The 72,089-nt window shown below is 39.8% G+C and overlaps 2 protein-coding genes across 2 annotated transcripts in view; both read left to right on the plus strand.

Moving 5' to 3' along the window:
* Positions 1–3,288, plus strand: part of LOC128639647 (trypsin-like) — an 18,660-nt gene extending 15,372 nt beyond the window's left edge. The window contains exon 5 of the mRNA XM_053691774.1: positions 3,139–3,288. Within this exon, the coding sequence (XP_053547749.1) occupies positions 3,139–3,288 (150 nt within the window). The remainder of the gene's footprint in view (positions 1–3,138) is intronic.
* Positions 3,289–12,671: 9,383 nt separating this feature from the next.
* On the plus strand, positions 12,672–36,628 carry LOC128639648 (trypsin-like). Its single transcript, XM_053691775.1, has 5 exons — positions 12,672–12,711; positions 15,673–15,823; positions 34,320–34,573; positions 35,015–35,151; positions 36,479–36,628. Exons 1-5 carry the CDS (start codon positions 12,672–12,674, stop codon positions 36,626–36,628), a joined length of 732 nt encoding a protein of 243 aa, XP_053547750.1.
* Positions 36,629–72,089: the final 35,461 nt, after the last annotated feature.

The following is a 72,089-nucleotide window of genomic DNA, read 5'->3' on the forward strand; positions in this document are numbered from 1 at the left end:
CTTCCATTGGTATTTTCATTTGCTTCATCATTTTGATACCTTCCTCTAAGTTAGTGCAGGAGTATGAAGTGTTATGATATGTACAGATAAGTCGAAAGGGGAATGACCACCTATACTTCAATTTAGCTTTCTGCAAGGCTTCGACAACTGGCTTAAGATCTCTACGTTTCTTTAAGGTGGTTGGAGACAGATCCGAATAGAACTGTAGCTTATGTCCTTCAAATTCGAACTGTGGACTCTTCCTTGCGGCCTGTACTACTTTTTCTTTAGTCAGGAAGTAGTGAAATTTGATTATGACATCTCTTGATGCGTTAGGATTTTGAGGCCTATTTAAGGCTCTATGAGCTCTGTCCATCAGCAAAAAATCTTCCTCTATGTCAGGTAACAGTTTTCTGAAGATAGTAGGTAGCACTTCTTGAAGGTTATCAAAAGTTTCTGGGAGATTACGAACCCTAATATTAGATCTCCGAGACCTATTCTCTAAGTCTTCAATTTGGGATTCCAACGTTGAAATCTGTTTTTCTTGTTCTGTCATAATAGAGTGAACTTCCGTCAAATCATCTATCACTTCATCTACTTTATCCTCTATTACTGAGGTCCTATTGCCAATGCTCAGTATGTCTGACTTCAATTCTGCTATTGCTGATCTCAACTCCTTCTGAAATATCTCTCTTATTTGCCCTACCAGGGTAGTAGAGGGGATACCTATCTGATCTGTTGAAGTGTCGTCAGACATACTATCCTGATCCACAGCTGAGGACAAGGCCGCCTGATTTAAGGCTTTTCGATTCTTTTTAGCTTGGGCCCTTGATAAGCAGTCTTTGACTGTTTGGTGTTTTCCTTCCATAATATTACTAATTCTGGCTCCGGGACAATTCTCCACAATCTATATAGTATGCTTAATTTAGGTAGTGTTTTATTGATATCACCACTGTCAAACGAGCATGTGTTAGTAGTTTAGCTCTATTGTAGATGCTCTCTATTTTTTTTGCTTGTGGTATTTACTTGTAAGCTCACATTGTGCACCCCCCCTGACAGGAGCAGCTTATTCAACAATCATTTTTTCTAAACTATTGGTCAGGAGAAGCAACAGGGTACTCTCTTTCCAGAACACTTTTCCTCTTTTGTACCTTAATCTCTAAGCTACTGTTGCTATGGGAGATCAAGAAAGGGCTCATGCTCTAAGCAAATAGTTATATGAGAGTATAGTTGCAAAAGGGAAATAAATCAATCACATCACAACATTACACACCTGTGATTCATCTAATGAATACCCCAAAAAGGAGAGAAATGTTTGCATCATCACCTTTACACTTAGCAATCTGCCTCTTGACTCGGGGAACAGGGATACGACACCAGGGAAGGGAAAAGGGGCAGTGGAAGTGACCAGCCCAGACTGGCTGGGCCGGAAAGGGAGAGCCTTGAGGTGTTGTTGCTTTAATAGGTAAACATTCAGGTTACAGCTTTAGACTGATATTTATGGTAATAACCTGTGGAAAGTAAATGGTTAGGAGAACAATTAAAGCAATGAAGCAGGTCAGTACTTCACCTGTAGTCATACCCTCTCATGTACTTATTTTGTGGTTGCAACACAAATATGATAGTGGGGGTAGAGAACCTAGAAAAGAAAAGTGCAGGTTAAACAATATATATATAGCTAAAGAAAAAAGGACACTACACCCTAGACACAGAGTCAGGGACAACCTAAGCTGGCGCAGCAGCCTTATCCTTTGCTATACTGTGTAGTAATATAGTTCCAATCTCTGCTATTCAAGCTAGTTAGGTATATTTGATGAAGTTTATGTCCCAAATCCGGGTTCCCTTAGAAGTAGAGGTAATCTCCGCTGTGGTTGATGTATATGTCAGTTCAGGGTATGGTGACGCTGCCCCTTTTAGGGAATACTGCGTCCCTAGTCAAATTCAGAAAAAGTCCCCAGATAAGTGTTTAAATATCCTGTCAGGGGCAATGCAGGTCCACAGTGGACTCCTGGATATCTGGGCTCTTTTTACAGATAATCAGTGTAGTTGCTGTCCTGCAAAGGGCCTTTTTAAATATATGCAAAAGTTCCCTAGCCCTATCTAGTGGGCAACTGGTGGGGGTAAGCCCTAGGTAGTCACTAGTCCCAATAGGACCTAAGGAGATCTCTTAAATATACTAGCGTAGCTGCACAAATCAAAAGTCTTGTCCCAAAATGGCGGGTATTCGCGCCTTTTCTCTACCTAGTAGCGCAGCAAGTAGGCCCCACCATAGCCCGCGTGTACTCCGTTTATCCTATCTCCTTTTCAGCGGTGCAGGCTCTCACCCCCTAATGCCCACAACACAGGCAGCACTAACCTTAGAGGATCGGTGGCGTATGCAGGCAAGGCTTCCAGCCGCACTAACCCCCTCCTTCCTCTCTTCGGTCTGTGGCTCCGGAGCGGGTCCCCGGCCCTCCGGAGCAAATCAAGTGGAGGAAGGCTGGCGGCTGATCCCAGCCAAAAAGAAGCAAGGTCCCACTGGCTCTCCTAGGCGGAACACTCGGTCCCACGATCACCGTTGAGATGGAAGCCGGTCCTTTGGGTAAGTGCTCCGGAGCGGGTCCCCGTCCCTCCGGAGCAGTGTGGTATGAAGCTGGCGGCTGATGGTAATAGTGACTTATTCTCCGGAGCGGAGTTCAAACCTCCCGGAGATAGCAATCCTCCGCTGCACGTCCTGGTGAATGTTCTTAGTGGCCACCAGAAACCAAGATTTCTTCAGAGCAGCGTAGATTGCAATCGGCCTAGATTCGATCGCGCTGCTCCCGTTGGGCTCAAATGTCGAGCCAAAAGTTGCAATTCTGGCTCTCAGAGTTCTGAGAAAGTGAGCCAGACTGTCGAGTAGGGTAAATCCAAACACTTTGACTCTCTTTTATCGTTAATTAAGCGATTAATTAGGTATTAAATCTTTTGCTTCTCAGGAGCTAAGCTCACACACGTCCGAGCTGTGCAGTGGCTAGCCCCGCCTCCTCCTATACTTCATAGTTTTAAGAGATCACTTGTAGAGTTTGAGTAGAATAATTTTGATTATATATTAATTAATTCATATTCTCATTATGTTTAAGATTCACCCTGAAATATGCTAGTGCACACATTGTAAACATTGCTTTCCTGTTCCTGCAGGGTGACTCTGGTGGACCTGTGGTGTGTAACGGACAGCTGCAGGGTATTGTCTCATGGGGCTATGGCTGCGCTCTCAAGAACTATCCTGGTGTCTACACCAAGGTCTGCAACTACGTCTCCTGGATCCAGAACACCATCGCTGCCAACTAAAACTTGTTTTTAACTCTTTTTGCCCAGTCCCTAATGACTTCTTTATACAATTTAATATTGCATATAATATTAATAAACATTTCACACAGAGTGTGACCTTTTCTGTTTCCTAGCATTTGTCATATTATTTATTTAATGAAAATGTCCGTCAGTTATCATGCAAACACCTTTGCCTTCATACCGTGTGCCACCTTTTTTCTTCCTTCATTGCACATTGAGGCCTAGTGAGGGTGGTCTCTTAGGTGTTGCACCGGACATTTATGATTGACTTTTGTGAGTCACTTGGTTGTGCTTGTGTGGATCCCTTTGTTTACATACGTATGCAAACACTTTTAGCACAGGAAAACAATAAGATAGTTGTTAAATAACTTAGGTGCATGTTTCTTATTTCATTTTTTTTTTTTATCAACACTTAAGATGTTAACAAAGTTTACAGAGATAGACATATAGAATTATTCATCAGATTTTAAGCACATATCACTACAGTATTAAAATATATAAACAAATCATATCAGTATTTTATATTGCTTTCGACCTTGTTGACAACATCTTTTCTGCATATATATGAATAAAAGAAAAAATGCGTTTCCCAAGTGCTGGGGTTTTCATTGATATATCTAAAAAAATAAAATAAAGCAAAACAAACAAAAAAAAGGGATAGGTTCATAGGAAATGAACATCCCCATGCCCCAAACCTCACCGCTGGGGCTCCTCCACGTTGTCAGATTCTAACCTTCACTATCTCTCTCAGGCAGATCCAACTATCGTTTTGGAAGCACCTCCTCTATAATCAAAGATAAAAATTCTGCTATTTTCTGTAGCAGGGATATACATTAGATTTGAGTTGTAATTGGCCAAGTTAAAATAACTTTTAGCCATTTATCAAAGCATGCTCTAAAATGTCTTTCCTGAAGTAATTTATTGCCTTGTAATTCTGCTGTCATTTGTAGTTTCATAACGTTTACAAATTCTGCAGTACTAGGGGCACCCAATGATCTCCATTCTTTGAAAATTAGGTTTTGTGCCACCAAAATGGCCATATTTATCATCTGCTGCTCTCCCCTGGATGTAGAGTCAAGGTACAAGAAAAATATATAATAGGGATTGGGTTTAAAGTTATTTTGAATAATATTGTTTAGCCAGAAGTTGATCTTACATCAGTACTGTCTAATTTTCAGACAAGCCCATAAACAATGCTTAATATCTACTTTCTCTGCTTTGCACTTATTACATTTACTTTTTGGATTGTTACCTGTCCATTTATTGGCCCCTATTTATCAAAGGTCTTGCGGACCTGATCTGACAGTGCGGATCAGGTCCGCAAGACCTCGCTAAATGCGGAGAGCAATCCGCTCTCCGCATTTAACATTGCACCAGCAGCTCACAAGAGCTGCTGGTGCAACGCCTCCCCCTGCTGACTCGCGGCCAATCGGCCGCCAGCAGGGAGGTGTCAGTCAACCCGATCGTACTCGATCGGGTTGATTTCCGGCGATTCCTGTCCGCCTGCTCAGAGCAGGCGGACAGGGATATGGAGCAGCGGTCTTTAGACCACTGCTTCATAAATTGTGTTTCTGGCGAGTCTTCAGAAACACGGCCCTTCAAGCTCCATACGGAGCTTGATAAATATGGGCCATTTACTCTATCAGGGGTGAGGTGATAATTATTTACAACTTTCAGTTGTGATTTTCTCCAACTAATAATTACAGTGACTTTTTCAACTAAGGATATACTTTTCATTAATTCTTGGCTCTTTTTATCTGGAAAATATTTTATAAATCCCAACCTCTGTTTTTTAATGTATTCTTGGCCACATTTATTCAGTAATATTTTATACCAATATGCAATCAAATGCACCCCTGTTTTGTATATGTTAATTCCCGCAGCTATTTCTTTCAAGTTCCAATCCCACCCTTTTAAAGAAAAAAAAACCCCTTGAAACCTCTAGGGTGGGTGAGGTACTAATAACCAACCTTGGACCCACTTATATAAGCCTATGTACAAAAGAGGGTAGTGCCTAATGCCATATGATATCATTTGAAAAAAATGGGATAGTGAGAGATAAGAAGCATTACCTGGCACACTTGAAGGTATGGTTATGCGCAATATATATGTGGTGGAGTGTAGGTGATACTAAAACTTAACGTTTAATAACTATATGTACAAAAATGTAGACCATGCCACACCATATTAAAAAGATAATTAAAAAAAAAATAGAAAAAAAAAATAGAAAAAAATAAATAATTGAAGGTTCACTTGTGATCTTTCAATTTTATTTTTAATTATCTTTTTAATATGGTGTGGCATGGTCTACATTTTTGTACATATAGTTATTAAACGTTAAGTTTTAGTATCACCTACACTCCACCACATATATATTGCGCATAACCATACCTTCAAGTGTGCCAGGTAATGCTTCTTCTCTCACACTCCTTGTGCTCAGACCCTCTTGTACTTTACCTCTCCGTCTGCCAAATGTGAGCATTGCTTGAGAAAGGCTGTGTACAACAGCTGAAACGCGTAGCAAAGTAACACTGAAGTGAGTCAATCAAGACGGATTACCCATCACCTGCATCAGGAAGCTCTAGAGGCCAGTACACACCCCCAGGAAGTCCAGAGATCTAAGCGTGCGTTGTGGGTGCTGGACGCTTTCCCACTGCTCACATTTGGAAGACGGAGAGGTAAAGTATAAGAGGGTCTGAGCACAAGGAGTAAGGAAGCAAACAGGAGGGTACCGTCTATGTTATAGCAATGACCGGTAATTTGCAAACTAAAAAGCAATTGTGGCCATAAGAACTGTCACTCACTACAGAGACTGAGAGGGTCCTCTTCTCTCTAAAAATATTCAAGTTATTTTATTTATTTTTATTTTTACCGTGAGTAGATCTTCTGGGGTTAGTGTTAGTTATTTTTTTTGTTAGATTAGGGTTTGGGCTTTTGAAAAAGAGCTAAATGTCCTTTTAAGGGCAATGCAAAAGAGATAAAAGCCCTTTTAAGGGCAATGCCAATACAAATACCCCTTTAGGGGCAATGGGTAGCTTAGGTTTTTTTAGATTTAGGTTTTTTATTTTAGGGGATTGATTGGGTGGTGGGTTTTACTGTTAGGGGGACTTCATATTTTTTTACAGGTAAAAGAGCTGATTTCTTTAGGGCAATGCCCTACAAAAGGCCCTTTTAAGGGCTATTGGTAGTTTATTGTAGGCTAGGGGGTGTTTTAATTTTGGGGGGCCTTTTTAGTTTTATAGGGCTATTAGATAAGGTGTAATTGTTTTTATTTTTGATAATTTTGTTTATTTTTTGTAATCTTAGTGGTTTTTATTTTTCGTGCATTTAGTGTTTATTATTTTTTGTAAACTTCGATTTTTTACATTTTTTGTAGGATTTGGTTTTCTTAAATTTGTAATTTAGATATTTTAATTGGCAGTTTTTTATTTTATTAGAATAGTTATGTTAGTTTAATTTATAGTTTAATGTTAGGTTTATTTTTAATTCACAGGTAAGTTTTTATTTATTTAAATAGAGTTAAATTGTAATTTTAAATTAAAGTTAGGGGGGTGTTAGGTTTAGGGGTTAATAGTTTAATTTAATGTTTTGCGATGTGGGGGGCTGGCGGTTTAAGGGTAATAGGTTTATTTAGTGGCGAAGATGTGGGAGGCAGGAGATTTAGGGGTTAATATCTTTATTTTGTGGCAGCGATGTCGGAGGGCGGTGGAATAGGGGTCAATAGCTTTTATTAGTGGAGACGATTTTGGGAGTGGCAGATTAGGAGTTAATAACTTTATTATAGTGGCGGCGATGTCAGGGATGGTGGATTAGGGGTGTTTAGACTTGGGGTTTATGTTAGGATGTTAGGTTTAAACGTAACTTTTTTTCCCATAGATATCAATGGGGTTGCGTTACGGAGATCGCCATTCCGCACTTCAGGTGTTGGATTTTTTTAACACTCACACCCCATTGATGTCTATGGGGGAAAGCATGCACAAGCACGTCAAAGCAGCCCTTGGCTTTTGTGCGATATGGAGCTCATTGCAACCATATCGCACGCACAGGGAGGCTTTTCAGAAACTCGTAATGGCAGCGCTATGGAGAGTGAAATAACGCAACTTTTGTTGCATTCTTTTGCACCCTCTATAGTGCAAAACTTGTAATCTAGGTGAATGATAGATATTTTCTCTTACAGTAAAACAGATTACAGTATTATTTATTAAACTACTTTGCGGTTTATACTCCGAGCCATATCCTGTGTTTAGTCAACTTGGAGCCTAAAAGTGATTGTGTGACAATAAACTATGGAGGAGAAGTAGTCATGTGCATGTAAGAGATGTAGAAGATAGTTAAGGTAGTTTTTATTTATTTTCTCGCCTTTTAAAAATCACTATTTTATTTGTTTCTTGGAAGCAGAGAGGCTGACTACCTGTTCTAGCACCTGAGCCTTGTCTATGAGCTATAGGGCTCCATTTATCAAGCAGCAGATGCTGCTTTAGAGGCCAAGGCCTCTAGTTATCAAGGGCTGGTGGACCTGATCCAACACTGCGGATCAGGTCCGCCAGACCTCGCTGAATACGGCGAGCAATACGCTCGCCGTATTCAGCATTGCACCAGCAGCTCACAAGAGCTGCTGGTGCAATGCCGCCCCCTGCAGACTCGCGGCCAATCGGCCGCCAGCAGGGGGGTGTCAATCAACCCGATCGTACTCGATCGGGTTGATTTCCGGCGATGTGTGTACGCCTGCTCAGAGCAGGCGGACAGGTTATTGAGCAGCGGTCTTTGTGACCGCTGCTTCATAACTGCTGTTTCTGGCGAGTGTGATGACTCGCCAGAAACAGGGGCCATCAAGCTCCATACGGAGCTTGATACATATGCCCCCAAATGTTTCAGGCTCACCTGAAACGAAAGTTAAGAAGCTGCGGTCGTACATAAGTATAGGAAACAAGCTAAAGTAACAAATTATACTTTTAAACCAGGAAATATGTTAACAAAATGTTTTTGTTTTAACATTTGTTCATCATTGATATAAGGGAATGGATGTTATTATTGAATGATATGGTATATATTGACCCAAAATAATAAAGAAAAGGTTGATACACATATGTACAACAAAACTTCTAAGTACACTTAGACCATACATAGTGAAATCTTTGAGTTTTACACCAGAAATTAATATGCCCAAAACTATTCTTATTATTTGCAGTTATAAAGATTTAGACATCAACTTATCGTTATCAAGCCATGAACTTACTTGCTTTCGACGGCACCAATACGCTCGCCTAAAATCGCCTAACATTGTTGCCTCGGACCTGAATACGCTCTCCAAAGTTACCAAAAAAGTTGTCAAAAAGCCGCGCACCAAGTACGGGGCGATGAGCAGCGGACTGTTAACTAACAGTCATCGATCTCGCTGCTCTTCGGCTTTTTCCCAGCTTTATTGGTATACTGTCACTAAGCACCCACAATATATTAAACTAATTAACCCCTATACCGCTGCTCCCGGACCCCGCCGCAACTAAAATAAAGTTATTAACCCCTAAACCACTGCTCCCGGAGCCCACCGCCACTCTAATAAACATATTAACCCCTATCCTGCCGCTCCCGGAGGCCACCGCCACCTACATTATACTTATTAACCCCTAATCTGCCCCCCCTACACCGCTGCCACCTACATAACACTTATTAACCCCTAATCTGCCCCCCTACACCACCCCCACCTAAATTATACTTATTAACCCCTAATCTGCCATCCCCAACGTCGAGGCCACTATATTAAATTTATTAACCCCTAAACCTAAGTCTAACCCTAACACCCCCTAACTTAAATATAATTTAAAAAAATATAAATAAATATTCCTATCATTAACTACATTATTCCTATTTAAAACTAAATACTTACCTATAAAATAAACCCTAAGCTAAATACAATATAACTAATAGTTACATTGTAGCTAGCTTAGGGTTTATTTTTATTTTACAGGCAATTTTGTATTTATTTTAACTAGGTACAATAGTTATTAAATAGTTATTAACTATTTAATAACTACCTAGTTAAAATAAAGACACATTTACCTGTAAAATAAAACTTAAAGGGACAGTCAACACCAGAATTTTTGTTGTTTTAAAAGATAGATAATCCTTTTATTACCCATTCCCCAGTTTTGCATAAACAACACAGTTATAATAATACACTTTTTACCTCTGTGATTAACTTGTATCTAAGCATCTTCTGACAGCCCCCTGATCACATGACATTTTATTTATTATCTATTGACTTTCATTTTAGCCAATTAGTGCAGTGTCTGCCACAATCCACGGGCGTGCTCACAATGTTATCTATAGGGTTTACCTGAACTAGCTCTCCCCTGCTGTGAAAAGCAAATACAAAAGCATGTGATTAGAGGCGGCCTTCAAGGGCTTAGAAATTATCATATGAGCCTTCCTAGGTCTAGCTTTCAACTAAGAATACCAAAAGAACAAAGCAAAATTGGTGATAAAAGTAAATTGGAAAGTTGTTTAAAATTAAATGCCCTGTTTGAAACATGAAAGTTTTTTTGGGACTTGACTGTCCCTTTAACCTAAGTTACAATTACACCTAACACTACACTATAATTAAATAAATTAACTACATTAAAAACAATTACCTACATTAAATTAAATTATCTAAAGTACAAAAAAAACCCCACTAAATTACAGAAAATAATAAAATAATTACAAGATTTTTAAACTAATTACACCTAATCTAATTCCTCTAGCAAAATAAAAAAGCCCCCCCCCAAAATAAAAGAAAGCCCTACCCTACATTAAATTACAAATAGCCATTAAAAGGGCCTTTTGCGGGGCATTGCCCCAAAGTAATCAGCTCTTTTACCTGTAAATTTTTTTACAAATACCCCCCCAACATTAAAACCCACCACCCACACAACCAACCCTACTCTAAAACCCACCCAATACCCCCTTAAAAATACCTAACACTAACCCCTTGAAGATCAACTTACCGGGAGACGTCTTCACCCAACCGGGCCAAAGTCCTCAACGAAGCCGGGAGAAGTCTTCATCCAATTCTATCAGCCAATCGGAATTCACGAGACACCATCGCGAATGACGTAATTTAAAGTAATATTCATTCGTTGGGTAGTCGTCGGCCTGGAAGGATGCTCCGCGTTGGACGTCTTGAAGATGGACCCGCTCCGCGCCGGATGGATGAAGATAGAAGATGCCGTCTGGATGAAGACTTCTGCCCGTCTGGAGGACCACTTCGCCCGGCTTGGATGAAGACTTCTCCCGGCTTCGTTAAGGACTTTGGCCTGGTTGGGTGAAGATGTCTCCCGGTAAGGTGATCTTCAAGGGTTTAGTGTTAGGTTTTTTTAAGGGGGTATTGGGTGGGTTTTAGAGTAGGGTTGGTTGTGTGGGTGGTGGGTTTTAATGTTGTGGGGGTATTTGTAATTTTTTTTACAGGTAAAAGAGCTGATTACTTTGGGGCAATGCCCCGCAAAAGGCCCTTTTAAGGGCTATTTGTAATTTAGTGTAGGGTAGGGCTTTTTTTTTATTTGGGATTTTTTTTTAATTTTGTTAGGGGGATTAGATTAGGTCTAATTAGTTTAAAAATCTTGTAATTATTTTATTATTTTCTGTAATTTAGTGTTTGTTTGTTTTTGTACTTTAGATAATTTAATTTAATTTAATTTATGTAATTGTTTTAATGTAGTTAATTTATTTAATTATAGTGTAGTGTTAGGTATAATTGTAATTTAGGTTAGGTTTTATTTTACAGGAAAATTTGTCTTTATTTTAACTAGGTAGTTATTAAATAGTTAATACCTATTTAATAACTATTGTACCTAGTTAAAATAAATACAAACTTGCCTGTAAAATAAAAATAAACCCTAAGCTAGCTACAATGTAACTATTAGTTATATTGTAGCTAGCTTAGGGTTTATTTTATAGGTAAGTATTTATTTTTAAATAGGAATAATGTAGTTAATGATAGGAATATTTATTTATATTTTTTTTAATTATATTTAAGTTAGGGGGTGTTAGGGTTAGACTTAGGTTTAGGGGTTAATAAATGTAATATAGTGTCTGCAATGTTGGGGACGGCAGATTAGGGGTTAATAAATGTAATGTAGGTGGTGGCAGTGTAGGGGGTGGCAGATTAGGGGTTTATAAGTATAATGTAGGTGGCGGCGGTGTAGGGGGTGGCAGATTAGGGGTTAATAAGTATAATGTAGGTGGCGGCGGTGTAGGGGGCGGCAGATTAGGGGTTAATAAGTATAATGTATGTGGCGGCGGTGTAGGGGTGGCAGATTAGGGGTTAATAAGTATAATGTAGGTGGCGGCGGTGTAGGGGGCAGCAGATTGGGGTGTTTAGACTCGGGGTACATGTTAGGGTGTTAGGTGTAAACATAACTTTATTCTCCCATAGGAATCAATGGGATATCAGGCAGCAGCAAACATAAACTTTCGTTGCTTTCAGACTCCCATTGATTCCTATGGCATCCGCCGCCTCTAGGGATTGAAAACCAGGTACGCTGGGCCGGAATACTGCCGAGCTTACCTGCTAGTTATTTGATAACTAGCAAAAGTAGTCAGATAGTGCGGAACATCTGTAGTGACGTTAGAATCGATCTGTGTCAGAATGAGACCGGCGGATCGTATGTTACGTCACAGATTTCTACTTTTGCCGTTTTGTAGGGTTTATTTAAGGGGAATCAGGCTCGCCACAAATACGCTGCGGAATTCCAGTGTATTTGCGGTTGACGGCTTGATAAGTAGATGCCTTAGACTAGAATACTTAATAAAACAAAAAAATATATTTTCAAAATATATTAAAATAAAGTGGTTGATCTCAGTGTTTTATATTGTATTGTATTCTTGTAAACAGAATGGCTATTCACCCGTAAGAGTCTCAAGGCGCTGCTCATTTTATTGACCTTGGAAGGATGAAAGGCTGAGTGGACCTCGCCTGGGGTTGGACCTTGCAACCGTTGGGTTGCTACAGAGCTCAGCCACAGTGTCTTAGCATGCTGAGCTATCTGTCCGGCTAATTATATTTTATAATTATATTCTTTCATTAAAACAACTTTCAATAAGGAACATCTGAAAAAAAGATCATATTCATCTAAGGTGCATTTTCATTGTGTGAAAAACATAAAAAACATACAAAATAAAGAGTTAACTTCTATTTATGTTTCTGTTGTGTAAATACAAGTGTTACTGTATTATAACAAATAGTGCTCAAGGGAGGTGAATGATAAGCTTAACCTTGCACTCTATAGATTAACTTGAAAATTTTTCCATGTTATTATGTGATGGTGACAAACTCAGAGTATTTACTATAGTAGGCTGAGATTATAAATACAAACCCTGCAAAGGGACTTCTTGGACAAACCTGCACCATGAAGTTGCTTTTGATCTGTGTGCTCCTGGGAGCTTCTGGTATGTCCTACAAAACACATCTGGATTTCTGTTTTATATCTTATAGGTCTGTGTATAACTTTTCTTAACCCTTTTTCTGCTTATGATGCTTTTTGACATAAACAGCCTGCTGATAACTTTTACTCAGAAATCTAAACAGCTCACTAGAGTTTATATTGGGAACAGTCACTCACCAGGAAACTATACTTAAACATCATGGCAGAATACTATTTATATGTCTAAGGGCTTGATGGTCAACAATTCGCTGGCATGGAGAAACCATGCAAAATCTTCTAGGGCTTTTTATGAGAATTATATTGTAATTTATGTGTCTCTACTTTACAACAAGAACCTCACATAGATACAATTTAATTTTCTAAATAATTCTAAAATGATTTGAGAGCCCTCACAGTACTGATGAGACTTATCAGATGCTCTAACTAGACTGGTAACTGTAGATTATCAGGCCTGAGTGTTAATTAGTTCTAAATCCCCTATAATTTAGCATTTAGAGAAATATTTGCTACTTTATGAAGCAAGGTAGTGTTTAATGATCCTCATATATTATTGAATGTTTGTCCTTAAATGGATAGTAAAGTCTAAATTAAATTTACGTGATTCAGGTAAAACTTTAAACAACTTTTCAATGTATGTATTAACTTTTTCTACATTCTCTTGGTATCTTGAATTGAAGTGTAAAGCTGGGTACCAATGCACTCCTTGCAGCTAGCTGGTGATTGGTAGCTGCACATGCATATACATATATGCACATCTTGTCATTGGTTCACCTGATGTGTTTATCTCACTCACATTAGTGCATTGCTGTTCCTGACTTGACTTTTCGGGGCCCATTTATCAAGCTCTGGATGGAGCTTGAGGGCCGTGTTTCTGGCGAGCCACCAGTCTGAGCAGGCAGAAGGACATCACCGCAATTCAACCCGATCGAGTATGATCGGGTTGATTGACACCCCCCTGCTGGCGGCCGATTGGCTGCAAATCTGCCGGGGGCGGCGTTGCACCAGCAGCTCACAAGAGCTGCTGGTGCAATGCTGAATACGGAGAGCGTATTGCTCTCCGCATTCAGCGAGGTCTGTCGGACCTGATTCGCACTGTCGGTTCAGGTCCGACAGTCTTTATTAAATAGGCAAGAAAACAAAATAAATGTAATAGGATTACATTGGAAAATTGTTTAAAATTAATAATGAAGTATTATTTAGAAATAATAGACTGAGGGGACGATTTAACAAGGGCAGAAGGACCCTGAATGTAACTGTTTCCGCTTGAGCCTTCAGGCTCGTTGGAAACAGGAGTTAAGAATCAGCGGTCTTAAGACATCAATTCGGCCGATTGGCTGGGAATCTGCAGGGGGTGGCATTGCACAAGCAATTCACCAGAACTGCTTGAGCAATGATAAATGCAGACAGCGTTTGCTGTCAGCATTGATCGATGTGCGGCGGACATGATTGTAAAAACCGTGTATTTTGCCTTTGGTGTTTTTTTTTTTTTAAGAATAAAATTTAGGGGCATATGTATCAAGCTCCGAATGGAGCTTGATGCCCCGTGTTTCTGGCGAGCCTGCAGGCTTGCCAGAAACAGCAGTTATGAAGCAGTGGTCATAAAGACCGCTGCTCCATAACCTGTCCGCCTGCTCTGAGCAGGCGGACAGACATCGCCGGAAATCAACCCGATCGAGTACGATCGGGTTGATTGACACCCCACTGCTGGCGGCCCATTGGCCGCGAGTGTGCAGGGGGCGGCGTTGTACCAGCAGCTCTTGTGAGCTGCTGGTGCAATGCTGAATATGGCAAGCGCATTGCTCGCGTATTCAGCGAGGTCTGTCGGACCTGATCCGCACTGTTGGATCAGGTCCGACAGACCTTGATAACTTGGGGCCATAGTGTTCATGATATTAATATTTGTTCGAAGACAGTAGCGGCAACTTTTTTATTTTTATTTATTTCCAATATAAGTTCTCACCATTCTGAACGTGTCCTGTATTAAAAAACACATTTGTTACAGTGCGGTGGCAATATTATAACAAGTTCAGAACAGTGAGAACTTATATTGGCAATACATAAATAAAAACAGAAGCTGCAGATACTGTCTTCTATAAAATATTAATATTTCGAACACTAAAACTTCTTCCTAAAAAAAAGAGAAAAACACAGCAAAGGCTAATTACATGATTTTTACAATCACAACAAGACGTTGCATACATATTATAAAATGATACAATATAATTCAGATAAATGAAACATTGCATATACATATATCATATACCCACAATCCACACTCCTATAGTTTTAATGGGAAGGTGTGTGGGGTTTTTTAGATTGCAGATTTCACAAATATATAGGCGTTCCGTTGGAGTTTTATGGGCGTTCCATGGGAGTAACTTGTATTTTAATGGTAAAATATCACCATGAGTGTGCAATATTCAAAGCACATCCCTCCATCTTAGATACAACTTTTCAGCCATATCAGTCTCTCCAGTTTTTCAGTGCCTAGAATTTTTACTGTGAAAAATCTAGTGAATGTACAGTGAAGCTTAGCTGACAAATGCACAATTTGAAGTGTTACAGACACATCGCCACTCATCGGAACAGAGAGGTTCAGCTAACTTTTTTTTAATATATCACTAGACCCACGGACTGTGAAACTGACGATGCGAAAAAGGCAAAAAATTCACTTGAACAGTTAAAACTGATGATACTCTCATACTCTCAAAGCACCACTGTTCTTGTGGTTGTTATATTTTAGAATGACATCTAAAGGGAAAGGTATTAAACCTTAATACCCTTAAGTATCCTTGAGGGAATTTGAAATATGTGCTAGCATTTGCACTAATGCTGAATGAACAAAGAGTTTCCTTTTATGTTTTTCCTCTTCCAGGGACTTTAAAAAAAAATCATAATTTTAAAGACTGATGGTTTTGAATCATATATTTATGATATGTTTAGCTGATATATATTTTATCCTCAGCTGCTTTTGATGATGACAAGATTGTTGGAGGTAGCACCTGCAGAAAGAACTCGGTTCCATATCAGGTGTCTCTGAATGCCGGTTACCATTTCTGTGGTGGGTCCCTGATTACCAGCCAGTGGGTTGTGTCTGCTGCTCACTGCTTCAAGACGTAAGTAAAGTGAATTGGTTTAAAGTGACAGTGGACTATAAAATGTGCTTCCCTTCAATGTGTTCCAAATGACTTGGAAAACATACTGCAGAATATTAAATGCATGGAATTTTTTACTTCATGCTTATTTTGTTTTTTAAATAGTAGGTTTTGATCATTAAACTTGTTGACTGTTCTATATGACATTTCTATAAAAATGGTTTTAAGAGATCCTTACACAAGATTGGATAATCAATAATGAGTTCTTAGAGGGGTTGAGTCTTCATGCAGGCTAAGTCCAAATTTGTTGACAAGTGTGTATATTATTATTATATTTATTTGTATAGCACCTCAAAATTCCGTAGTGCTGGGTACAATGATAGGGGTATACAGTGACAAAGATTTGTGATAAAATACAAAACATAACAAACTAAACAAATCTAGTACAGGAGGAAGAGGGCCCTTATCTGGAGAGTTCACAGTCTACAGGTTTAGGATGCAGAGACATAAGTTTTGGGGTAGCTTGTCACATGGATTGCCATTGCAGCAGTGAGTCAGGCAATTTAAGAATTATTTTGGTTAGGATGAGAGATTGAGGAGAGATGGTTCGCCTCTCTGAATAGGTGAGTTTTCAAGGAGCGTCTGAAGCTATACAAGGTTGGAAACAGTCTTGTTGAATGGAATAGAGAGTTTCAGAGGACAGGAGCAGCACATGAGAAGTCTTGGAGACGGAGTGGGACGCAGAGATAACAGGAGTGGAGAGACGTAGGTCAGAGGTTGATCAAAGAGGATGGGATGGGGAATATTTGGAGATGAGAGAGGAAATATAGTTGGGAGCTATATTGTTTAGTGCTTTGTAAGTTAGGGTTAATACTTTAAATTGTATTCTGGAGTGTATGGGGAGCCAGTGTAGAGACTGGCAGAGTGGAGCAGCTGATGTAGATCAGCGACTTAGATGGATTAGTCTAGCAGAAACATTCATAATAGATTGGAGGGAGAAGAGACAGTGCTTTGGAAGGCTATTTAGAAGTAGATTGCAATAATAAATGCGTGACAAAATGAGGGAATTAATTTGTATATTTGTAGTTTTTTAAGTAAGGAAGGGACGAATTCTGGAAATGTTGCGTAGGTGTGAACAGCAGGATTTGGTAAGTGTTTGTATATATGGGTTGAATGTGAGTTCTGAGTCAAGTGCGACCTCAAGACAGCGGACCTGTGGTGAGGTGTTGAGAATAGAGTCTCCAACCATCAGAGAAATGTTAGCAGTTGGATGTCTCAAAGAGAGGGGAGATAAGAAGCAGCTCAGTTTTGGACAGATTGAGTTGGAGGTAGTGTGAAGACATCCAAGAGGAAATTGCAGAGAGGTAGTTGGAAATCTGGTTGAGTAAAGAGGGAGAGATATCAGGAGAGGATAGATAGATTTGGGTATCATCAGCATATAAGTGGTACTGAAAGCCAAAGGAGGCTACAAGTTTACCAAGGGAGGATGTATATAGAGAGAAAAGCAAGGGACCCAAGACAGAACCTTGCAGTAGATATCAGAAGATATCTTGTTAAAGGAATCTGAAAAAAAGCTGTTGGTGAGATATGAGGCAAACCAGGAGAGGGCTGTGTCTTGGATGCCAAATGAATGTAGTATTTTTAGGAGGAGAGGATAGTCAACTGTGTCAAATGTAGCGGACAGGTCAAGTATATTATTGAACTCACAGTCACAGATTACAAGTTCAATAAATATGCTCTCTCGTGATTATGCATAGGCTTGACCCTTATAAAAACCCATTCACGAATGTTAGATCTCATTTAAGGATTTCTTAGAATGATACAAAGCATTGAGGTAGCAGGGTAATGATTTACTGTTTTAAAGAAGTGAAAATTCGGTAAAAAAAAAGTTATTTCAAGTCTTTTGCATAGAAACTCATATCCACCATCTTATTTATAGGTCATGACCAAATGGAACTGAGCCGTTAACAAACAAGAAAAATAAACATAGTTTAAAAGAATCCTTGTGAAAGTTGTCAAATGCCATATAGCAAAAGAGAAACAGTATACAGTCTGCACGTCCAGATAACCCAAAATATGCATTTAGATGGGTTAGGAATATTGCAGATGGAAACAGATTTAAATAGTTAACTATCGCCTAGATTTATAGTTCTGCAGCCAAAGGGGTGCGTTAGCTACGCGTGCTTTTTTTCCCACGCACCTTTTAAATACCGCAGGTATTTAGAGTTCACAAAATGGCTGGGTTTTCAGTGCATTAGGCTCCAAAAAGGGAGCGTAGAGCATAATTTAACGCCACTGCAACTCTAGATACCAGTGGTGCTTACGGACGTGGCCAGCTTCAAAAACGTGCTCGTGCACGATTCCCCCATAGAAAACAATGGGGATGTTTGAGCTGAAAAAAAACCTAACACCTGCAAAAAAGCCGCGTTCAGCTCCTAACGCAGCCCCATTGTTTTCTATGGGGAAACACTTCCTACGTCTGCACCTAACACCCTAACATGTACCCCGAGTCTAAACACCCCTAACCTTACACTTATTAACCTCTAATCTGCCGCCCCCGCTATCGCTGACACCTGCATATTTTTTTTAACCCCTAATCTGCCGCTCCGTAAACCGCCGCTACTTACATTATCCCTATGTACCCCTAATCTGCTGCCCCTAACACCTCCGACCCCTATATTATATTAATTAACCCCTAATCTGCCCCCCACAACGTCGCCGCCAGCTACCTACAATAATTAACCCCTAATCTGCCGACCGCAAAGCGCCGCCACCTACGTTATCCTTATGTACCCCTAATCTGCTGCCCCTAACACCGCCGACCCCTATATTATATTTATTAACCCCTAATCTGCCCCCCTCAACGTCGCCTCCACCTGCCTACACTTATTAACCCCTAATCTGCCGAGCGGACCGCACCGATACTATAATAAAGTTATTAACCCCTAATCCGCCTCCCTCCCGCCTCAATAACCCTATAAGAAATAGTATTAACCCCTAATCTGCCCTCCCTAACATCGCCGACACCTAACTTCAATTATTAACCCCTAATCTGCCGACCGAATCTCGCCGCTACTGTAATAAATGGATTAACCCCTAAAGCTAAGTCTAACCCTAACACTAATACCCCCCTAAGTTAAATATAATTTAAATCTAACGAAATAAATTAACTCTTATTAAATAAATTATTAATATTTAAAGCTAAATACTTACCTGTAAAATAAACCCTAATATAGCTACAATATAAATTATAATTATATTGTAGCTATTTTAGGATTTATATTTATTTTACAGGTAACTTTGTATTTATTTTAACCAGGTACAATAGCTATTAAATAGTTAAGAACTATTTAATAGCTAAAATAGTTAAAATAATTACAAAATCACCTGTAAAATAAATCCTAACCTAAGTTACAATTAAACCTAACACTACACTATCAATAAATTAATTAAATAAAATACCTACAATGATCTACAATTAAACCTAACACTACACTATCAATAAATTAATTAAATAAAATACCTACAATTATCTACAATTAAACCTAACACTACACTATCAATAAATTAATTAAATACAATATCTACAAATAAATACAATGAAATAAACTAACTAAAGTACAAAAAATAAAAAAGAACTAAGTTACAAAAAATAAAAAAATATTTACAAACATTAGAAAAATATTACAACAATTTTAAACTAATTACACCTACTCTAAGCCCCCTAATAAAATAACAAAGCCCCCCAAAATAAAAAAAATGCCCTACCCTATTCTAAATTAAAAAAGTTCAAAGCTCTTTTACCTTACCAGCCCTGAATAGGGCCCTTTGCGGGGCATGCCCCAAAGAATTCAGCTCTTTTGCCTGTAAAAAAAACACATACAATACCCCCCCCAACATTACAACCCACCACCAACATACCCCTAATCTAACCCAAACCCCCCTTAAATAAACCTAACACTAAGCCCCTGAAGATCTTCCTACCTTATCTTCACCATACCAGGTTCACCGATCCGTCCTCGGAAGTCTTGATCCAAGCCTCGGAAGTGTTGATCCAAGCCCAAGCGGGGGGCTGAAGAGTGACGTCCATCCTCGGGCTGAAGTCTGGATCCAAGCGGCGGCTGAAGAAATCCATCATCGGGCTGAAGTCGGAAGTCCATCATCGGGATGAAGTCTTCTATCAAGCCGCATTTTCAATCTTCTTTCTTCTGGAGCGGAGCGGAGCCATCTTCTTTCCAACCGACGCGGATCCAACCTCTTCAACCGACGCCTACTCGCCGAATGACGGTTCCTTTAAATGACGTCATCCAAGATGGCGTCCCTCGAATTCCGATTGGCTGATAGGATTCTATCAGCCAATCGGAATTAAGGTAGGAATATTCTGATTGGCAGATGGAAACAGCCAATCAGAATCAAGTTCAATCCGATTGGCTGATCCAATCAGCCAATCAGATTGAGCTCGCATTCTATTGGCTGATCGGAACAGCCAATAGAATGCGAGCTCAATCTGATTGGCTGATTGGATCAGCCAATCGGATTGAACTTGATTCTGATTGGCTGATTCCATCAGCCAATCAGAATATTCCTACCTTAATTCCGATTGGCTGATAGAATCCTATCAGCCAATTGGAATTCGAGGGACGCCATCTTAGATGACGTCATTTAAAGGAACCGTCATTCGGCGAGTAGGCGTCGGTTGAAGAGGTTGGATCCGCGTCGGTTGGAAAGAAGATGGCTCGGCTCCGCTCCAGAAGAAAGAAGATTGAAGATGCGGCTTGATAGAAGACTTCATCCCGATGATGGACTTCTGACTTCAGCCCGATGATGGATTTCTTCAGCCGCCGCTTGGATCCAGACTTCAGCCCGAGGATGGACGTCACTCTTCAGCCCCCCGCTTGGGCTTGGATCAACACTTCCGAGGCTTGGATCAAGACTTCCGAGGACGGATCGGTGAACCTGGTATGGTGAAGATAAGGTAGGAAGATCTTCAGGGGCTTAGTGTTAGGTTTATTTAAGGGGGGTTTGGGTTAGATTAGGGGTATGTGGGTGGTGGGTTGTAATATTGGGGGGGGGTATTTGTAAGGAATCCACTTCGCATTTTCCACTTGTTCCATGTTTTCACAAGTCAGCTGACTTAGCCTATTTAGGTGTTCACCTGTGTGCAAACAGGTGCTTAGTTATTTTCCTTGTAGCAGTTTACAGCTCTTCTGCTCAATGCAGCTACTCGCCTAAATACCAAGCTCTCTCTTTTGGATTACAATTTGTTCATTCAAAATAGAACCAGTTTTTCCTACTGCAAGTTTCTACAATGTTACCTCTCTAAGAAACCAGCTACAAATTATCTGCTGCTTGTTGCTTTATATCAATCTGTGCTACACACATCCAAGCCTCTCTCACTAAATGGCAGTCTCACTGTAACTGAACAAACAAGATTGGCGTAACATTCTAACTTGGTACATTGCTGAACTGATTTCAACGATCTATAGTAAGTTGGGACTGTTTTCCTCTCACTCCTTACCTGCAAGCACAAGATTTGTTTGTTTCTCAGCATCTGATACTTTAGTCAGATCTCTCTGCTTGTGCCGCTGTCACTCAGCACATTGACTCCTCCCACACATTATAAATATACTAAAGTTTCTTATGCATCCAGTACTTATCTCTCACATTTGGGACTTCCTTTACTTTATGTACTGAACAATACAGTACATCTGAAGCCTAAGTTTTGTTCTGCTTCCTGTTATTTACCAAATTTGATAACAGAGACAGCTATTGAATTTATCCATTACTTTATTTACAAATATTAATTTCCTTTCACTTTCAGGCATACAGTCTATGCTATTTAATAGCCTGTTTAAGAAAGTGATACAAATACATATTTTCTCAAGTCTGCAGTTGTGATCTTTTGCTCCTTCTTCATCAGGCATTACATAATAACTAAGCCCCTCATATGGATCCAGCAGACCTTCCTAATTTAGTCTATAACCTTTCCCAAAGGGTAAACGAACTCACTAATGGTTTGAGGGAGTTGAGGGTTGAAAATGAAACTTTAAGAAAAGTTATCAAGGACATTGCTTCAGCTAAACAACAAGGAACTGAATCAACTGTTGAACCTCATATCTCTCCACCGGATATCTTCAATGGCGATAGATCTCTATACCGCCAGTATAGGAATGCTTGCCTTCTAACTTTCAATTTAAGGCCTCACACATATCCAAATGATAGAGTGAAGGTACTTACCATGATCACTTATTTACGCGGCGAACCCCGCATTTGGGCTGATACCCTATTCGAATCCAATAGCCCATTATTGTCTTCTTTACAGTCATTTCTTGCTGTAATGGATGAATTATATTCTGACTCCAATCTACAGCTTACAGCGGAAGGTAAACTCAGAAAATTGAAACAAGGCAATCGGCCTGTTGAATCATATATTACAGAGTTTAAGCAATATGCTATAGATAGCCAATGGAATACCATTGCGTTAAGGAACCAGTTTCGTCTGGGCCTGTCTGATATTGTAAAGGATGAGCTGGCTCGAATTGAACTTCCAGATTCCCTGGAAGCCCTAATCCGACTCTCCATGCAAATAGACCGCAGGTTGAGAGAAAGAAGATCAGAAAGGCAATTTGGGGAATCCACACCTAAAAGGTCGAGTCTTACTAACCCTCAGCCAGTCTCCCAGCCTACAAGACCTACCAACCCAGAGGCATTGGAAATTGGTTTCATGCGTGGACCACTTTCTTCCGAAGAAAGATTCAGACGCAAATCCAGAGGTTTATGCATGTATTGTGGTTCTCCTTCCCACTCTATCAAAGATTGCTCAACACTATACAAGAATAAGAACAGTAAGCCATATTACAATTTGAGTTCTATGATTGTGCATGACCAACCTGTTCATTGCCTTTTACCTCTCTCATTACAGTGGGACTCCAAGACCATCAAGGAAGAGGCCATAATTGACACTGGAGCTCAAGCAAACTATATGGATGTTTCCCTTGTCACTAAGAATAAAATACCTCTGATTAAAAAAATGTCTCCTGTTTCCATTCGGGTGGTAGACGGCACTGAAATTTCCTCAGGTCCTATCTCTCATCACACGATTCCTATTCTGGTCACCACTCATGAATCTCACCAGGAATACATCACATTTGATGTTATCTCTTCTCCTCTCTTCCCTATTGTTTTAGGATTACAGTGGCTGCGCTTACACGAACCTGTCATTTCGTGGAATACTTTGAAGTTGCATTTCTCTTCTCCCTTCTGTAAACAAACCTGTTTCCGGGACATTCCCCTACTACAATTGTCAGAAACTACGCAAATACCCCTTGCCTATCAGAAGTTCACAGAAGTGTTCAGTAAAAAGGAAGCAGACTGCCTACCTCCACATCGGTCCTACGACTGTCCCATCGAACTTAAGCCTGGCACCACTCCACCTTTTGGTCATCTTTATCCACTCTGCCAACCAGAGCTGGACCATTTGAAGACATACCTGTATGAAAATCTAAAAAAAGGCTTTATACGCCCATCTGTCTCACCAGCTGCTTCAGGATTCTTCTTCGTTAGGAACAAGGACAACTCTCTACGCCCTATCATTGACTTTAGAGAATTAAATAAAATCACAGTGAAAAATAGGTACCCCTTGCCACTTATCCCTGAACTTATTGAAAGGCTTCAACATGCAACTATATTCACCAAATTGGATCTCAGAGGGGCGTATAATCTTGTCCGGATTAGAGAAGGTGACGAGTGGCTCACTGCGTTTCGGACCCGCTACGGTCTCTTTGAATACCTAGTGATGCCCTTTGGCCTAACGAATGCACCCGCCACGTTCCAATACTTTGTCAACGACATTTTCCACGACCTTCTTGACATTTGCGTAGTAGTGTACTTGGATGACATTTTAATCTACTCTAACAGCCTTGAAGAACATATAAAACATGTGAGTTGGATACTCTCTAGACTTCAAGTACATCGCCTTTACGCAAAATTAGAGAAATGCGTATTCCATACTACTCAAATCGACTTCCTTGGCTATACCATTGGTCCACATGGAATTAAGATGCAAGAAAATAAAGTCGACGCAGTTAGAGACTGGCCACAACCAAAAAATAGAAAGGACCTGCAACGTTTCCTGGGTTTCAGCAACTACTATAGGAAGTTTATCAAAAATTTCTCCCTTAAAACCAAACCACTGACCAGACTCACTAGCACTTCTATTCCCTTCCAATGGAATGCTTCAGCTACCCAGGCCTTCAATTCATTAAAAGATTCATTCACTTCAGCACCCATTTTACAATTCCCAGATCCCTCACTTCAATTTGTGCTCGAAGTGGATTCTTCTGACTATGCACTTGGCGCTGTTCTATCCCAAAGAAAGTCTTTAACCCAACCACTCCATCCAGGGGCTTTTTACTCCAAGTCCCTTTCTCCTGCAGAGATTAACTATTCTATTGGTGATAAGGAGCTCCTCGCCATTAAAAGGGCATTCGAGATCTGGAGACATCTTTTGGAGGGTACGGAATCCCCAGTCATCATCTATACTGACCACCGCAATCTAGAGTTTCTGCAAAAAAATAAAACCCTCTCTAGCAGACAAGTTCGTTGGAGCTTATATTTTAGTAGGTTCAATTATCAAATTATATATAGACCTGCTGCCAAGAACGGCAAGGCTGATGCCCTCTCCAGACGAGATCCAAGACCATCTATTCCTTCTGAACCTACGAGCATTATTCCTGCCGACAAATTCCTCGGTCTCCTACCAACCTTTAACAAACGAATACAAACAGCTCTTCGCTCTGACAATACTATCCCATATGGACAGCTCACTCTGCGAAACAATTTATACTTCCATGGAGATAAAATATATGTTCCAAATATGCTCAGAAATGATCTGATTAAGCAACACCACAACCCCCCACTACTTGGTCACCCTGGTATAAATAAAACGAAGGATCTCCTTTCTAGAAGTTATTGGTGGCCAGATATGTATACCACTGTGAAAGATTATATCCAAAACTGCACAGTCTGTATTACATCTAAAAAGGACAGAAATAAACCCTATGGACAACTTCTACCGATTGACATATCTGAACGTCCTTGGTTTCACATTGGAATGGACTTTATTGTTGAACTTCCTACTAGTTCTGGTTTCAATACCATTTTAGTAGTCACTGATATTCTCACTAAAATGGCTCTCTTTATTCCATTCCATAAAGTACCTACTGCTTCTGAAACTGCACTTCTGTTTCTTAATACTGTTGTTCGTCTCCATGGACTCCCCAGTATCATAACCTCTGATAGAGGTACTCAATTCACCTCAAAATTTTGGAAATCCATATCAGAACACTTACAAATTGATCATCGGCTGAGTACAGCATTTCACCCGCAAACCAACGGGCAAACCGAAAGACTAAATCAATGGCTCGAACAGTACCTCCGGTGTTACTGCTCCTATCATCAAGAAAAATGGGCTGAATATCTATATTTAGCAGAATTTTCATACAACAACTCTACCAATAGTACAACTAATCTCTCTCCCTTTTATGCTAATTATGCATATCATCCAAACTTTAGGATTCTTGACGACACTCCTGTGAATTCACCTGGAGTGGATGACCTCCTAAGAACTATTGTGGAGAATTTCCATCTTCTAAGGAAAAACATTCAAAACGCACAATCCTCTCAAAAGAAGTATTATGACTTACGTAGGAGACCTGCTCCAGCATATGCAGTCGGAGATAGAGTGTGGCTTTCCACTAAAAATATAAAAATTCCAGTTCCCGAACTGCCGAGACAGAGAAACGCATCTCTTTAGAGCTCCGGGTGTTTGCTTAAATATTTTGTTATTTTAAACACAGTAAGAAAGTTTATATTCAGCTCTACCATCTATTAAACTCTGAAGAGTGAGACGAATACTTTTTTTGGCTTGGAAAATACAATATTGGACGCCATATTTATGCAAGAATCCTTCAGGCCTGTTGTGCTATCTATGTACAGTGGTACGCCATTTTAAAGTTTAACCACGCTTAGTAACTTTCTCCGGAGATCTACCCATATTATATGCAATGGAGAAGCAAGTTATGCTCATGTTGCATGACTTGCTGCGCACTATGGATGCCCATCAGGGTGAACTAGTAGCAGTACTGAGAACAGCTTTGAAGGGAAGCCGAGATATGCCGACAACTAGTGAAGCCCTAGAGCCTACTGGAGGATACATACCGGACACACCACGAGTGTGCTCCGATACACCCCAATGCTCAGAGTTTGTGCATCGCAAAATACATCCTAAGCCCTATGTGGTGGGGTTAACAGGGCTAGCCGCACAATCAAGTCTCCTGCAGCCTATTGCCACTACAACGGAAGAAACGAGCTCTCAGCAGCCAGTAACGGAGCTACTATCTTCAATAACAACCACCGCCAGCAGTAATACAGCGGACTCACCACTTAAGCTTCAGCCAGGCTCTGTAAGCACATCGTCGCTGGAACCTGACTTACTTGTTATCAATTTTTGGGCTGGAACGGGGCAGCACATTGATGCTCTGCTTGCGGTCTGCACGGTGTCATTCCCATTTAAGACATATGCGGCAAGAGAGAGAGGAGACCGGGCAGCGGCCATGTCATTCCAGTCTGCCACATTGAAGCCGAAACGATCACTCATCGCGGATACCGCTCTGTCTCAGGAACTAATGATTGCTTATCCCTCTGATGGACATATGGCTCTGCAGCTTTCCCATCTACAGCTGCTTCTCATTGCTGGAAGAGATCGCAGGAAATTAGGTAGAGATTCCTGGTATGCCACTACCTCCTGGAGCGCTGTGCACCTTGCAGCACTCGATAGCCCATCCAGACAGCATTTCCCAGTGTGGCACTCGGAGCCTAGAGTCACAGCAGCCACCGGAGTAGGCTAGAGGATGGCCTTCCTGTGAGTCTCTGGCAGCTCAGTTCGTCTTCTGCGTCTGGAAAGCTCAGGTTGTATAGACGATAGCACCAGCTGCCTTGGGACAATATGTGCATTTAATCTCAATATATGCACGCTTACAGTCTTTTAAGGCAGTTTAAATTGGTATTCTGTATAAGTTTTAGAAGAGACATATCGCTATTCTTTACATATGGAAAGAACCCCCAGATCTATTAGTCTCACTCTATAGTCTGAGCCTACACAGAGACTGATGAACGCTGTGCCTATGAAAGTCATATTTAGATGCGTTTAAATTTGTTATAATTCCTCTGTCTATCAAATGTTGTATATATCTATATGTAAAAATATATCTAGGTAAATGCTTTACTATACATAGATTATGTAGACAAGGAACTAGGGGTAGACCACTACTGACAGGTTACTTGAGGAGGCAGATGCCCCAACCAAATACTACGTGCCTTCTTGCTGGATATTAACTGAGCAATTGATGCGCTTGCAAAAATTGGATAACTACTTCCCCAATGACTATACATTTCCCCTCCTGCAGGAAAGACGCACTAAGAATAGAAAGGTGTATCAGATAGCTGCTCTAGACCTAATAGACACCACTTGGGTAACTGCAAATGTGATGCTGGCTGTTGAAAGTTTAGTAACAGTTTCTTTATATGTTAAACTAGCCTTTTACATCCAAGTGGGAAAGCTGACATTGCCAATTATATGCCCACCCTACGCACTAAGCGAACCAATTCTGCTACTATATATTTGACAGACAGATAACATGTGGTGATTTGCTATAATATAGGGGTTAGCATGGTTCTGATTATGCAGGCTTTCTCTTAGCCCTCTGACATACCCAAGCTTGTTAACTCAATGTGGTGATCTACGCCCTAATACAGATAAGTACTATCTTTATTGTCTTCTCTATGATATGGTTAGGTGGAGTACTTGATATTACATGTTGTGCAATGTTTTGCTCTCAAAAGAGTCTTTATTTTTCCTAACAGTTTTTAATTCTGTAGACATTCAGAATGTGCTATTGACTAAGGTTAATACCTAGATTTGAGCTATAGCCCTAATAATGCATGTTGGCTCACCTATATTGTAAACCCCCTTACTTATGGCCAACATCTTGCCAATACTAACCTGTTTATGCTATAGCTACATTATTATGTTCATCTGCTAACACCTTTACAGGAAGGCTCATTAGGATAACATTATGGTTATTTAGTACATGCCTGCCTCATTTATTTGTAATTTACATGTCTAAACTATTCAGCTTGGGTTTTTGTCCTTTTTTATAGGATAATATTTCTTCTACATTATAACATATTAGGTATACCTCTCTCTGATTGTTTGCATCAGATAGCATACGGCTCATAGTAGTTTTCCCCTACTGATAAATGACACTGCTATATACCATATCTACTAAATGGCAATGGTTACAATAGGTATATGTAATTAACAATATTTTGAGTTCACGTAGGTGTCTTATAATGGTGATGCTGAGTGTTGTTATCTATGCTTGCCCTGGTTTGTTTTCTATGATCTAGATGTTTTAAATGATGTTTTTATCTCCCCAATACAAAGGGGAGCTCTCTCTACTTAATCCACTCATGGTCCTTGTTGGATGGTGGCACACCCCCTATGTAGAATTACTAGATTGCATAAGTTGTATGCCCTTGATGAGCTCCTCTCTTCCCTTTCCCGCCGGTACATGTGGTCTGCGGGTCATATCCCTTCTCCTTTTTCCCACATCGCTTATAGCTAGCATTTCCCCAAGAGAGGAGCTCACCCAGAAGCCTTTTAGCCCTGACCCACACTTTCTAGCTACCCCGCTCGTGCAAAACTTTATTATGGTCTTAACCAACCTATTCCCATTAGCTCCTGGCCAGTAGTTTATAAGATTTGCTGTGATGACAGTGTTAAACCATCCTACGCCCTGATAACGTCCCTCTACTATTTAACTTCTCTTTAATCCTTCAGGTACATTCCTAACAATAGAAGGGAAGCTTAACGACTGGGAATATCCTAATCCGCGACTTATTAGATATAATATTCCCTGGACAGTCCTGGGACCCTTCTATTAGGACATTTCTGAGCTCCCACCATATACTTTAAACTTTGCATACTCATATATGGCCCCCCCCCCTTCTCCTATATGTATAGCGGTGCTTACCCGCTGAATATCCCCCCCCCCTGTATATCTCAGCCCAAAAGTGGCTGACGCATAAGCTTATTCTCCACAGCCTGTTATCGCTAACTCTGATACTCTACTGATTCTTTTTTATAGTACTGTGGAGATCAATCACTCATACTATAACATAAAATGAAGTTATATTCCACCTCGCCTAAACTTATTGTCTATCTTCAGGTTACGATTTGATATGTAATTATTTTGTTACAGGTATATCTTGTTTTTCTCTTTCTAATAATGTCAATTTATAGACAATGTATTATTTACTCTGATGTAATTTTAGTCTCAGGGCGAGGCTTGTTTGTTAATCTATATGTTAAACTTCAATAAAAAAATTATTTTCAAAAAAAATAAATAAAGTATATTTAGTAAAAAAAAAAAAAAAAAAAATTCCAGTTCCCTCAAAGAAGCTTTCCGGTTTGTACATTGGCCCTTTCACAATTACTCGTGTTATCAATGTTAACGCAGTCACTCTGGACCTACCTCCTTCAATACCTATCCACCCAACCTTCCATGTCTCGCTTCTTAAACCAGCTACTAACACTGGCTCTACTTCCATCGTTCTCCCTCCTCCAGCTCTACCCTTGGATTCTGATGTCTTTGAAGTCCAAGACCTCCTTGACTCCAGAATTTGTAATGGGGAATTGCAATACCTCGTAAGGTGGAAGGGTTACTCTCCTGATGAGGATACTTGGGAGCCACATAACCTGATTAATGCACCTCGCCTCCTCTCCCGATTCCACAGACGTTACCCTACGAGACCCAGGCATCAAGCCGAGGATCGGCTTCCTTGAGGGGGGGCATATGTAAGGAATCCACTTCGCATTTTCCACTTGTTCCATGTTTTCACAAGTCAGCTGACTTAGCCTATTTAGGTGTTCACCTGTGTGCAAACAGGTGCTTAGTTATTTTCCTTGTAGCAGTTTACAGCTCTCCTGCTCAATGCAGCTACTCGCCTAAATACCAAGCTCTCTCTTTTGGATTACAATTTGTTCATTCAAAATAGAACCAGTTTTTCCTACTGCAAGTTTCTACAATGTTACCTCTCTAAGAAACCAGCTACAAATTATCTGCTGCTTGTTGCTTTATATCAATCTGTGCTACACACATCCAAGCCTCTCTCACTAAATGGCAGTCTCACTGTAACTGAACAAACAAGATTGGCGTAACATTCTAACTTGGTACATTGCTGAACTGATTTCAACGATCTATAGTAAGTTGGGACTGTTTTCCTCTCACTCCTTACCTGCAAGCACAAGATTTGTTTGTTTCTCAGCGTCTGATACTTTAGTCAGATCTCTCTGCTTGTGCCGCTGTCACTCAGCACATTGACTCCTCCCACACATTATAAATATACTAAAGTTTCTTATGCATCCAGTACTTATCTCTCACATTTGGGACTTCCTTTACTTTATGTACTGAACAATACAGTACATCTGAAGCCTAAGTTTTGTTCTGCTTCCTGTTATTTACCAAATTTGATAACAGAGACAGCTATTGAATTTATCCATTACTTTATTTACAAATATTAATTTCCTTTCACTTTCAGGCATACAGTCTATGCTATTTAATAGCCTGTTTAGGAAAGTGATACAAATACATATTTTCTCAAGTCTGCAGTTGTGATCTTTTGCTCCTTCTTCATCAGGCATTACAGTATTGTATGTGTTTTTTTTACAGGCAAAAGAGCTGAATTCTTTGGGGCATGCCCCGCAAAGGGCCCTGTTCAGGGCTGGTAAGGTAAAAGAGCTTTGAACTTTTTTAATTTAGAATAGGGTAGGGCATTTTTTTATTTTGGGGGGCTTTGTTATTTTATTAGGGGGCTTAGAGTAGGTGTAATTAGTTTAAAATTGTTGTAATATTTTTCTAATGTTTGTAAATATTTTTTTATTTTTTGTAACTTAGTTCTTTTTTATTTTTTGTACTTTAGTTAGTTTATTTCATTGTATTTATTTGTACATATTGTATTTAATTAATTTATTGATAGTGTAGTGTTAGGTTTAATTGTAGATAATTGTAGGTATTTTATTTAATTAATTTATTGATAGTGTAGTGTTAGGTTTAATTGTAGATAATTGTAGGTATTTTATTTAATTAATTTATTGATAGTGTAGTGTTAGGTTTAATTGTAACTTAGGTTAGGATTTATTTTACAGGTGATTTTGTAATTATTTTAACTATTTTAGCTATTAAATAGTTCTTAACTATTTAATAGCTATTGTACCTGGTTAAAATAAATACAAAGTTACCTGTAAAATAAATATAAATCCTAAAATAGCTACAATATAATTATAATTTATATTGTAGCTATATTAGGGTTTATTTTACAGGTAAGTATTTAGCTTTAAATAGGAATAATTTATATAATAAGAGTTAATTTATTTCGTTAGATTTAAATTATATTTAACTTAGGGGGGTGTTAGTGTTAGGGTTAGACTTAGCTTTAGGGTTTAAAAAATTTATTAGAATAGCGGTGAGCTCCGGGCTGCAGATTAGGGGTTAATGTTTGAAGTTAGGTGTCGGCGATGTTAGGGAGGGCAGATTAGGGGTTAATACTATTTCTTATAGGGTTATTGAGGCGGGAGTGAGGCGGATTAGGGGTTAATAACTTTATTATAGTAGCGGTGCGGTCCGCTCGGCAGATTAGGGGTTAATAAGTGTAGGTAGGTGGCGGCGACGTTGTGGGGTGCAGATTAGGGGTTAATAAATATAATATAGGGGTCGGCGGTGTTAGGGGCAGCAGATTAGGGGTACATAAGGATAACGTAGGTGGCGGCGCTTTGCGGTCGGCAGATTAGGGGTTAATTATTGTAGGTAGCTGGCGGCGACGTTGTGGGGTGCAGATTAGAGGTTAATAAATATAATATAGGGGTCGGCGGTGTTAGGGGCAGCAGATTAGGGGTACATAAGTATAACGTAGGTGGCTGCGCTTTGCGGTCGGCAGATTAGGGGTTAATTATTGTAGGTAGCTGGCGGCGACGTTGTGGGGGGCAGATTAGAGGTTAATAAATATAATATAGGGGTCAGCGGTGTTAGGGGCAGCAGATTAGGGGTACATAAGTATAACGTAGGTGGCGGCGCTTTGCGGTCGGCAGATTAGGGGTTAATTATTGTAGGTAGCTGGCAGCGACGTTGTGGGGGGCAGATTAGAGGTTAATAAATATAATATAGGGGTCGGCGGTGTTAGGGGCAGCAGATTAGGGGTACATAAGTATAACGTAGGTGGCGGTCGGCAGATTAGGGGTTAAAAAAATGTAATCGAATGGCGGCGATGTGGGGGGACCTCAGTTTAGGGGTACATAGGTAGTTTATGGGTGTTAGTGTACTGTAGAGCACAGTAGTTAAGAGCTTTATGAACCGGCGTTAGCCCAAAAAGCTCTTAACTACTGACTTTTTTCTGCGGCTGGAGTTTGGTCGTTAGATTTCTAACGCTCACTTCAGCCACGACTCTAAATACCGGCGTTAGAAAGATCCCATTGAAAAGATAGGATACGCAAATGACGTAAGGGGATCTGCGGTATGGAAAAGTCGCGGCTGGAAAGTGAGCGTTAGACCCTTTCCTGACTGACTCCAAATACCAGAGGGCGTTAAAAACCAGCGTTAGGAGCCTCTAACGCTGGTTTTCACGGCTACTGCCCAACTCTAAATCTAGGCGTATGAAAGTCACGAGTAAGGGTTATATTATGAGTGAAGCGATAGTTTGTGCTCCTGCTTGCGTGTTAACTCTGCTGGACTTTGGCTATTTGCACGCATCAGGTAGTGCGCTTACTACAAGTTTAAAGTAAAACGTTTTCACTTGTGTGCTAACCGGACGTGTGCAAAAAAACTAAGTTAAAATATTGTTACTACGTTAATGTATTCCCCCCATAGACTTCAATGGAGTGTGAAAAGTGGAAAAAAAACTTAAAATGCCTGCAAGCCCAATCGTGTTTACTCAAGTGCGCTAACCCAATTACAATTGGAGCGCTATTTAGAGCTTTCGCTATAGCGCTAATTGTGCTAGGAGTAAACTTTGTGTGCGGGTCAGGTTTCACTGGTATTATGAGTTAAAAGAAAAAAGATATAGCATGTGTGCTAACCCAACACGGACAAAAAGCCGAACTTACAATATCGCACATTCAATAACCCTACATGCACCCTAACCTGAACGCATATTCTCATGTGCGCTAACCCAACATGAAAATATGAATATTTCACATTCCGATGTTCTTCACATAGCATAATATTTTCTATTTATTCATAAATACTTATATATATATATATATATATATATATATATATATATATATATATATATATATATAGTTTTTAGGTAAAATATATACCTATACATATATATATATATAGATATGATTATATTTAGGTATAGATATATACAGATACAGTATATATAGGAATATCTATTAAAAAATACTTAAAACGTTCCCTTAGGTGAAGAACATTGGAATTTAAAATATTTACAGTAAATACATAGTTAAAACGAGAGAGAGAGAGAGAGAGAGAGAGAGAGAAACTAAGAAAAAAGGTAAGAAAATAAACCTACAAGTATGTTTTGTTTTATCCTAAAGTTAATTAAAGTGAATGTAAATTTTGATGATAAAGTACCCCTGTTTTTAATTGAATTTTTAAAAACCGGGCACTTTATCATCAAAATTTACATTCACTTTAAGATCTGCTGCTGCACTAAGTCAAAATTAATAGGACCGGAAAGGGTTAAATTTGAATATTGCAGAAATATGATTTTTCATGATTTTAGCTACTTGACTGCAAAGAGCTCCAATGCACATATTCATCTATATTAGTATACATAAATATGTATGCATTTATATGTGTAAATCTGTTTGTACATACATATATATATATAAAAGTAAAATTACAATATTTAAATATTAATACTTACATACCTTAAGGGAAGTCTATCAATATTAGCATTCAATTGTAATATTCATATGTTAATACTAATTTAATAAGAAAATTGTAGAACATTGTAAAGCAAATGCCAAGAGAAACCCATCCCAATTAAAGATATTTAACAAAACAATTTGATTCAGATATTTTATTTAACCAAATGAATTAGCAAGAATGAGGAAACTTTTAAAAGTATTTTAAGAAAATGTTCTAAATGTTCACTTCCCTTTATAATTACTATATTTTTTTGGAAGAAGGCAATGTTGTCATATTTTATTGTGACTAACAAGTGTAATTATCAGGGTAGAATAAAGGTATCAGCTGCACATTAGTGGGAGATTAAAAACAAAAAAGTTTATCAAGACATATTAAATCAGACAATCCATGAAGCAAGGATAGACTGACGCATTTCATGCACCCTACTGGTGCTTAATCATAGACTTTCAGGGGACTTGCATACACCTTACATCTGATAATATTGATGATCATACTTGCAGACGAGTTGAAGTCAGACTGGGAGAACATGATATCTTTGTGAGTGAAGGCACTGAGCAGTTCATCAACTCTGCCAAGGTCATCAGACATTCTGGATACAACTCCAGGACCCTGGACAATGACATCATGCTCATCAAGCTCGCCTCTCCTGCTACTCTCAACTCCTATGTGAACACTGTGGCTCTTCCCTCTGGATGTGCCGCCGCTGGCACCAGCTGTCTGATCTCTGGCTGGGGAAATACACTCAGCAGTGGCAGTGAGTACAAACAGCCAATTCTGCTCCTATCATGTTTTAGGAATGTATGTAGTTATAACTAGAGGAAGAAATCCTTCTTGAGCAATCCACTAAGCATTAAAGAGTACACTCACCTTCTAGTAAGATGATCCGTATGATATGCAATATAGTTTAAAAGAATCATATGAATATATTGGGGCCCATTTATCAAGCTCCTTATGGAACTTAAGACTCGCCAGAAACAGCAGTTGTGAGCTGCTGGTGCAATGCTGAATACGGAGAGCGTATTGCTCTCCGCATTCAGTGATGTCTGTCGGACCTGATCCGCACTGTCGGATCAAGACATTTAATAAATGGGCCCCATTGTCTCATGCTCAGTTTTAACACTTAATAAAGAATAGAATTTCACAGTAAATTATATAGTGTTTTACATGTTATGTTTAAATTATTGTTTAATTACAGCCAACTACCCAGATCTCCTGCAGTGTCTGAATGCCCCTATACTGACCCATGCACAGTGCAGCAATGCTTACCCAGGGATGATCACTGACAACATGATCTGTGTTGGCTTCCTGGAAGGTGGCAAAGACTCCTGTCAGGTAACAGTCTATTGTTTAAAAAAAAAATATATATTATACAATAATTGCTGTAATTGCTTTAGTAATCAATGAAATAATTTTAGTTTTCATTTGCTACAATGAGGCCCATGTTACATATCTGAATGAGAGGATCATGGCTAACACAAGACGTAAACATTAATATTAGCCAAGATATGTCTGATCTGTGCATCACTACCTCATAAAGTAAGATTTCTTATTGACATGGAAGGTAACAACCTTCCCTATCTCGATATATGTTTGGCAGACAACGCATATAAATTTAGCATCCATCCTTCAGAGGGTGTAGAACAAATGTTGAATGTAGAATTAGTTGTATATCTTTATCTTCTTACTACTGCAACATAGTTAAAAGTAGTTTAACACCTCATAAAGGGCTAGATTACAATTGGAGCGCTATTTAGAGCTTTCGCTATAGCGCTAATTGCGCTAGAAGTAAAGATTGTGTGCGCGTCAGGTTTCACTAGTATTACGAGTTAAAAGAAAAAAGATATAGCATGTGTGCTAACCCAACACGGGCAAAAAGTCGAACTTACAATATCGCACATTCATTAACCCTACATGCACCCTAACCTGAACGCATATTCTCACATGTGCTAACCCAACATGAAAATATGAATATTTCTCATTTTAATGTTCTGCACATTGCATAATATGTTCTATTTATTAATAAATACATTTATTTATATATATATATATATATATATATATATATATATATATATATATATATATATAACTACTGTATATACTGTATTTAGTATGATTGTTTATGTATTTCTCTATGTAATTGCAAAGGGCTCTAATGCACTTATGTACAGGTATGTCTATATATGTATACCTATGTATTTATATGTTTATGTATGCATATATATGTTTGTAAAAAACATATATACAAATATAAATACGAAAGAAAGAAAGAAAGAAAGAAAGAAAGAAAGAAAGAAAGAAAGAAACAAAGAAAGAAAGAAAAAGAAAGAAAGAAAGAGAAAAATAAATATTTTAACTCTGTCCCCATGGGAATGAAAAAGTAAACGGTGTGGTTCCCTCTAAAGAATATTAATAATAATAATAATAATAATAATTATTATATTTAGTTAAATGAAGAGATTCCAGTCATTTTATACACTCTTCCCTTGTGCGCATTACAATTGTATGGGGGGTGCAGAGTTTGTTTGACACTGTGAATTATTATTATTTCTAATTGTAGGATATTCTGGATACATTTAATACATTATGAAAACAAAACAAACATAAAACACAAAAGAGCCCTGTTTTTCTATCTTTTTATTCACTTTCCTCTTCTTAGGGTGACTCTGGTGGACCTGTCGCTTGCAAAGGGGAACTGCAGGGTATTGTCTCCTGGGGCTATGGCTGTGCACTGAAGGACTTACCTGGTGTCTACACCAAAGTCTGCAACTACGTCTCCTGGATCCAGAACACCATCGCTGCCAACTAAACTGCTCAGTCAGATGTTATTATTACTTCTCTGTTCACGGTTGAACTTTAAACTGGCAAGCACATTAATTTTTTAACATATTTAACTAATAAAAACGATTTTACCCTTTAACGCCTTTACTGCTATCGTACTGACAGTTCTTATCTGAAGTGGCTTCAAATTTAAAAGGAAATGGGGTAAGTAACGGTATTCAGAAGAACAAAAAGAAGGACACAATAATATATCTGCATGTGGATTTTGATTTCACCTGAGTGTAAAATAGTCTTAAAGAGCAAACTAATATGTTCAAAACCTTGAGAAAACGTAAAAACCTGTACACTTTGAATAAAAGAGAACATCATATGTTCTTCCTTTTAAAGATTCCTCATCAAAATAAACCAAATATATTTATAGTTCCTCTCTCGCTGCTATTAGGCAATCCTATTTGTGGATTTGTGCAGTCTGATCTTGCATTTTCCTTCAGTTACCTTGAAGGAAAGAATCACAGATTGCAGTATTGTCAAGCCAAAGTGATGAAAAAAGTGTGGAATACTCAGAGGATGAGTTAAATAAAATACTTTATTCAAATACCAACTCGAACAGTGTCTTTCATAAAACCCAGCTTTACTGAAACTTATTACAAGTTCTACATTAAAAATATCTTCACATTTTGGTTTCGGCAAAATTGCCTTTTTGAAGAGCAATATAAACTAGCAATGAAAAAGCTATACAATGTTTTAAACCTCTGTGTTCTTATACCGTACTTTAACCACCCCCTTCTCAATCTCAGATAGGTGAAACACCTGTGTTTGAGAATGAGTTTACAAGCTGAGGGGATTAACCCTTACTTTTAAAACAGGGGACATTTAATTGTTGTTAAAAATACCCAATTCAAAATACAGCCAAAAGTAAAACAAACATTCAAATCATGTAATTTACCTTTCAGTTCTGTTTTATATTTCCCGTGTTTTAAACGTTTACAATCTTTGATCCTTAACTCTTTTATATCTATATTTTATACTTTTCTATCTAACTCCAACCAATCAATGATATCTATTTTAAAGCCCTTAACCAATCATTGTTTGTTGCAATAAGTCTTCAAACAAGTAGTTCTTAGGAAAAAGTCCTCAATCAGGTACTCTATTACGTCAGCGGTCATGTGGTACATTTTAACCAACAGCAGGTATTGTTTGAGTTCCTATGTTTATAACGTGAATAAAGAGTTCTCAATCGAGTTGCTGTTAAAAGCTGAGTTCTCATTCAGGTCCTCACATGTATTCTAGATGGTATGGAATATTCAGCCAGTCGTAATAGCGGTAATTTATCTGTGTGGAAATTAATATATTTTAGGTCAACTTTTTAACAATGAATCCCAGTGACATTTACATAGAAAAGTGTCCCTAAAAAAAATCCAAATTATTGTCCATATAACTAAAATATAGATATTGCTAAAAAATAAAAGAGAAAAATTAGAAGTGCTAATTACATATACAAATACAAAAGAAAAGAAGGGCGGCGCAAAACACCTCTAAGTGCAGACTGTAAGATCACAACAATTTTATTAAAACATGTAACGATTAAAAACTCACACTCTCAAACCTCAAACATATGAGGTATGTTCAGTCACAGAAATGAAAATACACTGAGATGCTCAATCCTCCGTGATAAAGTCCCAGCACACGAACAGTCCACAGCACGCTGTTGTGCGATTACCATAAAGGGTTGGACAGAAGTTCCCAGTGTAAAAGTTCGTAATAAATAAATAAATAAATAAATAAATATGTCACAGATACTAACGCCAAAAGCCCATACTGCACCAGACTACCAGGTTGAAAAAGCCGGCTACCCTGCAGCTGGTGTGTGCGGCGTGACGTCAAGGCGGTGGGCGGGGCCTAACGCGTTTCGTAGGACGTCTTCCTACTTCATCAGAGGCTGCCCACACTCTATCTCCGCCGTCTCTTAAACTACTCCTCCAATCAGGATGGATTCTTATTGGTTATACAGGTACTTGGATTGCAGCTTACAAAACTCACAGGTTGAATTTCAGCTTACAAGACTCACAGGTTTGGAGAGGCTAATTACATATACAAAACAAAATTTGTGTATTTAGAGAAAAGCAGCTACCTTTCACCTAGATTTAGAGTTTTGCGGCCGAAGGGGTGCGTTAGCTACGCGTCTTTTTTTTCTAGCGCTGCTTCTAAACAATGCTGGTATTGAGAGTTCTCTGAAGGGCTGCGTTAGGCTCCAAAAAGGGAGCGTTGAGCCGAATTTACCGCCACTTCAACCCTCAATACCAGCATTGCTTACGGTAGTGGCTAGCTGGAAAAACGTGCTCATGCACGATTCCCCCATAGGAAACAATGGGGCAGTTTGGGCTGAAAAAAAACCTAACACCTGCAAAAAAGCAGCGTTCAGCTCCTAACGCAGCCCCATTGTTTCCTATGGGGAAACATTCTATAAGTCTGCACCTAACACCCTAACATGAACCCCAAGTCTAAACACCCCTAACCTTACACTTATTAACCCCTAATCTTGCGCCCTCGCTATCGATGACACCTGCATTATACTATTAACCCCTAATCTTGCGCTCTGGACACCGCCGCAACCTACATTATCCCTATGAACCCCTAATCTGCTGCCCCTAACATCGCAGACACCTATATTATACTTATTAACAGATGAGGAAAAAGGAAAGCTGAGTTTATTATGATATTTATTAACCCCTAATCTGCCCCCCCCCCAACGTCGCTGCTACCTTACCTACACTTATTAACCCCTAATCTGCCGACCGGACCTCGACGCTACTCAAATAAATGTAGTAACCCCTAAAGCTAAGTCTAACCCTAACCCTAACACCCCCCTGTAAAATAAAAATAAACCCTACAATAGCTACAATATAATTATTCGTTATATTGTAGCTATATTAGGGTTTATTTTACAGGTAAGTATTTAGCTTTAAATAAGAATACTTTAGTTAATAAGATTTAATTTATTTGTTAGATTAAAATTATATTTAATTTAGGGGGTTGTTAGGGTTAATACATTTTATTAGGGGTTAATACAATTTATTATAGTGTTTGCGAGGCGGGAGTGCAGCGGTTTAGGGGTTAATACATTTATTAGAGTGGCGGTGAGGTCCGGTTGGCAGATTAGGGGTTAATAAGTGTAGGTAGGTAGCGGCGACGTTGGGGGGGGCAGATTAGGGGTTAATAAATATTATGTAGGTGTCGGCGATGTTAGGGGCAGCAGATTAGGGGTTCATAGGGATAATGTAGGTGGCGGCGGTGTGCGGTCGGCAGATTAGGGGTTAAAAATATTTATTATAGTGGCGGCGATGTGGGGGACCTCGGTTTAGGGGTACATAGGTAGTTTATGGGTGTTAGTGTACTTTAGAGCACAGTAGTTAAGAGCTTTATAAACCGGCGTTAGCCCAGAAAGCTCTTAACTACTGACTTTTTTCTGCGGCTGGAGTCTTGTTGGTAGAAGGTCTACTGCTCACTTCAGCCAAGACTCTAAATACCGTAGTTAGGAAGATCCCATTGAAAAGATAGGATACGCAATTGGCGTAAGGGGATGTGCGGTATGGAAAAGTTGCGGCTTGAAAGTGAGTGTTAGACCCTTTCCTGACTGACTCTAAATACCAGCGGGCGGCCAAAAGCAGCGTTAGGACCCCTTAAAGCTGCTTTTGACGGCTACCGCAGAACTCTAAATCTAGGCGTTTGTGTCTTTATTTAGACCCCACATCTCATAAGTTTTGACAGTAAAGATCCACCACATTTCTATTTTTAATAATATAGATCCTAGGTTTCCTCCACTACAGGGGACATGAACTTTTTCTATCCCTAACCAATGTGAACACCCCACTCCCAACCCCAAAATACTGCCTAGTGCAGTGATTTTATTAAAAAATAAAGATGCTGCCATCTTTATTTTTTAATAAACTACACTACAGTATTTTGGGGGCATTTTGGGCACATTTATAAAATTAACCAGATATCTGATATCTGGTTAATTGTATAAGCGCTAATTGCTACTGTGAGCTTGCGGTAGCAGTTACCAGGCACTTGTAATGACTGGTTAATTATCTCGCTCCCGCAAGTGGGCACATTTGCCCATTTACGGGAGCACAATAAATTAGCTCTACACTTGTAATTACACCATTATCATTTAAATTTGTGGTTCATCTCATTATTAGCAGGGGTTGCCCTGGTGGAATTATCTGAAAAAAGTGTCAGTCCCTGCGAGTGATGAAGTGTCTTCTATTGAAATTAATGTCGTTTTCTGGAAATTAAAACTTTGCTGTGTAAGGCAAAGTTAACAGGGGCAGTGGGCACACTTTACAAACTAAATCCTGCAGCCCATATAAGACACATTACGCTGCTTTTATGCGTATTGCATCTTACAATCACCTCTATTTACGAAAAAACAACAATTACGCTTAGTGACTACCTTATAGTTACAACCCTTTAACTTTGACATAACCTTAACTTATCCTTAAAGGGACATGAAACTCAAAAAAAAATATTTCATGATTCAGATAGAGAATACAATTTTAAACAACTTTATAATTTACTTCTATTATCTAATTTGTTTCATTTTCTTGGTATCATTTTTTGAAGGACCAGCAATGCACTACTGGTTTCTAACTTAACACATGGGTGAGCCAATGACAATCGGTATATATATGCAGCCACCAATCAGCAACGAGAACCTAGGTTCTTTGCTGCTCCTGAGTCTACCTAGATAAACCATTCATCAAAGGATAACAAGAGAAGAAAGCAAATGAAATAATAGAAGTAAAATGAAAAGTTGTTTAAAATTGTATTCTCTATCTTAATCGTGAAATAAAAATTTTGGGTTTCATCTCCCTTTAAATAAAATACAGACGTAGAGCTGGGTATAAAAACCATATCATGGTTGCAATTATTTAAACTCTAAATAAATAAACTTCGATTTCTAAAGTCGCAATGAACTGGTTATGGCATTTGAGACCTAGCAAAATTAACCCCATATAGCCAGAGGTCACGGCCAATCAATTTGGAATTGGGAAAGGGTAGGGGAAGCCCAACCTGAGCTTTGCCCCATTCCATCATTCGTCCCAGATGCCCTAAAGGATCTTCAGCAAGCAGACCCACGGGGCGGGGTACCCCCAGGGCACATCACCCCACCCATTAGCCTGACTGTAACCACTACAGGCCCTGTACTAAAGATTTATGGCCATGACCTCCTGCCACAAGATTCAAATTTACTTGGTAAAGGCAGCCTCTTGCCGCCACCCTCATAAATATGGGTAACTAACGCCCTTTTAGGTCTGCCAGGAAGATTGCCAAGCCCTCATCCAACAGATGTTCCCTGTCGTGCCTATACAATCGCTTTTTATCAGCTGAGATCTGTTCGTTGCGAACCACAAAACCCCCTGCGGCCATGACAGAGAATTTACATGAAGGCCTGTGACAGCTCCACTGGGCAGAGACTGAACCCAGAGGCATAGAGTGAGGCCCATGTACCTCTGTTCTCCTGATTCGTTTTGGAGTGAGGGATATAGATCAATACTTTGCCCTCGGCCCATCTAATATGTTGCGCTTGAATCCCCGTATTAATGGCTTGCTTGGAAGAAACAACCAATTCCCTCAGGCGTAATTCCCCGAAAAATGCCAGAATGAACACGCAACTGAACAGCAGTCTTTTGTATCCTCCTGAGCAAACCATCTGCAGGGCCGCTATCAGCATCGATTATTGCTGCAGGGTAACCAGTTCGTGAGCAGCCTGTTTTTTAAGCTCCAGCCTGCCCCAACCCTTTTGTAATGTTGGGGTACCACAGTAAACTTGTCCAAAAGTATATTGCTGCAAGTCTGCTGCACACTGCCCCCTATTTGACCTTTCATTTTCTAAGACTGGCCAGCCATTCTAGCAGTATTACCTGAGAGACATTGGCCTCTAGTTATTAAGGTCTGTCGGACCTGATCCGACAGTGCGGATCAGGTCCGACAGACCTCGCTGAATACGGCGAGCAATACGCTCGCCGTATTCAGCATTGCACCAGCAGCTCACAAGAGCTGCTGGTGCAACGCCGCCCCCTGCAGACTCGCGGCCAATAGGCCGCCAGCAGGGGGGTGTCAATCAAACCGATTGTACTCGATCGGGTTGATTTTAGTGATGTCACGAATTGTTCGCCGGCGAATAGTTCCCGGCGAACATAGCATGTTCGCGTTCGCCTCGGCGGGCGAACATATGCGATGTTCGATCCGCCCCCTATTCGTCATCATTGAGTAAACTTTGACCCTGTACCTCACAGTCAGAATACACATTACAGCCAATCAGCAGCAGACCCTCCCTCCCAGACCCTCCCACCTCCATCCATTTTAGATTCATTTGGAAGCTGCATTCTTAGTGAGAGGAGGGACAGTGTAGCTGCTGCTGATTTAATAGGGAAATCGATAGCTAGGCTAGTGTATTCAGTGTCCACTACAGTCCTGAAGGACTCATCTGATCTCTGCTGTAAGGACAGCACCCCAAAAAGCCCTTTTTAGGGCTAGAACATCAGTCTGCTTTTTTTCTTTTTTTTCCTGTGTAATCTAATTGCAGTTGCCTGCCTGCCAGCGTGTGTGTCAGGCTCACGGCGTATACTGTGCCCACTTGCCCAGTGCCACCACTCATATCTGGTGTAACAGTAGTGTACATTTAAAAAAAACAAAAACTTTTTTGACTGTGAAATAATAGCAGACAGCTGCCAGTACCCAAGATGGCCGCCAATAAGGCAGATGGGGAGGGTTAGAGAGCTGTTTTGGGGGGGATCAGGGAGGTTGGGGGCTAAGGGGGGATGCTACACCACAGCATATGTAAATATGCTAAAAAAATAATATATTTTTTTTAAAAACCTTTTATTTTAGTACTGGCAGACTTTCTGCCAGTACTTAAGATGGCGGGGACATTTGTGGGGTGGGGGAGGGAAGGGAGCTGTATGGGAGGGATCAGGGGGTCTGATGTGTCAGGTGGGAGGCTGATCTCTACACTAAAGCTAAAATTAACCCTGCAAGCTCCCTACAAACTACCTAATTAACCCCTTCACTGCTAGCCATAATACACGTGTGATGCGCAGCAGCATTTAGCGGCCTTCTAATTACCAGAAAGCAACGCCAAAGTCATATATGTCTGCTATTTCTGAACAAAGGGGATCCCAGAGAAGCATTTACAACCATTTGTGCCATAATTGCACAAGCTGTTTGTAAATAATTTCAGTGAGAAACCTAAAATTGCGAAAAAAATTAGTTTTTTTTTTAAATTTGATCGCATTTGGCGGTGAAATGGTGGCATGAAATATACCAAAAAGGGGCTAGATCAATACTTTGGGTTGTCTACTACATTACACTTAAGCTAAAATTAACTCTACAAGCTGCCTACATGCTCCCTAATTAACCCCTTCATTGCTGGGCATAAAACACGTGTGGTGCAAAGTGGCATTTAGCAGCCTCCTAATTACCAAAAAGCAACGCCAAAGCTATATAAGTCTGCTATTTCTGAACAAAGGGTATCCCAGAGAAGCATTTACAACCATTTATGCCATAATTGCATAAGTTGTTTGTAAATAATTTCTGTGAGAAACCTAAAGTTTGTGAAAAAGTGAACAATTTTTTTTAATTTGATCGCATTTGGTGGTGAAATGGTGGCATGAAATATACCAAAATGGGCCTAGATCAATACTTTGGGTTGTCTACTACACTACACTTAAGCTAAAATTAACTCTACAAGCTGCCTACATGCTCCCTAATTAACCCCTTCACTGCTGGGCATAAAACACGTGTGGTGCGCAGTGGCATTTAGCAGCCTTCTAATTACCAAAAAGCAACGCCAAAGCCATATAAGTCTGCTATAATGTTATGTCTGGCACACAGTGTTGGGGCAAGGGTCCATCTGACCACTGATACCTGGTCTGCAAAGCATGGTCAGGGCAGGTATATCACCTACACTGCGCACTGTGAAGCGGGCATAACCCTTACACGTAACCCTTACACTACCTGATCGATACAACATAATACCTGATGTTTTAAAGCACGTTATTCCAAACAATTTAGGAATGTTAGGTTATTTATGCCCTTTATGGATTAAAACCAGACTCTGCATCAACTATGTAATTTTCCATGGGAGTTTTGCCATGGATCCCCCTCCGGCATGCCACAGTCCAGGTGTTAGTGCCCTTGAAACAACTTTTCCATCACTATTGTGGCCAGAAAGAGTCCCTGTGGGTTTTAAAATTTGCCTGCCTATTGAAGTCTATGGCGGTTCGCCTGGTTCGCTGGTTCGCGAACTTTTGTGGAAGTTCGAGTTCTCTGCTTTTTCCAAATTTTTAGGTTTGCGACATCACTAGTTGATTTTCGGCGATGACTGTCCGCCTGCTCAGAGCAGGCGGACAGGTTATGGAGCAGCATTCTTTGTGACCGCTGCTTCATAACTGCTGTTTCTGGCGAGTCTGAAGACTCACCAGAAACAGGGGCCGTCAAGCTCCTTCCGGAGCTTGATAACTAGAGGCCATTGGCTGAAGGGGCCTCACGTACTGTCAAGAAGTCATTCCACTACCGCCAAGGATTTGTGTAGGCTTGCCATGTGAACGGAGCCAGTGAAGCCCGAAATAATGGGAAGAGGGCAGCCCCTTCTCTGCCAACTGCAAAAGAAAGGATGGACATGGTAAAAAAGATATCCCATTGAAATCTTGAGAGAGAATCAGCCAAAGTGTAATTAACCCTGGGAACATGTTTTGCAGCAAATTGGATGTTGTATTGCAAACACCGTAGTACCGGGTGCCTCAGATAGTGGACCACGATGGGTGATGAGGCGGATAGCCTGTTAATAGAAAACACCACACTGGCATTGTCTGTCCAAAAGACAACGTACTTATTCTGCATTGTTGGGCCCCACAGTTCTATGACTACTACTTTTGGGAATAATTCTATCAGTGTCAGGTTCTTAGTTTGTCCCTTGATGTGCCATAATGTAGGCCAAGCCTCTGTACTCTACTCACTGTTCAGGTAAGCCCAGTAACCTGATGCACCTGCTGCATTTGTGAACATTTGTGTGCATCATATGGCTCAATTCTTGGGGGTAGTGTCACAGCCATGACCCATTGAATTCCACCAGAAAGACTTCCCAGATTAGAAGTATCCCTTCAGATACTTGGAAATCCTTATTTCCCGAACTTCCCGTGAGTGGGGGATTTAGTCTGTGATTAAGCACTCTGCCTATGGGGATAATTTTGCATGCAAAATTGAGGAGGCTCAGCACTGATTGCAGTTCCCTGATACTAACGCACCAAGACGCCGCCACCTTTCTTACCGCCTCAAGCATGTATTGGACTTTGTCCTCAGGGAGGGTACATAGCCGTGCCACAGTGTCAATTTGTATCCCTAAGATTGTCAGTCTGGTGTAGGGACCTTCCGTTTTGTCCTCTGCTAAAGGAACCCCAAATTACGCCATCTTGGAGAGCATGATGCCCATTAATCTTGCAAATTCGTCTGAATTGGCACTCCCTACCAACAGGAAATCATCCAGATAGTGTGCTACTGCACCCCCTTTTGCCACCTTGACCACCGTTCAGTGTAAGAATGAACTGAAGGCCTCAAAATACGCACAGGACATGGAACACCCCATCAGAAGACACCTATCGATATAGTAATTCCCTTCCACTTTGTATCCCATCAACCCAAGCGAGGTTTGGCCATAATGGCTCGCAGCCCAGTCCTTTTGAGCTTCAAGGCTTGGTCAAATGTCTGATACCGCACCAAGATGATTTCCGGGTTGATGGCATTATTTACTGAATGACCCTTCATGTAGGACAGGTGCTAGATAAGGTGAAATTTACCAGGTTCCTTCTTCGTACCACCCCAAGTAGGGAGACCACCAAAGAGGGAAGTGGGTGAGATTTGAACGGGCCCTTGAATCACCCTAGTGCCAGTTCCTTATCCACCTTTTCCCTAACCACCCCAGGGAAGTCATAGGCTGATTGCAGATTCCATCCAGGTAGGCCACCAACCAAGGTCTTAGAGCTGCCAGCCTCAGAGGAATTGGCACCCTTGTTGTTTTTCCCTGTGCTGGTGATCCTTCTTTTCTTTTGGGGCAATCAACCTTTGGGTGTAATCCCCCGCAGTACATGCAGTTGTGGCGAAAGGAGCAGGATGACCCTTTGTCACACTGCTGTTCATATTTCCAACACTCCCTACCCCTTGGCCTGATCAGTCCTTGGGGCTTGGATGGCCCAGCCCTTGATGTTAGGCATGTGCCTGCGCTTTATCTGAACCCAGCTGGGACCAAAGGTCCAGATCTTTGCCCCCAAAGGACAATATGGGATTGCCCTCCATTTTTTACCTGAACTCACTGTCATAAGATCTCCACATGCCATCTCCGAAATTGTTATATATGTACTCAATGATATCAGTATATTTGATTATATGTAGAGCCATATAAGGTCTGTGCTTCAGGTAGCAAGAGGAGAAAACCCTAAAGCAGCACCATCACTTGTCTTATGTTTCAGGCCGTTGCACCTTTATAGGGCCTGTGCTGTCTTCGCTACGCTCCTTGTCATGGTACACTTCCATGATTCCAGCTCAAAGATGTTGATGTAGAAGTGATCCCTAATTCTATTCACTGTTTTTGGTTTGAGGTGCACGTGTAGCGGATGTACCTTACACGGATATGAGTCCCCTTAGACAGCCACATTCCTAGGATTAATCTGAGGCTCAGGCACTGATGTACTTATGGGCAGTGTGCTGGCAAGGGAAAGAAGGTACTGGCAGGTGTTGGGAAAGTAATGGAAAAAAACTCTAGCTGGATCCCCCCGATGGACCCGTTCCACAACTAGAAACTTAAAGGGACATAATACTCATATGCTAAATCACTTGAAACTGATGCACTATAACTGTAAAAAGCTGACAGGAAAATATCACCTGAGCATCTCTATGTAAAAAAGGAAGATATTTTACCTCACAATCTCCTCAGCTCAGCAGAGTAAATTCTGTGTAAAAAGGTATACTTCAGCTGCTCCCAGCTGCAGGTAAAAATTAAAAAAAAATGAAGAAATGAACAGCAGCCAATCAGCATCAGCAGTGCTGAGGTCATGAACTCTTACTGTGATCTCATGAGATTTGACTTAACTCTCATGAGATTTCATAGTAAGCTTCCTTTACCTGATTGGTGAAATAATATGAGAGTGCACGATGCTCATCCCCTAAGATGTCCCAGGACAGACACACTAAAATGCTGCTTAGAAATCCTTTACAATGGGAGGTGGCTACTGAGGAACTTTTGAGGTAAAATATCTTTCTTTTTTACATAGAGATGTTCAGGAGATATTTTCTAGTCAGCTTTTTACAGCTATGCTGCATCACTTTCAAGTGTTTAAACATTTGGGTATTATGGCCCTTTAAGCATGTGAAATATGTGCCTTTGTCCCTTGCATTTAAGCCCAGTCTCCTCCCTCCAGCAAAGTCATAGTCCCCACTAAATGTGTGGTGCAAGTGTGAGGTCTCACCCATGTGTTCAGGCGCTGCTATTTATTTATATTATTAAAAGGGCTACTATACCCAATTTATTTATTTCATGATTCAGATAGTGAATGCCATTTTAAGCAGCTTTTTAATTTACTATTGTCAAATGTTCTTCATTCTCTTGCTATCTTTATTTGAAAATGCAAGAATGTAAGGTTAGGAACCAGCCCATTTTTGGTTCAGCACCTGGGTAGAGCTTGCTGATAGGTTTGCTACATTTAGCCACCAATCAGCAAGCGCTACCCAGGTGCTGAACCAAAAATGGGACGGCTCTTAAGCTTACATTCTTGCTTTTTCAAATAAAGATAGCAGGAGAACAAAGAAACAATTATAAAAGGAGTCAATTAGAAAGTTGCTTAAAATTGCTTGCTCTATCTGAATCATGAAATAAAAAAAATGTGGGTTAGGTATCCTGACCAATATTACTATAACACTGGTCACACACCTATGTAGAACCAGTTTTATAGACCCAAAAACTAAATTTGATCAAGCAGACAAGCGCCAACATTTATAAACCTGATGATCCTGATGACCTGATCACATCCTGATCCTCCATAAACCTCCCAGTGCAATTTTTCTCTAATCAGATATACTCCCCACAGAATCCGTAACTGAGAGAGCAGAGACCACTACATTTCAATTAAAACAATTATGGTTACCATTGGCTTTGTAGAAGCTACTGCCGCCTGTGACTAGTAGTTAGCCTGCCTGCAGATGGCTGCCTGTCTGAGTCACCACGTCGCCACCCACACACAGATGTCCACTCCAGTCTCCAGGACCAGACCACACCGCATAAGACAACACGCAGTTGCTCCGGCCTGCTGGCTGCTGCCGCCTCTAACTGCACAGTGCGCACGGCGCGTGGGTGGAGCAAAGCAGGAGCTGGCTGGGTGATGATAATTAATATGTAAGATGAGGATGTCATGATTGTATGTGACTGGCATTTAACCCCACCATTACCACTGTGTTATATACAGTTTATTTGTTAGTATATCTGCTGCTGGTTGCATAAGTTACAGATATTTTTCAGTAAAGCTTCTTCATTTTTGAATTACCCCTGATATATTAGCAAATGATCTGGCACTGTTATAAAACCAACAGATAATTATAAAAACAAATAAACTGTATGTAAGTACAGATATTTTGCAGTAAAGCTTTTTCATTTTTTAATTACCCCTGATATTAGCAAATGATGCACCACTGTGTGTTATATACAGTTTATAATTTGTTATTAAGATCTGTGTTGGTTGTAAAGTACAGATTATTATATTTTGCAGTAAAAAAGCGTCTTCATTTTTTAATTACCCTTTGCATATATAAACACAGACTGAGTGACAAGTCAAGATGGAGTCACAGCAAGTAAAGGTGATTCACGGTCTGGTCACCTTAACAAAACAGCACATATTTTATTGCAGGAGCTTGCCGGTTCAGTTATGGGCTGAGTCAGACTCTCACCTCTGCTGGTCCACTGATCAGCTAGACTGAGTGACAAGTCAAGAAAGAGTCACAGCTGCATTTTTTTTAAAATAATAGGGATTCACGGACCACGGTCACCTTAACAAAAACAGCTGAGCAGCACATTTTATTACAGGACTCGGAGCCTGCCGGTTCAGTTATGGCCTGAGTCTCACCTCTGTCTACTGGCCCACACTGATCGGCTCTAGGCTCTACTTCTGAGTTTAGGGTGTGTGTGACAGAGAGACACTCTGTCCTCCTGCCGCCACGTGTGAGAAGACAGGTGCACTGCTCCAGTGAGCGGCAAAGTGTGATGGTGACGTTGAGGGTGCTGCCTGACTGCACAATACGACATAGATGATCAATTCAAGGAGGAGGAGACTCAGGAGTGGCGCGCATGATCGCGCTAACTAAGCAAAGCTTATATAAAAAAAAAATGATGTGCACAGCGTCGGGGTCGGCTGCAGCTTGCGCCCTAGGAGGCTACCTAGCTTGCCTAGCGGGAGCGCCGGCCCTGAGTGTCTCTATTCTATCTGGATGGGCTGCCAGTACCAACTTACCACATCCACGGGACTTATAAACTGTCCCTCGGCCCCTGACCAGTGAGCGACCTCTGGCGCCATTCCTCTTTGCCCTAGTGATAGCTATGGGCCTATTGGCATCCGCACTGTGAACATTCATTCCTCTCATGGACCCTCTCTGCATTTCCTGTGCCCCCGCTTCTTCTCTTCCTCTTTCAAAGGACTGCCTTTGCCCCTTTAAGAGACCTTGCACAGCACTATGCAGAGGAGCTCCCGCACCCATATACTCCCCACTCACCTGCTGCTACTTCACTGCTCCTCCTCTTCTGTCGCACTTTCTCCTTCACCTAAAGCACTGAGGCCTTGACGGCCTGCGTGTCACTACCGGAAGTGATGTCACCGCCAGGTACTCTCAGGGTCCCCGTGACCCAAAACGGAAGCGGCCGGGGTCAAGCTTTGGTGCTGGCTATGGGGTAATGCCTGCTGCCTCCCCCATTAGAATGGTTAAAAAACATGTGTAAAATAAGGGGTTTGCATTTTTAAAGCACTGGGCTGACTTTTCAGTTTGGTACAATGCGTACAGTAAGGATAAATTGTACCTGAATGACATGGGGGCACCTGTGTTGGGGAGAGGATCAGTCTACATATAATACAACTTATAGATTATTCTACGAAAATCGAATAATGTAATATCTCAAAGCATGGATGACAAATGGGTACACTTTGACAATGTTATATTATAAAGAGCACCATATAATAGCAGAAAACTAAAGAAAATTAAATGTATGACAGCAAATGCAAGAAGCATGCAGAGGCGGACTGAGACCAACCAGGGCCCCCGGACAAAAGTGTGGCAGGGTCACCTACCCCTTCTTTGCTCCACCTACCTACCTCCTCTGCCCCTCCTCCACCCTAATGCCCCATCTCCTGTGCCTCTCCTACCCCATATCCCCCACTATGTTTTTATTGCCATATAAAGAGACCATTTTTTCCATAAATATTTTTTAATAAGAACTAAATATTGTAAATTACCAAGTCCTTTTGCCAAGAAAAACAAATCCCCATGCCCATATGCACATATATACAGTACGGAGCAGAAAGTAATGAGAGGCAGACAAGGGGGTAAAATCACTTGTTACTGGCAGCTAAAGAGGTAAAATCATTCATTTGTATTTCTATATTTTCTTTCAATAAGAGATACATGATCCTATAAGTAGGCGTCTATACTAAATATACATAAAACTATCTCCATTTTAACTGAAACCAGGGCAGGTTTAGAGAAATCAATTTTAAAGGGAGAGTAAAGTCAAACTTAAACTTTAAAGGGACATGAAACCCTAACATTTGTCTTTCATGATTTAGGTAGAACATAGAATTTTAAACAACTTTCCAGTTTACTTCCATTATCAAATGTGCTTTATTCTCTTGGTATCATTTGGTGAAGGTGCAGCAATGCACTACTGGTTTCACACATGGGTGAGCCAATGACAATCTGTATATATATATATATGCAGCCACCAATCAGCCCTTAGAACCTAGGTTCTTTGCTGCTCCTGAGCTTACCTAGATAAACATTTCTGCAATGGATAATAAGAGAAGGAAGCAAATTAAATAATAGAAGAAAATTGGAAAGTTGTTTAAAATGTTATGCTCTAATCATGAATGTCTAGTTATGACTTTACTGTCCCTTTAATGAATCAGATTGAAATGTTAAACACCATTCATACCTGCATGACGGTTACAATGGGGAGCTGGAGCTTTTAGCTTTTCTTTAGGAGGGGTAGGGGTAATAAAATTGGAGGAGGACTTTGCAGGTTCTTTTTCTTTATATTATTACCATTTATTTGCAGAGCACCAACAGATTCCGCATGTAAATAAAACAACCTTAGACCTAACAAAATGGAAGTTTTATAATGATACTGGTGATAATGTAGAAGAACTGTGGGTTGAGATGATGGGGCCTATCTATCCAACTCCGAATGGAGCTTGATGCCCCGTGTTTCTGGCGAGCCTGCAGGCTCGCCAGAAACAGCAGTTATGAAGCAGCGGTCACAAAGACCGCTGCTCCATAGCCCTGTCTGCCTGCTCTGATGAGACGGACAGGAATCGCCACAATTCAACCCGATCGAGTACGATCGAGTTGATTGACACCTCCCTGCTGGCGGCCCATTGGAGCTGCTGGTGCAATGCTGAATACGGAGAACGTATTGCTCTCCATATTCAGCGAGGTCTGGCGGACCTGATCCGCACTGTCGGATCAGGTCCGCCAGACTTTGTTAAATAGAGGCCAAAGAGTGGGGGAGATATATATTATTAGGAACATGCTCTACTAACAGATATTATTATAGAGCAAAAGAGAAATTATTTATGTAGGCAAGAACATTGTGATTAATTCTACGAGAAATATAAACTATTTGTTTAGTTTTTATTAATTTTCAGTCTAAATCCCACCATAGGTTTAGAGTCAAAATTATAATCATCCATGAGAAAAAAGCGAAGCGATTCTAATTCCTGCCCTGAATATGAAGGGGCCGTTTTACTAACTGTCGAACGGACATGATCCGCTGTAGCAATCATGTCCACCCGACATCGCTGAATGCCAACAGCATAGGGGCCATGATAAACTGGCCCCTTAGTCTTACAAAATGCCCCAGTTATAAACTCGCAGACTGACATGGGGGCTAATTAACGCATGTTCATTGCTAACAAACAGAAGAGAGCATTGTCTGCTGCATGCATTTCATATTGCACAAACATATGCTTGTGCGGTGCTGTCCACTGCTTTCGAGCCATCAATCATGTGAGAGCTGGGCCTTTCAGTCACCCTGGGCAAATGATCTTGGAGCTTTTTAGTAGTCTCAAACCTGTACCAAAGCTTCCTTCACAGCCAAAATGCCTATTTTTTTTACTGAGATTGCATTGTCAGCTGTATAACATGTCCCAGTCTTAAAGGGACAGTCTACACCAGAATTTTTACTGTTTTAAAAGATAGATAATCCCTTTATTACCCATTCCCCAGTTTTGCATAACCAACACTTTTATATTAATATACTTTTAACCTCTGTGATTATCTTGTATCTAAGCCTCTGCAAACTGCCCCTTTATTTCAGTTCTTTTGACAGACTTGCAGTTTAGCCAATCAGTGCCTGTTCCCAGATAACTTCACGTGCACGAGCAAAGTGTTATCTATATGAAATACATGAACTAACACCCTCTAGTGGTGAAAAACTGTTAAAATGTATTCTGAAAAGAGGTGGCCTTCAAGGTCTAAGAAATTAGCATATGAACCTCCTAGGTTAAGCTTTCAACTAAGAATACCAAGAGAACAAAGCAAAATTGGTGATAAAAGTAAATTGGAAAATTGTTTAAAATGACATGCTCTGTCTGAATCATGAAAGTTTATTTTGGCCTAGACTGTCCCTTTAAAGGGATACTAAACCCACGTTTTTTCTTTCATGATTCAGATAGATCATTTAATTTTAAGCAACTTTCTAACTTACTTCTATTATTGATTTTTCTTTGTTCTCTTGCTCTCTTTATATAAAAAGCAGGAAAGTAGGGGGGCAGAGCCAAGCCATGCAGGAACATGGCTGCACATTAGAACAGCTCCCTATCAGCCTACACTCTCAGCCATTTTTATATGGACAGGGGACAGTCCCAGTAAGCAAAATAGACACCGGAGGGACATCTAAAAGTATACAGACCGGAACACCAGGCTCTGGGTTACTATTCTGCAGGTGCGGTCAGCTGAGACATCTGAGATTCCACGGAGCGCTGCCATCTTTAAATAGCGGAGGTCTCGTTCCTCTCTCAACATCAGATGCGCCCCTGCTGTAGTGCGAACCATGGAGGTCCGAGATAGGAGACTGATGTTGTTACCACGGGGACGGCGATTGGCGAAATCGATACTCCCCGCCTTCCTACATAGTCTGCACTCGCTGACTCCATTACCCACGTGGCTGGGCTGGGATAGCGAAATAAGGTAAACAGCTCCACTGGAGCGCATGATAATATTGACTTTAGAGCTGCATCTCAATAACAGACTAAGTGTTGATTCTTCCAGAGGTGGTGGACCGGTTTGAACTGAAAATAAATGGGGATATTAGCATATTAATCCAAACCAGGCAAGATTTTACTAAGCAGCAACCTAAAAATTCCTTATACATATCGCACAGAACCTAAGTTTGTTCATAAGAAGGGTAAATCATTAATTCCCCTCCTACACACTGCATAAAAGGTAAAAGCTTCTTCATCCTGAGCTGGTCAATTTGTTTATTAAAGATTTCAACAATGACCCCAAAGAAGGGACAAAAACCAGACAAGTCTGCAAAAACACAACTACAGACTCCATCAGTCTCCTCTTTTTTCCATGCAATGGATACCCCACCGCCACCAGCTGCAGCTACAGGGATTTCTGAAATGTCGGGTTTGACATGTCCTTTGAAACCGACTAATAGTCAGCAAGACTCTCTGCAGGCCATACAAGTGAAGTTGACGACTTTGCCCTCAAAATCAGACTTAGAGTCTTTAAAATCTTTCATAAAGGAAGAGATAAGAGATCTTAAAAAAGATTTAAATGAAATGGGTGCTAGGATGGAATACTTAGACAAGGGCCAAGAGACTTTGAACAATCTTGTTAGCTCAAACACACAGCAACTTTCCATACAAGATTCTATGGTTCCGACGCTACAAGATAAAGTAGAGGACCTTGATAATCGTGGGCGCAGGAATAACCTACGTATTTGTGGCATCCCTGAAGACATCCCACAAGAACAGCTAAAAAACTATCTCAAAGTGCTAATTCACCATTTATCACCAAATTCACCGCCTTTGCTTAATGAGGACATTGACAGAGCACATAGGGCGCTTCGCCCTCCACCCAAACCCTCGCTGCCCCCACGAGATGTGATAATTAGATTCCTGCATTTTACTGCAAAGGATACTATCTGGCAGGCAGCTAGAGCTCAGCAGTCTATTTCGTACCAAGGTCACTCATTACAAATATATCAAGACCTCAGCCCCTATACGACCAAGAGATGCAAGGAGATCAAGTTTATTACAAACACTTTACAGGAACATCGCATAAGATACCGTTGGGGCTTTCCCTTTAGTCTGATAATAAACCACAATGGGTCCCAAATGATCTATAAGGATTACAATGATCTCGACCAACTTTCCAGATCTCTTAATCTCAAATTTAACCCACCATCTGAAGCTATTATCAACACCCCTCCAATATCAATGGATCCTGGACCCTCGCACCCAAGAGAACAAAGACCACAGTGGCACAGAGTTCAATCAAAGAGGAGGAAGACAAGCTCTTTACAACCAGGTGACGGCACCCTGCCATCATGAAGTGTTTGCACTTTCTGACTTTTGTTTATTTCACAATGACCTAAATATTTCTCAGCCCCAGATTTAGGCCTGGATTAATCCATGGACTCAGGTCATAGAAAGGTTGTTGTCTCTCCCCCTTTTTACCTCCTTCACCGTGCCTGTTTTCTTCACTTTAAAGAGACCTTGCAGACACGGAGGAGAAGGGGTAGAACTCGTTCTGGTAATATTCTGTTTTCTGTTATGCATAGCATGAGTTATAATATTGTTAATTACTAGATTGGTTGTGAATGTAATAACATATTATGTTGTGAGATTCCTGTCCTACTCCTTGCCAAACTTCCGAGCCTATGATTGGCTAGAGTTGGTTGATCGCCTAATTATTCTCTGGATGGCCTTCTTGTTTAGCCCATTATTCGCAACACTAAAGACCCCTGTGTAAAATTATCAGTTACGACTGCCCTTGATAGATAATTTCAATAGTCAACTGGTAAAGTACCCAATAGGGCCATAATCAGCCGCCACATCTATTACTTACAAATCCCATGGAGCCCTAACTGTTTTCACCCTTACACCATGTAGTGGGGAAATCTTATTCCCCAGGGACTAACCGGCTGGCATTGTAACGGAATCTCTCTCCCTCTCACTTTATTAATAAGATAGATCCCTCCTAGACATTTAAAATACATTACATGACCACTGTCCCCCTCCTGATATAATTAGAATACTACTAACATGAGAGTTCGTTAGGCAGTAATTCTTCCCCCCTAGTAAGGTTTATCATAGAATGTCTCATACACTTTTTACAAATGTTATGGTTAATACTATATATTGTTTGCTTAAGTTTATCTCTTCTGTAATTTTATGTTTTGTTTTATGTTGTACTCAATATTCTTGTTTAATCCCAGATGTTGCACCTTTACAGGTTAAACAGAATGGTATTATAACTTTAACCAGCCTCCAGATACTCTTCTACACAACCAAACAACACTCTGAGAAATATTAAATTTATTTCCCACAATACAAAAGGCCTCAACAGCCCTCAAAAAAAGGTTGATGGCCCTAAGAGATTATAAGAGAATTAAAGGGGACATCCTCTTTATACAGGAGACCCATTTTAAAAAAGGGTTTGAACCCAAAGTAGGTCTTAAAAAATTTGGCGAGGTTTATCTCTCTTCACATACTACCAAGCATAATAGAGTGGGGATCTTAGTGAATAAAAGGTTGCCTTTTTGCGTGTCTTCCACCCATAAAGATAAAGAAGAAAGATATATAACTGTAGTGGGATTCCTATATCATAAACCCATAACACTTGTAAATATATACGCCCCAATGTGGACCCCGCCCCCTTTTCCCACCAGCTCTGCCAAAAAATTCTTGAGGTCGCAGAGATAGTTTAGTCCTGGGTGGCGACTTAAACCTCGCTTTTGACCCAGAGCTGGATTTCTCTACAGGCACATCTTCAGTAGAAATTTCAAATGCTATACAGATATGATAGATGTTAAAACAACAAACTGTACAGAATGACTAGAATAATTAGAGAAAGATACTCCCCTCTAGTGCGACAGCTGCCTTCTATCAGTCTCTCCCAAAGGACTGGTTATAGATTAGTGGATATAGGATGTAGAGGCGCAGGTCCTAATGGTGTATCCTTTTTATGGTGTTTGTACACTGAGGAGTAAAAAAAAACTTGACTTGTGATTTGTAGAAGTTAACACCAAATAAGTTGTGCAGTATACTTACACCAAAAAATTCAGAGTTCAGCCTCTTCAAATAGGGTTATAGCCAGGTTTGCCCATTTTTAAGATTTACAGATATCTGCAGACAATGAAGATCACACTGAAAACGGTTGTATCTCACAAAGTGTATAAAGTGCAATATACTCACTCTGAGTAATTCGGAATCCGGTTCCTCAAAAGGGTTGTAGCTTAAAAGGTACTTCCAAAAAGGCAGCAGAGAAAATACTTGTTGTAAAAAACAAATGTTTATTAAAACATATTGGATAAAAGCTCTTATTTTGGCTCTACGCGTTTCAACGACTGAAATCGTCTTTCTTAAGAGCAGTAAAAAAGTTTGGAAGTGCTGCCTATGGAGTATTACAGGTGTTTTTATACAGGTAATCAAGGTTCCTGTTCCGGTGAAAACACCGGAATAGGACTCACAAATAATACAACATTTTTGGTTTATCCCCATCCGATTGTTTTTTTTTTGTTTTTTTTTATTATAACTTTTTATTGAGGTTAAAAGCAATACAAAACAAATAAAAGTTGCCACATAAGCAGATGTTCAGTCAATAAGGAATAATTACAGAAAGCACTGCAAATTTCAAGCTTGATGATGTACATATCTTGAAAAGTTTGAGTTGAAAACATATTGGCCTAGATTTAGAGTTTGGCGTTAGCCGTCAAAACCAGCGTTAGAGGCTCCTAACACTGGTTTTGGGCTACCGCCGGTATTTAGAGTCAGTCAGGAAAGGGTCTAACGCTCACTTTGCAGCCGCGACTTTTCCATACCGCAGATTCCCTTACGCCAATTGCGTATCCCATCTTTTCAATGGGATCTTTCTAACGCTGGTATTTAGAGTCGTGGCTGAAGTGAGCGTTAGAAATCTAACGACAAGACTCCAGCCGCAGAAAAAAGTCAGCAGTTAAGAGCTTTCTGGGCTAACGCCGGTTTATAAAGCTCTTAACTACTGTGCTCTAAAGTACACTAACACCCATAAACTACCTATGCACCCCTAAACCGAGGCCCCCCCACATCGCCGCCACTCTATTAAAAAATTTTAACCCCTAATCTGCCGACCGCAAACCGCCGCCACCTACGTTATCCCTATGTACCCCTAATCTGCTGCCCCTAATACCGCCGACACCTACATAATATTTATTAAATTAATTAAATACAATACCTACAAATAACTACAATTAAATAAACTAACTAAAGTACAAAAAATAAAAAAGAACTAAGTTACAAAAAATAAAAAAATATTTACAAACATTAGAAAAATATTACAACAATTTTAAACTAATTACACCTACTCTAAGCCCCCTAATAAAATAACAAAGACCCCCAAAATAAAAAAATGCCCTACCCTATTCTAAATTAAAAAAGTTCAAAGCTCTTTTACCTTACCAGCCCTGAAAAGGGCCATTTGTGGGGCATGCCCCAAATAATTCAGCTCGGTGAACCTGGCATGGTGAAGATAAGGTAGGATGATCTTCAGGGGCTTAGTGTTAGGTTTATTTAAGGGGGGTTTGGGTTAGATTAGGGGTATGTGGGTGGTGGGTTGTAATGTTGGGGGGGGGGTATTGTATGTTTTTTTTTACAGGCAAAAGAGCTGAATTAGTTGGGGCATGCCCCGCAAATGGCCCTTTTCAGGGCTGGTAAGGTAAAAGAGCTTTGAACTTTTTTAATTTAGAATAGGGTAGGGCATTTTTTTATTTTGGGGGTCTTTGTTATTTTATTAGGGGGCTTAGAGTAGGTGTAATTAGTTTAAAATTGTTGTAATATTTTTCTAATGTTTGTAAATATTTTTTTATTTTTTGTAACTTAGTTCTTTTTTATTTTTTGTACTTTAGTTAGTTTATTTAATTGTAGTTATTTGTAGGTATTGTATTTAATTAATTTATTGATAGTGTAGTGTTAGGTTTAATTGTAACTTAGGTTAGGATTTATTTTACAGGTAATTTTGTAATTATTTTAACTATTTTAGCTATTAAATAGTTCTTAACTATTTAATAGCTATTGTACCTGGTTAAAATAAATACAAAGTTGCCTGTAAAATAAATATTAATCCTAAAATAGCTACAATATAATTATTCGTTATATTGTAGCTATATTAGGGTTTATTTTACAGGTAAGTATTTAGCTTTAAATAGGAATAATTTATTTAATAAGAGTTAATTTATTTCGTTAGATTTAAATTATATTTAACTTAGGGGGGTGTTAGTGTTAGGGTTAGACTTAGCTTTAGGGGTTAATCCATTTATTAGAGTAGCGGCGAGATCCGGTCGGCAGATTAGGGGTTAATAATTGAAGTTAGGTGTCGGCGATGTTAGGGAGGGCAGATTAGGGGTTAATACTATTTCTTATAGGGTTATTGAGGTGGGAGTGAGGCGGATTAGGGGTTAATAACTTTATTATAGTAGCGGTGAGGTGCGGTCGGCAGATTAGGGGTTAATAAGTGTAGGTAGGTAGCGGCGATGTTGGGGGCGGCAGATTAGGGGTTAATAAATATAATATAGGGGTCGGCGGTGTTAGGGGCATCAGATTAGGGGTACATAGGGATAACGTAGGTTGCGGCGGTGTACGGAGCGGCAGATTAGGGGTTAATAATAAAATGCAGGGGTCAGCGATAGCGGCGGCGGCAGAATAGGGGTTAATAAGTGTAAGGTTAGGGGTGTTTAGACTCGGGGTACATGTTAGGGTGTTAGGTGCAGACTTAGGAAGTGTTTCCCCATAGGAAACAATGGGGCCGCGTTAGGAGCTGTACGCTGCTTTTTTGCAGGTGTTAGGTTTTTTTTCAGCTCAAACTGTCCCATTGTTTCCTATGTGGGAATCGTGCACGAGCACGTTTTTGAAGCTGGCCGCGTCCGTAAGCACCGCTGGTATTGAGAGTTGCGGTAAATATGCTATACGCTCCTTTTTTGGAGCCTAACGCAGCCCTTCTGTGAACTCTAAATATCAGCGGTATTTAAAAGGTGCGGCCAGAAAAAAGCATGCGTAGCTAACGCACCCCTTTGGCCGCAAAACTCTAAATCTAGGCGATTGTTTGTTAGCGTCAAATGTTCACATAAATACAATTTGCTATAAAGAATTCCCGTCTTGTAATATTCTATTGGTGACAAAATAAAACATAAAGAAACCTCATTTTTCTATATGAGAAGAGGTATTTGGCCCCTTTGCAAATATTAACTGTAGGATTAAGAGTATATTATCCCTTATTAGCTAGTGGCCACTCTTGGACCACACCATCTATGTGACAGACATAAATAAGGGAAGTTTAAGGGGAAAGGGGGAAAAGGGGTCGCTTTTGGACCCTAGTAAATATTTTATTTGAAAAAGCCAATTAAGTAGCTGCGTAGACTGGACCCATCCTACCCTAAAGGGAGGGGTATTATTCTGACTTCCGTGGAAATAGTTATCTACAACTTTTAGGCAGCATGAATAAATATGAGTATCATAACATATAAACCACAGTGATATATTTGTAAGACAGGTTACTATAGACTCTAGCTTTATGAAACTACTATATGGTGAATTAAAGACATAGACACCGCATGGTTTGGTTGTGGTATAGCATCTAGAGTTATGTAGAGGCTATTAGACTGCTGGTTATATTTCAGGATAAGCTGGAAGGCTAAGGTGAGAGGTAAGCCCACAAGTTACATCAGTAAAAGTTCTTAACACATAACATGTCAGTATTACCTTTACAGATAGCTGAAATAGATAAGCAGGTCTCTTATTATACAAACCATTAACTGACAAAGAAGAATGCCTGTGGGAACAGATTTGAAAGCTATTCTGTCTAAACACTTTCTAAAGGGGATGGAAATATTTCCACTAACATGGTATGCAACTACTCAAAGTTATAGCGAAAAGGAATACTATCCTCTATATTAATAGGTTAACATGATAAGGAAAATCTTAATATGAAAGAGGTCAAACTGTCCCATCCATAACTCACTCACCATTTTATGTCACATTGTTTATGTAAGTTATATAATAAAATGAGCACTATGATATTTAGTATATGTTAGAGAAAAGTAAGTAAAACACAAAAACTATAATACAAAAATATGAAAGCATATGCTAACGTGTAAAATGGCATGAAATAAAGAGAGAACAAAACATAAGATGGATTAGCAGAGAGCTACCTCAAATTTCAACTTGGAAGGCATTATTAAAGGTATCTCAACTAGCCTGTGTGTTTAAATATCACTGGACCTCTGAAGGATTTAAACTAACAGAATCCTCAGCAAACCCCATGAAAAGTGACATATATAGGAGCCTAACATGTATGCAGGAGCTATATGATTCATCCGATACCAATTTTAACTCCACTAGATGGTAGGGATGGAACAGTTTTTTCCTAGTATTGAGTGGTCAAATAGGTATGGGGGCAGGAGCTTCCACTTTTTACCCCACAAGCATATTCTTGAAAGATTCCCATGATCCGCACTTGCTGTAGCCTGAAAATCACAGAATGAGTCACTCCGTTGGATCTCTGAGCTGGCCGTCTGTAGGGACAATCCTCTTTGTAGAACCGCTGCGTGTTTAACTTGATGAGTCCAGCAAAGCAGGGCATGAACATGTTGTGGAGCACAGTTACTAGTGAGAGTCTGTAAATTTGCAACGGGATCTTGCTCAATCGGCAGACCGCATTCTCCTCTTAATGGTTGGGGAGAGGCTTTCGCAAAATTGGTTTCAGCTGACTCAGGGATGTTAAAGTGCTCAGGGAACTTATGTCTCTCAGCTTCATTCTCAGTAATGTGAAAGGCATGGCAAGTTCCAGTAGATGGGGGTTCATCGCTATTATGGGGCTTGTTGCACGGGGGTACCACCCCAAATGCTAGACATAACTGCTGTTCGAGTCTCTGAAACTGCTCAGCAATCATCTGAGCTAACCTCCATTCCCATGTAGTAAGCCGGTCACTGACCGGGACGGAATTTTCGCCACATGAGTCTTTTCCCCAAAACATGGTTTCCGTCTGTGTGATATCGGGTCCAGCCATCTTAGTTAAAAGGTGGTTTTTCAGTTCTGTATCCTATTACAGGATATTTTAACCCCAGAGTTTGGTGGGGGGTAACTGTGCGGCGGCCCCAGACCTATGCTTCTACCCTTCCACAGGCGTTGTTTCCAGAGATCCTCACAATACCTGAGCATAGCAGGATGTGAAATGGCTTCTAGGCCCGTGGAGATGAGTGTCGCCTAGCTGTCTCAAAGAACATAGGAGTAAACTCAGTCGTATCATCCAGTCTTAACCTCTGCTGGATCTCAAGTGAACAAATGTTGGTATTGGTATACAATATTGTAGATTTGCTGCATGAAATCCACCTAAAATCTATTCAAACTTGAAGAGCTTCACAAAGACGCGTCTATCCGCAATGAGAACAGGCTCCGCCCCCCCATCCGATTGTTTTTAAGAGTCATGCAATGTGTATTTTTGCTTAAGCCGTCTTGCTTACAATCTCCATAATTCGCCAAATTGGATAGATTATTTACATGAGAAGATCGTTAACCAATCAGATTAAAGTAAATAAAAAGTTCCCTTTCGAGTCCCGATCATGTGTGTTTCCCTTTCAGGTCCGATGAAAGCCTCGCTGTCACATGTCGTGGTTGGACCAATCATATAGTGAGCGCTGTTCCCAAGACTTTGTGTAGCTTGTACATGTGTCTCTGTTCAGGTCCGATCAAGAATTCATTATCACGTGTCCTGGTTGGACCAATCGTGTATTGAGCGCTGTTTGCAGACTTTCATTTAACATGTTCCAATTATAACCAATTCTTTTCTTCTTGTTTTTTCTAGGGGGTATGTAATGAAAGTGCGGATCACCTTGGGTCATATACTGAATATATACAAAACAATAATACATCTTTTAAAACAAAATGTGAACCGTGTAAACTTCTTAAAATTAATGAAATATAACAGAGTAAAACAAAGTAATAATGTTTATTTTTCAGTTAAAATAAGTTGTAACATTTTTTGTTCAAATTTCTCATAGTATCAACCAAGATTGACAAAATTCTATCTAAATACATGTATTAACTCGATATATTATATGAGATTATTTGTTAAACAGTTTGTGATTATGTCATGATTCCAGATGACAAACAAATTTATTGTTTACTTATGAATGGTATTTTGTGCATATCTATGCATTATATATTTTCTTCTCAGTTTTCATAAGTTAGTACATGAATAGATCACGATAATTTTTGCTGATCTTATTTTACTTCCATATGTGAATCGGTGACATATACTATTATATAGTTAGCTACTAGTAATAAATAAGTGAAAAAATAAAATGGTGGTGTCCGTGACTGTTACGTGATTATTGTGTATTATATGTTGTTGTTCAATGTTTGTTTGCTAAATGAACGCTGCTACTCTAATATCTTTATTTAATCCATAATGTCCATATATTTTTAATGTGTGTATTCACCATACCATAATTCTCTTTTGTTTAATTCACTTTCTATCTCACCCCCTCTCCAATGTAGTGATACTTTTTCTATGCCAACCCATGATAAATGATTCTTGTCATATAGTGATTAGTGAACAGTTGTTGTAGTGCAATGGAACTCCATGATCTTCCTTTTCCTTTTCAATCTTATTTAGATGTTCTAGTATTCGTGTTTTTACAAATCTTGAGGTTTGATCCAAATATTGGATCTGACAATTACATTGTAATAAATAAATTACATTTTTTGTTTTATTGTATATGTTTTTCCTGTTGTGGTGGAAGTGAATGTCTTATGTGTTTTCTTTGTGTAGTTACATGCCTTGCAATGTCTGCAGGTGTAGAAACCAGTTAAATTTGCAATCTGAATAGGTTTGGGGGGCTTCATCCCTTTAATGAGAGACGGTGCTAATTTTTGTTTAAAACTTGTTCATTTCCTAAAGGTTATAATGGGTTTTTTTTTGGAATTATGTTATTCAAATACTCGTCATTCTTAAGAACATTCCAATGTTGATTTATAATGTGTTTGATTTGTTTATGACCACTATTGAAGGTGGTAATAAACCTGGGAAAATTTTGGTTATATAAAGACTCTTGTTTTTTGTTTGTGATTAAAAGATGTCGATCTCTATTTCCAACCTCAACTCTATCTTGTTCTAGAGTATTACTATCATAACCTTTGTGTTCAAATCTTTCTTTGATAATTTTAGAATGTATATTAAAATCGTCTACAGTATCGCAATTTCTTCTTATACAAAGAAATTGCCCTTTGGGAATTGCTTTTAACCAAGTTGGATGGTGCTCGCTATTTCTCCTAATGTAAGTGTTCATATCACAGCTCTTAAAGAAGGTTTTGGTGTGTACATTGCCTGCTTCTACAAAGATTGTCAGATCTAAAAAAGTAATCTCAGTTTTATTCGATTCTGGTGTGAGTACTATGTCCATGTTATTTAAATAAGAAACAAATGTTCCTAAAGATTCTTCATCATCATTCCAGACACAAAGAACATCATCTATGTACCTCCGCCAGGACACCAGGCTCGTCCCAATCGCGTCACATGACCACACATAAGTGTGTTCATAGTGGTCCATGTATATATTCGCGTAACTTGGGGTGAACCTGGTGCCCATGGCGGTGCCACATATCTGAAGGTACTGATTATTGTTGAACCAACAAAAAAAAAATGTTTTAATATGAATTCTATTGATATAAGAATAAATTCTAATAGTGCAGTAGACAAATCTTTGTCTTGTTCAAGTTTCCATTTTATAGCGGCTATGCCTTTTTGATGGTCAATGATGGAATATAATGAAGTTACGTCCATTGTTAACCATGAATAGCCTGGTTCCCATTTCATATCTTTAAGTATATTCAGTACTTGTTTAGTGTCTTTGAGACATCTTCAGTACCCAACAAAATGCTTAAGCAAATTAAACTATCTCTTGCACAATTGGCAATTCATGATACTTGGCGCCTCCAACACCCTGACAAAAAAGACTACACGTCCTACTCTAACCCCCATCATTTATACACAAGAATTGATTATCTGTTCACGGATGTCACCAGCTTATCATATATCACTTCCACTGACATTTATCCTCTAACCTGGTCAGACCACGCCAAAATCAGTTGTCGATTCCAATGGCCTTCCTCAAGTCCTCCTAACTTCAATTGGAGGTTCGATGAATCCCTCCTCAGAGACCTCCCAACTTTCATCCAGGTTCAAAAATCTTTAATCAATTACTTTCAAAGAAATTATACTGCAGACATAGAGATACATAATATTTGGAACGCACACAAAAGCGTAATAAGAGGAGAGATTATTGCTCTTAAGGCTGCTAAACGTAAGCAACAGAATATATATCTTAACTCTCTTTTAGAGGACATAGCTAAACTACAGGATACACATAAAACATACCCTACAAATACCTCATTGTTAGACAGTATTGCACATAAACGAAACCAACTCCGCCTCCTCTTAGGTACTGAAGCTAAAAATAGGGCTCTGTTCCTCAAAAAGGTTTATTATGAAGGGGCTAACAAACAAGGGAAAATACTAGCACGACAGCTTAAAAGGAGAACAAATAGGCAATATATAAAGGGGATACGTGGGGCAACCGGCGACATGAAGTCTACTACTACCGACATTGCACTAGCCTTCAAGGATTACTATGATAAACTATACAATATTAGACTTGAAACAGAAGAACCCAACCCTGTTGACCTAGCAGACAATCTATCTGACTTAAATCTTCCCAAACTCACTAAGGAACAAAGAGATGAACTAGATGCCCCATACTCTGAGAAGGAGCTTCTTGGAGCTATCTCTTCTCTTCCCACGGGTAAGGCCCCAGGTCCCGACGGGTTCGGAAATTCCTACTATTTACAATTTAAGGAAATATTATCCCTGTATCTTCTTAGATACTATCAGAGCATCGACGACAATGGGGTTCATTCCTCATCCTCACTCCAGGCACATATCCCTGTTATACTTAAACCTAATAAATCACCAGACATAATAACAAATTATCGCCTGATTTCACTCATCAACACTGATATCAAGATCTTTGCAAAAATAATAACGAATCGCTTAAATCGGTTCCTCCCCAACCTTATGCATAATGACCAGGTCACTTTTGTTCCTGGCCGTGAGGCGAGGGATAATACTGTTCGTAATATACATCTAATATGGCACATCACCAATAAAACATAAAACATCCCTTCAGTATTAATTTCAACAGACGCTGAAAAGGCCTTCGACCGCGTTAATTGGTCATTCCTGAGAGCATCCTTGGAGGCCTTCGGCTTTGGCACCACTACCCTAAAATGGATTTTTGCGTTATATGCATCCCCCCAGCGCTCGCATATTAGTCAATGGTTCCCTATCATCCCCAATAGAAATAAAGAACGGTACACGTCAAGGCTGCCCCCTCTCACCCTTACTCTTTGCCCTCCTTATTGAAACTTTGGCCTCTAGGATTAGGTCCAACACAGAAATATCAGGTATTGCAATAGGGCGATATATCTATACGTTATCCTTATTCGCTGATGACATCCTCTTTACCCTTACTAACCCTGAAAAATCAATCCCTCCGCTTCTGTCAGAGCTCTCCACTTTCCATAATCTATCAAACTTCTTGATAAATAAGGCTGAGATTCTACTTTAAATTTTTATATACCATTATAATCTATGTTCTGAGATTGGACACATATTATTAATAGCTGTTTTTCCTTTTAGCTATACCTTGTTAACACCGTTTAAACAAAACTTTAGAATCTGTATCACTTTATAAGAAATGTAATTCTTGATGTTTCAAAATATTACTTGCCACATGTTCATTGTAAGCTTTATACAGATTCGCTACCAATAAAAAAGAATTTAATTAAAAAGCAGGAAAGTAAACTAAGGAGCCGGACCATTTTTGGTTCAGTACCTGGGTATTGCTTGCTGATTGGTGGCTACATGTACTACCGTGTTCAAAAAGAATGAAAAAAGTGAATGATCTTTAAGAAAAAGGTTGACATGAAAGCTGAAAGCCTGGAAAAATATTACAAACAGGTAGATTACAAGTTATGCACGCTATAGGGAATTTAACAAATGCAACAAAAGTGCATTATTTCACCCCCTATAGCGCAGCCATTACAAGTTTTCAAACATCCGGCTTGTGCGTGCGATATGGTTGTGTTGAGCTCCATACCGCACAAAATGCAAGCGCTGTTTTGACGTGCTCGTGCACGCTTTCCCCATAGACATCAATGGGGAGAAGGTGTCTGAAAAAACCTAACACCTGCGATCACGGAATGAAAAGCTCCGTAACACAGCCCCATTGATGTCTATGGGGAAAAAAAAGTAACGTTTGAACCAAACACCCTAACATAAACCCTAAGTCTAAACACCACTAATCTGCCACCCCTGACATTGCTCACACCTACATAATGTTATTAACCCCTACTCTGCTGCTCCCGATATCGCGCCAATGAAATAAAGCTATTAACCCCTAATCTGCCGCTCCCAATATAGCCACCACTATACTAAATGTATTAACCCCTATACCGCCGCTCCCCGACATTGCCGCATCTAAATAAAGCTATTAACCCCTAAACTGCCAGCCCCCCACATCGCAACAACCTAAATTAAACTATTAACCCATACACCTAACCTCACCCTAACGTAACCCTAACCCTAACACCCCCTAACTTTAACATAATTAAAATAGAGGTACATTAAAGTTACATCAATTAACTAACTACCAATTTAAAACTAAATACATACTTACCTGTAAAATAAAACCTAAGACAGCTACAACATATCTAATATTTATATTGTAGCTAGCTTAGGTTTTATTTTTATTTCACAGGTAAGTTTGTATTTATTTTAACTAGGTAGACTAGTTAGTAAATAGCTATTAAGTATTTACTAACTACCTAGTTAAAATAAATACAAATTTACCTGTGAAATAAAACTTAAGCTGCCTTACACTTAAACCTACCATTATAAAAATTAAAAAACACAAAAAAAAAAAAACTACCATTACCAAAAATAACAAACATAATTATCCAATCTAATAAAAATTCTTCCTTTTCTAATACCCTTTTAAAAAATTAAAAACCCACCCCAAAATAAAAAAGCCGAATCTATAATAAACTACCAAGGGCCCTTAAAAGGGCATTTTTGTGGGCCTTTAAAAGGGCCTTTTGTAGGGCATTGCCCTAAAGTTAATAGCTCTTTTGCTACAAAACAAAACAAACACCCCCTAACAGTATACAATCCCCAAATCCACAAAATAAAAATAAAGTAAAACCTAATCTACCCATTGCCCTGAAAAGGGTATTTGCATGGGCATTGCCCTTAAAGGGCATTCACCTCTTTTCCCTGCCCTTAAAAGGGCATTCAGCTCTTTTATGAAATGCCCAACCCCAAATCTAAAAATAAAAATCCACCCCAAAACGGAAAAAAAACATTACACAAAATAACAAAGAAAAATAATATAAATTATTCCTATTCTAATACCCATTTTTTTTTTTTGTTTAAATATTTTTTTATTGAGGTTGAAAAGGTATGCTTACAGTTAAGTGCTGTTACAATAATCACATAAATATGTAAAAAGGACATATTAGTCAAGAAAACTACATCATTAAATCAATCCTGTTTCATCACAGAACAAATGAAAAACAAACCTCACATTTTTTACTTTTTGTAACCTTAGTACAACATAAATTATAGTAGCAGTGACATATAATAGTGTACAAATGTATACGCTTCATATGAACCCAGAGTATCAATAAAAACAAATGACAAACTATGGCCTAGATTTAGAGTTCGGCGGTAGCCGTGAAAACCAGCGTTAGAGGCTCCTAACGCTGGTTTTAGGCTACCGCCGGTATTTAGAGTCGTGTAGGTAAGGGTCTAACGCTCACTTTTCAGCCGCGACTTTTCCATACCGCAGATCCCCCTACGCCATTTGCGTATCCTATCTTTTCAATGGGATCTTCCTAACTCCGGTATTTAGAGTCGTTTCTGAAGTGAGCGTTAGAGCTCTAACGACAAAACTCCAGCCGCAGAAAAAAGTCAGTAGTTAAGAGCTTTCTGGCTAACGCCGGTTTGTAAAGCTCTTAACTACTGTACCCTAAAGTACACTAACACCCATAAACTACCTATGTACCCCTAAACCGAGCTCCCCCCACATCGCCGCCACTCGATTAAAAATTTTAACCCCTAATCTGCCGACCGCCACCTACGTTATACTTATGTACCCCTAATCTGCTGCCCCTAACCCCCGCCGACCCCTATATTACATTTATTAACCCCTAATCTGCCCCCCACAACATCGCCGCCAGCTACTTAAAATAATTAACCCCTAATCTTCCGACCGCAAAGCGCCGCCACCTACGTTATCCCTATGTACCCCTAATCTGCTGCCCCTAACACCGCCGACCCCTATGTTATATTTATTAACCCCTAATCTGCCCCCCTCAACGTCGCCGACACCTGCCTACACTTATTAACCCCTAATCTGCCGAGCGGACCTGAGCGCTACTATAATAAAGTTATTAAGCCCTAATCCGCCTCACTAACCCTATAATAAATAGTATTAACCCCTAATCTGCCCTCCCTAACATCGCCGACACTTAACTTCAATTATTAACCCCTAATCTTCCGATCGGAGCTCACCGCTATTCTAATAAATGTATTAACCCCTAAAGCTAAGTCTAACCCTAACACTAACACCCCCCTAACTTAAATATAATTTTAATCTAACGAAATAAATTAACTCTTATTAAATAAATTATTCCTATTTAAAGCTAAATACTTACCTGTAAAATAAACCCTAATATAGCTACAATATAAATTATAATTATATTATAGCTATTTTAGGATTAATATTTATTTTACAGGCAACTTGGTATTTATTTTAACTAGGTACAATAGCTATTAAATAGTTAAGAACTATTTAATAGTTACCTAGTTAAAATATTTACAAAATTACCTGTAAAATAAATCCTAACCTAAGATATAATTAAACCTAACACTACCCTATCAATAAAATAATTAAATAAACTACCTACAATTACCTACAATTAACCTAACACTACACTATCAATAAATTAAATAAACACAATTGCTACAAATAAATACAATTAAATAAACTAGCTAAAGTACAAAAAATAAAAAAGAACTAAGTTACAGAAAATAAAAAAATATTTACAAACATAAGAAAAATATTACAACAATTTTAAACTAATTACACCTACTCTAAGCCCCCTAATAAAATAACAAAGCCCCCCAAAATAAAAAATTCCCTACCCTATTCTAAATTAAAAAAGTTACAAGCTCTTTTACCTTACCAGCCCTGAACAGGGCCCTTTGCGGGGCATGCCCCAAGAAGTTCAGCTCTTTTGCCTGTAAAAAAAAACATACAATACCCCCCCCCCAACATTACAACCCACCACCCACATACCCCTAATCTAACCCAAACCCCCCTTAAATAAACCTAACACTAATCCCCTGAAGATCTTCCTACCTTGTCTTCACCATCCAGGTATCACCGATCGGTCCTGGCTCCGATATCTTCATCCAACCCAAGCGGGGGCTAGACATCCACTGAAGAAGTCCAGAAGAGGGTCCAAAGTCTTCCTCCTATCCGGCAAGAAGAGGACATCCGGACCGGCAAACATCTTCTCCAAGCGGCATCTTCTATCTTCTTCCATCCGGAGCGAAGCGGCAGGATCCTGAAGACCTCCAGCGCGGAACATCCATCCGGCCTGACGACTGATCGACGAATGACTGTTCCTTTAAGGGACGTCATCCAAGATGGCGTCCCTCGAATTCCGATTGGCTGATAGGATTCTATCAGCCAATCGGAATTAAGGTATGAATTTTCTGATTGGCTGATGGAATCAGCCAATCAGAATCAAGTTCAATCCGATTGGCTGATCCAATCAGCCAATCAGATTGAGCTCGCATTCTATTGGCTGTTCCGATCAGCCAATAGAATGCGAGCTCAATCTGATTGGCTGATTGGATCAGCCAATCGGATTGAACTAGATTCTGATTGGCTGATTCCATCAGCCAATCAGAAAATTCATACCTTAATTCCGATTGGCTGATAGAATCCTATCAGCCAATCGGAATTCGAGGGACGCCATCTTGGATGACGTCCCTTAAAGGAACAGTCATTCGTCGATCAGTCGTCGGGCCGGATGGATGTTCCGCGCTGGAGGTCTTCAGGATCCTGCCGCTTCGCTCCGGATGGAAGAAGATAGAAGATGCCGCTTGGAGAAGATGTTTGCCGGTCCGGATGTCCTCTTCTTGCCGGATAGGAGGAAGACTTTGGACCCTCTTCTGGACTTCTTCAGTGGATGTCTAGCCCCCGCTTGGGTTGGATGAAGATATTGGAGCCAGGACCGATCGGTGATACCTGGATGGTGAAGACAAGGTAGGAAGATCTTCAGGGGATTAGTGTTAGGTTTATTTAAGGGGGGTTTGGGTTAGATTAGGGGTATGTGGGTGGTGGGTTGTAATGTTGGGGGGGGGGGTATTGTATGTTTTTTTTTACAGGCAAAAGAGCTGAACTTCTTGGGGCATGCCCCGCAAAGGGCCCTGTTCAGGGCTGGTAAGGTAAAAGAGCTTGTAACTTTTTTAATTTAGAATAGGGTAGGGAATTTTTTATTTTGGGGGGCTTTGTTATTTTATTAGGGGGCTTAGAGTAGGTGTAATTAGTTTAAAATTGTTGTAATATTTTTCTTATGTTTGTAAATATTTTTTTATTTTCTGTAACTTAGTTCTTTTTTATTTTTTGTACTTTAGCTAGTTTATTTAATTGTATTTATTTGTAGCAATTGTGTTTATTTAATTTATTGATAGTGTAGTGTTAGGTTAATTGTAGGTAATTGTAGGTAGTTTATTTAATTATTTTATTGATAGGGTAGTGTTAGGTTTAATTATATCTTAGGTT

The sequence above is a fragment of the Bombina bombina genome, chromosome 9 (assembly GCF_027579735.1).
Source record: "Bombina bombina isolate aBomBom1 chromosome 9, aBomBom1.pri, whole genome shotgun sequence".
Lineage (NCBI taxonomy): Eukaryota > Metazoa > Chordata > Amphibia > Anura > Bombinatoridae > Bombina > Bombina bombina.

Excerpts from the sequence above, each read along its gene's own strand:
- LOC128639648 (XM_053691775.1), top strand. The coding sequence starts at position 12,672 with ATGAAGTTGCTTTTGATCTGTGTGCTCCTGGGAGCTTCTG. Across the intron at positions 15,824-34,319 it reads GCTGCTCACTGCTTCAAGAC|ACGAGTTGAAGTCAGACTGG; the intron begins GTAAGTAAAGTG and ends TCATACTTGCAG. Across the intron at positions 35,152-36,478 it reads GTGGCAAAGACTCCTGTCAG|GGTGACTCTGGTGGACCTGT; the intron begins GTAACAGTCTAT and ends TCCTCTTCTTAG.